General features: G+C 60.9%; 2 protein-coding genes across 2 annotated transcripts; both read right to left on the bottom strand.

Annotated features, from left to right (window-relative positions):
* Positions 1-8352: 8352 nt before the first annotated feature.
* LOC141955383 (complement C4-like) lies at positions 8353-50385 on the bottom strand. The gene is made up of 41 exons (XM_074895215.1): positions 50167-50385; positions 49884-50061; positions 46783-46853; positions 44745-44833; positions 44020-44102; positions 43161-43257; positions 42608-42701; positions 40771-40894; positions 40104-40216; positions 38654-38824; positions 37952-38128; positions 33852-34043; positions 33197-33373; positions 32195-32315; positions 31748-31816; positions 29977-30159; positions 28486-28612; positions 28343-28413; positions 26507-26646; positions 24718-24918; positions 24582-24633; positions 24387-24476; positions 21278-21472; positions 20539-20614; positions 19767-19923; positions 19193-19309; positions 18523-18688; positions 17354-17520; positions 16405-16578; positions 16154-16213; positions 15292-15385; positions 15119-15173; positions 14840-15013; positions 14331-14421; positions 13129-13203; positions 12917-13019; positions 12283-12372; positions 12095-12178; positions 11733-11821; positions 10167-10294; positions 8353-9222 (listed from the first exon to the last, which is right to left on the bottom strand). The coding sequence occupies exons 1-41, from the start codon at positions 50383-50385 to the stop codon at positions 9090-9092; spliced, it is 5067 nt and encodes a 1688-aa protein (XP_074751316.1). The 3' UTR covers positions 8353-9089.
* A 739-nt stretch (positions 50386-51124) lies between these two features.
* On the bottom strand, positions 51125-55503 carry LOC141955381 (leukotriene B4 receptor 1-like). Its single transcript, XM_074895214.1, has 3 exons — positions 55399-55503; positions 53236-54223; positions 51125-51327 (listed from the first exon to the last, which is right to left on the bottom strand). Exons 1-3 carry the CDS (start codon positions 55501-55503, stop codon positions 51125-51127), a joined length of 1296 nt encoding a protein of 431 aa, XP_074751315.1.
* Between the last annotated feature and the right edge of the window lie 12091 nt (positions 55504-67594).

The raw sequence follows: 67594 nt of genomic DNA, 5'->3' as shown, positions 1-67594 counted from the left end.
TCCCAGTATGATCCCAGTCACTCCCAGTCAACTCCCAGCATGATCCCAGTCACTCCCAGTATGATCACAGTCACTCCCAGTATGATCACAGTCACTCCCAATCATCTACCAGTATGATCCCAGTCACTCCCAGTATGGTCCCAGTCACTCCCAGTCATCTCCCAGTATGATCCTGGTCACTCCCAGTCAACTCCCAGCATGATCCCAGTCACTCCCAGTATGATCCCAGTCACTCCCAGTCAACTCCCAGCATGATCCCAGTCACTCCCAGTCATCTACCAGTATGATCCCAGTCACTCCCTGTATGGTCCCAGTATGGTTCTGGTCACTCCCAGTATGATCCCAGTCACTCCCAGTATGACCCCAGTCACTCCCAGTATGGTCCCAGTATGATCCCAGTCACTCCCAGTATGGTCCCAGTCACTCCCAGTCACTCCCAGTATGGTCCAGTATGATCCCAGTCACTCCCAGTCACTCCCAGTATGGTCCCAGTCACTCCCAGTATGACCCCAGTCACTCCCAGTATGGTCCCAGTATGATCCTGGTCACTCCCAGTCAACTCCCAGCATGATCCCAGTCACTCCCAGTATGGTCCCAGTATGATCCCAGTCACTCCCAGTATGACCCCAGTCACTCCCAGTATGGTCCCAGTATGATCCTGGTCACTCCCAGTCACTCCCAGTATGGTCCCAGTCACTCCCAGTCATCTCCCAGCATGATCCCAGTCACTCCCAGTATGATCACAGTCACTCCCAGTCATCTACCAGTATGATCCCAGTCACTCCCAGTATGGTCCCAGTATGGTTCTGGTCACTCCCAGTATGACTCCAGTCACTCCCAGTATGGTCCCAGTATGATCCTGGTTACTCCCAGTATGATCCCAGTCACTCCCAGTCATCTCCCAGTATGATCCCAGTCACTCCCAGTATGACCCCAGTCACTCCCAGTATGGTCCCAGTCACTCCCAATCATCTACCAGTATGATCCCAGTCACTCCCAGTATGATCCCAGTATGATCCTGGTTACTCCCAGTATGATCCCAGTCACTCCCAATATGATCCTAGTCGATCCCTGTATGATTCCAGTATGATCCCAGTCACTCCCAGTATGATCCCAGTCACTCCCAGTCATCTCCCAGTATGATCCTGGTCACTCCCAGTATGACCCCAGTCACTCCCAGTCATCTCCAAGTATGATCCCAGTCACTCCCAGTATGATCCCAGTCACTCCCAGTCATCTCCCACTATGATCCCAGTCACACCCAGTATGATCGCAGAATGATCCTGGTTACTCCCAGTATGGTCCCAGTCACTCCCAGTATGGTCCCAGTCACTCCCAGTCACTCCCAGTATGGTCCCAGTATGATCCCAGTCACTCCCAGTATGGTCCCAGTCACTCCCAGTCATCTCCCAGCATGATCCCAGTCATTCCCAGTATGATCCCAGTCACTCCCAGTCATCTCCCAGTATGATCCTGGTCACTCCCAGTATGACCCCAGTCACTCCCAGTCATCTCCAAGTATGATCCCAGTCACTCCCAGTATGGTCCCAGTCACTCCCAGTATGGTCCAGTATGATCCCAGTCACTCCCAGTCACTCCCAGTATGGTCCCAGTCACTCCCAGTATGGTCCAGTATGATCCCAGTCACTCCCAGTCATTTCCCAGCATGATCCCAGTCATTCCCAGTATGATCCCAGTCACTCCCAGTCAACTCCCAGCATGATCCCAGTCACTCCCAGTATGATCACAGTCACTCCCAATCATCTACCAGTATGATCCCAGTCACTCCCAGTATGGTCCCAGTCACTCCCAGTCATCTCCCAGTATGATCCTGGTCACTCCCAGTCAACTCCCAGCATGATCCCAGTCACTCCCAGTATGATCCCAGTCACTCCCAGTCAACTCCCAGCATGATCCCAGTCACTCCCAGTATGATCACAGTCACTCCCAATCATCTACCAGTATGATCCCAGTCACTCCCAGTATGGTCCCAGTCACTCCCAGTCATCTCCCAGTATGATCCTGGTCACTCCCAGTCAACTCCCAGCATGATCCCAGTCACTCCCAGTATGATCCCAGTCACTCCCAGTCAACTCCCAGCATGATCCCAGTCACTCCCAGTCATCTACCAGTATGATCCCAGTCACTCCCTGTATGGTCCCAGTATGGTTCTGGTCACTCCCAGTATGATCCCAGTCACTCCCAGTATGACCCCAGTCACTCCCAGTATGGTCCCAGTATGATCCCAGTCACTCCCAGTATGGTCCCAGTCACTCCCAGTCACTCCCAGTATGGTCCAGTATGATCCCAGTCACTCCCAGTCACTCCCAGTATGGTCCCAGTCACTCCCAGTATGACCCCAGTCACTCCCAGTATGGTCCCAGTATGATCCTGGTCACTCCCAGTCAACTCCCAGCATGATCCCAGTCACTCCCAGTATGGTCCCAGTATGATCCCAGTCACTCCCAGTATGACCCCAGTCACTCCCAGTATGGTCCCAGTATGATCCTGGTCACTCCCAGTCACTCCCAGTATGGTCCCAGTCACTCCCAGTCATCTCCCAGCATGATCCCAGTCACTCCCAGTATGATCACAGTCACTCCCAGTCATCTACCAGTATGATCCCAGTCACTCCCAGTATGGTCCCAGTATGGTTCTGGTCACTCCCAGTATGACTCCAGTCACTCCCAGTATGGTCCCAGTATGATCCTGGTTACTCCCAGTATGATCCCAGTCACTCCCAGTCATCTCCCAGTATGATCCCAGTCACTCCCAGTATGACCCCAGTCACTCCCAGTATGGTCCCAGTCACTCCCAATCATCTACCAGTATGATCCCAGTCACTCCCAGTATGATCCCAGTATGATCCTGGTTACTCCCAGTATGATCCCAGTCACTCCCAATATGATCCTAGTCGATCCCTGTATGATTCCAGTATGATCCCAGTCACTCCCAGTATGATCCCAGTCACTCCCAGTCATCTCCCAGTATGATCCTGGTCACTCCCAGTATGACCCCAGTCACTCCCAGTCATCTCCAAGTATGATCCCAGTCACTCCCAGTATGATCCCAGTCACTCCCAGTCATCTCCCACTATGATCCCAGTCACACCCAGTATGATCGCAGAATGATCCTGGTTACTCCCAGTATGGTCCCAGTCACTCCCAGTATGGTCCCAGTCACTCCCAGTCATCTCCCAGTATGATCCCAGTCACTCCCAGTATGATCCCAGTATGATCCTGGTTACTCCCAGTATGATCCCAGTCACTCCCAGTATGATCCCAGTCTCTCCCAGTATGATCCCAGCCACTTCCAGTCATCTCCCAGTATGATGCCAGTCACTCCCAGTATGATCCCAGTCACTCCCAGTCATCTGCCAGTATGATCCCAGTCACTCCCAGTATGATCCCAGTCACTCCCAGTATGGTCCTGGTCACTCACAGTATGATCCCAGTCACTCCCAGTCATCTCCCAGTATGATCCTGGTCACTCCCAGTATAGTCCCAGTATGATCCTGGTCACTCCCAGTATGATCCCAGTCACTCCCAGTCATCTCCAAGTACGATCCCAGTCACTCCCAGTCATCTCCCAGTATGGTCCCAGTCACTCCCAGTCATCTCCCAGTATGATTCTGTTCACTCCCAGTATGATCCCAGTCACTCCCAGTATGGTCCCAGTATGATCCTGGTCACTCCCAGTATGATCCCAGTCTCCCCCAGCATGGTCCCAGCCACCCCCAGTCCCTCCCAGTGTGACTCGAGCTGCTCCCAGTATGTCCCCAGTTGCCCACAGCAGAGTCCCAGTTGCTCCAAGTATAATCCCAGCATGATCCCAGTAACTCCCAGTATGATCTTAGTCACTCCCAGTATGATCCCAGTATGATCCCAGTTCACTCTAACATGCTCCTAATGACTCCCAGTCGCTGCCAGTCACCCCCAGCACTGTCCCAGTTGCCCCCACTATGATCCCACTCACTCCCAGTATGACCCCAGTATAATCCCAGTATGATGCCAGTTGCTCCCAGCACGCTCCCGGTCACTCCCAGTATGATTCCAGTCCCACCCATTATATCCCATTTGCCCCCAGTAACTCCCAGTCACCCCCGGTCACTCCCAGTTGCCTCCAGCAAGGCCCCAGTCACTCCCAGTATGATCCCAGTTGCCCCCAGCATGGTTCCAGTCACTCCCAGTACGATTCCAATTACACTCCGTGTAGTTCCAGTCGCTCCCAGTACATCCCAATTACCCCCAGCATGCTCCCAGTCACTCCCAGTATGATCCCAGTCGCCCACAGAGTAGTTCCAGTTGCTCCCAGTATAACCCGGTTGCCCTCAGCGTGATCCCAGTCAGTCCCAGTCACCCTCAGTGTGGTCCCAGTTTCTCCCAGTATGGTCCAGGTCACTCCCAGTCCGGTCCCAGTTGCTCTCAGCGTGGTCCCAGTCACTCCCAGTACCCCCACCATGATCCCAGTCGCTCACAGCATAGTCCCAGTTGCTGTCGGCATGGTCTCAGTCATCCCAGTATGATCCCAGTATGACCCCAGTATGATCCCAGTCTTTCCCATCATGGTCCCAGTTCCTCCCAGTTCCTCCCACTTGCTCTCAGCATGGTCCCAGTCTCTTCCGCCATGGTCCCAGTCACTGCCAGTATGATCCCAGTGTGATCCCAGTCTTCCCCAGTATGGTCCCAGTTTCCCCCCAACACAGTCCCATCTGCTCCTAGGAGGATCCCAGTTGCTTCCAGCATGGTCCCAGTTTCTCCCAGTGGCCCACAGTTGCTCCCAGTTTGCCCCCAACATGGTCCCAGTCACTCCCAGTTTCTCCCAGTATGGTCCAGGCCACTCCCAGTGCCCCCAGCATGATCCCAGTTGCCTCCAGCATAGTGCCAGTTGCGCTTGGCATGGTCCCAGTCACTCCCAGTATGATCCCAGTATGATCCCAGTCTCCCCCAGCACGTCTCATTCGGCCCCAGTCACTCCCAGTTGCCCCCAGTATGGTCCCAGTTGCTTCCAGTTCCTCCCAGTTGTCTCCAGTGTGGCCCCAGTTACTCTCAGCATGGTCCCAGTCACTCCCAGTATGATCCCAATCTGATCCCAGTTGCCCACAGAGTAGTTCCAGTTGCCCCAGTTGTGATCCTGGTCACTCTCATTTACACTCAGTGTGGTCCCAGTTGCTCCCAGTATGATTCCAGTCACTCCCACTATGATCCCAGTTGCCCACAGAGTAGTTCCAGTTGCCCCCTGCGTGATCCCAGTCACTCCCGTTTACCCTCAGTGTGGTCCCAGTTGCTCCCAGTAAGATCCCAGCCACCCCCACCATGGTCCCAGTCACCCCCAGTCACTCCCACTTGCCCTCAGAATGGTCCCAGTTGCTTCCAGTGTGGTACTACTTGGTCCCAGTTACTCCCAGTTGCCCCCAGCGTCATCCCAGTCACTCCAAGTCACACTCAGTGTGCTCCCAGTATGATCTAGGTCACCACCAGTATGATCCCAGTTGCTCCCAGCATGGTCCCAGACACTCCCAGTGTCCCCAGTGTGATCTCAGTTGCCCCCAGCATAGTCCCAGTCATTCCCAGTTCCTCCCAGTTGCCCTCAGTTTGTTCCAGTTCCCTACAGCATGGCCCGAGTCACTCCCAGTTGCCCCCAGCATGGTCCCAGTTGCTCCCAGTGTGTCCCCAGCATGATCCCAGTCACTTCCAGTATGATTCCAGTCTCTCCTAGTCTGATCCCAGTTGCCCACAGAGTAGTTCCAGTTGCTCCCAGCATATCCCAGTTACCCTCAGTGTGATCCCAGTCACTCCCAGTCTGGTCCCAGTTGTTCCCAGCATGGTCCAAGTCTCTTCCAGTTCCCCCCACTGTGATCCCAGTTGCCCCAGCATAGTCCCAGTAGCTCTCGGCATGATCCCAGTCACTCCCAGTATGATCTCAGTAGGATCCCAGTTGCTCCCAGTATGATCCCAGGATGATCCCAGTCTCCCCCAGCATGGTCCGTCACCCCCAGTCCTTCCCAGTGGTCCCCAGTGTGGCCCCAGTCACGCCCAGTTCCTCCCAGTTGCTTCCAGCATGGCCCCGGTTGCTCCCAGTCACTCCCAGTCTGATCCCAGTTGCCTGCAGAGCAGTTCCAGTTGTTCCCCAGAATGATCCCAGCATTTCCAGTCACCCTCAGTGTGATCCCAGTTTCTCCCAGTATGATCCAGGTCACCCCCAGTATGGTCCCAGTTGCCCCCAGCACAGTCCGAGTCACTCCCAGCGCCCCCAACATGATCCCAGTTGCCCCCAGCATAGTCCCAGTTGCGCTTGGCATGGTCCCAGTCACTCCCAGTATGATCCCAGTATGATCCCAGTCTCCCCCAGCATGGTCTCATTCGGCCCCAGTCACTCCCAGTTGCCCCCAGTATGGTCCCAGTTGCTTCCAGCTCCTCCCAGTTGCCTCCAGTGTGGCCCCAGTTACTCTCAGCATGGTCCCAGTCACTCCCAGTATGATCCCAGTCTGATCCCAGTTGCCTGCAGAGTAGTTCCAGTTGCCCCCAGTGTGGTCTCAGTTCCACCCAGCATGGCCTGAGTCACTCCCAGTTGCTCCCAGTGTGCTCCCAGTTGCCCCCAGCATGGTCTCAGTTGCCCCCCAACACAGTCAATTGCTCCTAGGATGATCCCAGTTGCTCCCAGCATGGCGCCAGTTGCTCCCAGTGTGCCCCCAGCATGGTCCCAGTTGCTCCCAGCATGGTCCCAGTTGCCCCTAGTGTACTCCCAGTTTTCTCCAATATGGCCTGAGTCACTCCCAGTTGCCCCCACTATGATCCCAGTCCCCCCCAGCGTGGTACCAGTCACTCCCAGTTGCCCCCAGTATGGTCCCAGTTCCCCCCAGAATGATTCGAGTCGCTTCCAGTGTGATACCAGTTGTTCCCAGCAGCTCCCAGTTGCCCCCAACATGCTCCCATTTGCTCCCAGTATGGTTCCAGTTGACTCCAGCATGGTCCCAGCTGCTGCCCATAAGGTTCCAGTGACTCCCAGTGGTTCCCAGTTGCTCCTAGTACTTCCCAGTTGCTCCTAGCATGGTCTCAGTGTGGTCCCAGTCACTCCCAGTTGCTCCCAGTATGATCCGTCTCCCCTAGCACGGTCCCAGTCACCCCCACTCACTGCCAGTTGCCCCCAACATGGTCCCAGTTGCCTCCCAGTGTGCCCCCAGTATAGTCCCAGTTGATCCCCTAAGGTTCCAGTTGCTCCCAGTGGTTCCCAGTTGCACCCAGCATGGTACCAGTGACTCCCAGTTGCTCCCAGTGGCTCCCAGTTAGCCCCCAGCATGGTCGCAGTCATTCCCAGTTCTTTCCAGTTGCCCTCAATTCGCTTCCAGCTCCCCCCAGCACGGCTCGAGTCACTCCCAGTATGATCCCAGTATTACCCCAACAGGATACCAGTTTCCCCCAGCATGATCCCAGTCACTCCCAGTATGATTCTAGTCTCCCCCAGCATGGTCCCAGTCACTCCCAGTTGCTCCCATCATGTTCCCAGTCACCCCAACTCACTTCCAGTTGCCCCCAGCATGGTTCCTGTTGCTCTCGGCATGGTCCCAGTCACTCCCAGTATGATACCAGTATGATCCCAGTCACCCCCACTCACTCCCAGTTGCTCCAGTGTGTTTCCAGTTTCCCCCAGCATGGCCCCAGTCACTCCCAGTTGCCCCCCAACACAGTCAGTTGCTCCTGGGATGATCCCAGTTGCTTCCAGCATGGTCCCAGTTGCTCCCAGCACGGTCCCAGTTGCCCCTAGTGTACTCCCTGTTTTCTCCAGTACGGCCCGAGTCCCTCCCAGTTGCCCCCAGTATGGTCCCAGTTTCCCCCAGAATGATTCAAGTCGCTTCCAGTGTGGTACTAGTTGCTCCCAGCAGCTCCCAGTTGCCCCCAGCATGGTCCCAGTTGCTCCCAGTGGCTCCCAGTTAGCCCCCAGCATGGTCCCAGCTGCTCCCCATAAGGTATCCAGTGACATCCAGTGGTTCCCAGTTGCTCCCAGTGGTTCCCAGTTGCTCCCAGCGTGGCCCCAGTGTGGTACCAGTCACTCCCAGTTGCTCCCAGTATGATCCGTCTCCCCCAGCACGGTCCCAGTCACCCCCACTCACTGCCAGTTACCCCCAACATGGTCCCAGTTGCCTCCCAGTGTGCCCCCAGTATAGTCCCAGTTGCTCCCAGCACGGTCCCAGTTGCTCCTAGTGTACTCCCTGTTTTCTCCAGTATGGCCCGAGTCCCTCCCAGTTGCCCCCAGTATGGTTCCAGTTTCCCCCAGAATGATTCAAGTCGCTTCCAGTGTGGTACTAGTTGTTCCCAGCAGCTCCCAGTTGCCCCCAGCATGGTCCCAGTTGATCCCCTAAGATTCCAGTTGCTCCCAGCGCTTCCCAGTTGCTCCCAGCATGGTCCCAGTGTAGTCCCAGCATGGTACCAGTGACTCCCAGCTTCTCCCAGTGGCTCCCAGTTAGCCCCCAGCATGGTCCCAGCTGCTCCCCATAAGGTATCCAGTGACATCCAGTGGTTCCCAGTTGCTCCCAGCACGGTCCCAGTTGCCCCTAGTGTACTCCCTGTTTTCTCCAGTATGGCCCGAGTCCCTCCCAGTTGCCCCCAGTATGGTCCCAGTTCCCCCCAGAATGATCCGAGTTGCTTCCACTGTGGTACTAGTTGTTCCCAGCAGCTCCCAGTCGCCCCCAGCATGGTCCCAGTTGCTCCCAGTGGCTCCCAGTTAGCCCCCAGCATGGTCCCAGCAGCTCCCCATAATGTTCCAGTGACTCCCAGTGGTTCCCAGTTGCTCCCAGTGGTTCCCCGGTGCTCCCAGCGTGGTCCCAGTGACTCCCAGTGGCTCCCAATTAGTCCCCAGCATGGTCCCAGCAGGTCCCCATAATGTTCCAGTGACTCCCAGTGGTTCCCAGGTGCTCCCAGCATGGTCCCAGTGGTTCCCAGTTGCTCCCAGTTAGGCCCCAGTGTGGTCCCAGCTGCTCCCCTCAGGTTCCAGTGACTCCCAGTGGTTCCCAGTTGCTCCCAGTGGTTCCAGGTGCCCCCAGCGTGGTCCCAGCGTGGTCCCAGTGGCTCCCAGTGGCTCCCAGTGCCGGGTCAGAGGGGGCAGCCGTGGGGCCGCAGCGTGTCCAGGAAGTCCCAGAGGGGGCGACAGGGGTCGGCGGGGCCGCAGCGGGGGAGGGGCGGCACCTCTTCCACCCAGGAGTTGGGGCCCAGCAGGAACTGGGGGCTGGGGAGGGGACAGGGTGACGCGGGGACGTGGTGGGGGGACATTTGGGGACACGGGGGAGACATTTTGGGGGGACATTTGGAGGACAGGGGGGACATTTGGGGACATTTTGGGGGGACATTTGGGAATATTTGGGGACTCTGGGGACATGGGGGGACATTGGGGGACATTTGGGGACATGGGAGGACATTTGGGGACATGGAGACAACATGGGGGGACATGGGGGGGACACTGAGAGACATTTGGGGGATATGGAGGGGACATGGGGGGACATTTGGGAACATCTGGGGACTCTGGGGACATGGGGAGAACACGGGGGGGACATGGGGGGACATTTGGGGACATGGGGACAACATGGGGACACATGGGGGGGACACTGAGAGACATTTGGGGGATACGGAGGGGACATGGGGACATGCCGAGGACATTTGGGGACATGGTGGGGACATGGGGATGACATTTGGGGATGACATTTGGGGGGATACGGGGGGACATTTGGGGACATGGGGATATGGGGAGGACACGGGGGGACATTTGGGGACACGGGGGTGACATTTGAGGACTCTGGGGACATGGGGGGAACACCGGGGGGGGACATGGGGACAACACAGGGGGGACATGGGGGGGACATTGGGGGAAATTTGGGGGATATTGGGGGGACATGGGGACATCTGGGGACGTTTGGGGACATGGAGGGACACGGGGGGACACGGGGGGGACACAGGGAGGACATTTCGGGGGGACATGGGGGCTTTGGGGGACATGCGGGAACATTTGGGGACATTTGGGGGGATGAGGGGGACATTTTGGGGGGACATGCGGGAACATTTGGGGACTCTGGGGACGCGGGGACATGGGGGGAACACCGGGGGGACATGGGGGGACATTTGGGGACATTTGGGGACACGGGGATGACACTTGGGGCCCCACAGGCCCCCCCTCACCGGCCCTGGGCGTCCGTCAGGGTCCCGTCCCCGCCCATCAGCAGGTACCGGCGGAGGGGGCGGAGCCTCAGGGGGCAACTGCCCCGCCCCAGAGCCTGGCCCCGCCCCCCCGGCGCTGCCTCTGCCGGGCCAGCAGGGACCAGTCAGCACCAGTAACAACCAGTATGCACCAATATGCACCAGTAACCCCCCCCCTCCTCTGCCCTCCCGCTTTTCCAGTACAGCCCAGTTCACTCTCAGGCTCTCCCAGTATGGCTCAAGGTCATTCCAGTTCTACCCCACTATGGCCCAGTATAACCCAGTGCCCCCCAGTATAGTCCAACAACCCTCCCCATATGACTCAGGGCCCCCCCATGGAGCCCTCGTGCCCCCTTCAGTGCCCCACCAGTATATCCCAGTACATCCCAGTATTGTCCCACAGTACCCCCTAGTGGCTCTTCAGTCTCTCCCAGCCCTTCCCAGTCCACCCAGTCTCCCTCCCAGTCCATCCCAGTCCTTCCCTGTCTCCCCCACAGTTCTCCCCATCTCCCTCCCAGTCTCCCCTGTCTTCCCTCCCAGCCCCTCCCAGTCCCTTCCAGTCCCCCCAGTTTCCCTCCCAGTTCATTCCAGTCTCTCCCAGCCACTCCCAGTCCTTCCCAGTTTCCCCTCCCAGCCTCTCCCAGTCCCCCCAGCCTCCTCCCAGTCCTTCCAGTCCCCCCAGTTTCCCTCCCAGTTCATTCCAGTCTCTCCCAGCCACTCCCAGTCCCTCCCAGTCTCCCCTGTCTTCCCTCCCAGCCCCTCCCAGTCCCTTCCAGTCCCCCCAGTTTCCCTCCCAGTTCATTCCAGTCTCTCCCAGCCACTCCCAGTCCCTCCCAGTTTCCCCTCCCAGCCTCTCCCAGTCCCCCCAGTCCTTCCAGTCCCCCCAGTTTCCCTCCCAGTTCATTCCAGTCTCTCCCAGCCACTCCCAGTCCCTCCCAGTCTCCCCTGTCTTCCCTCCCAGCCCCTCCCAGTCCCTTCCAGTCCCCCCAGTTTCCCTCCCAGTTCATTCCAGTCTCTCCCAGCCACTCCCAGTCCCTCCCAGTTTCCCCTCCCAGCCTCTCCCAGTCCCCCCAGCCCCTCCCAGTCCCTTCCAGTCCCCCCAGTTTCCCTCCCAGTTCATTCCAGTCTCTCCCAGCCACTCCCAGTCCTTCCCAGTTTCCCCTCCCAGCCTCTCCCAGTCCCCCCAGCCTCCTCCCAGTCCTTCCAGTCCCCCCAGTTTCCCTCCCAGTTCATTCCAGTCTCTCCCAGCCACTCCCAGTCCCTCCCAGTCTCCCCTGTCTTCCCTCCCAGCCCCTCCCAGTCCCTTCCAGTCCCCCCAGTTTCCCTCCCAGTTCATTCCAGTCTCTCCCAGCCACTCCCAGTCCCTCCCAGTTTCCCCTCCCAGCCTCTCCCAGTCCCCCCAGCCCCTCCCAGTCCCTTCCAGTTCCCCCCAGTTTCCCTCCCAGTTCATTCCAGTCTCTCCCAGCCACTCCCAGTCCCTCCCAGTCTCCCCTCCCAGCCTCTCCCAGTCCCCCCAGCCTCCTCCCAGTCCCTCCCAGTTCTCCCAGTCTCACCTCCCACTAGAACCTCCAGGATTTCAACCTCAAAGGCCAGGAAGGGCCCGACCTCACTCTGGGCCAGCACCCGAACCAGTAGTGCTGGGGTGAGGGGTCAAGGGTCACAGGGGTCACGGGGTCACAGGGGTTCAGGGGGGTCACAGGGGTCACGGGGGTTCAGGGGGTCACAGGGAGGGTCACAGGAATCTGGGGGTCAACAGGGTCAGGAGGCCAAGGGGGTTCATGGGGTTTGGGGGAGTGATGGAGGTCAGGGGGTCAAAGGGGTCAAAGGGGTCAAAGGGGTCAAAGGGGTCAAGGGGGTTCGAGGTTCAGGGACCCGGGGGGCAGCGGGGGGGGGTCGGGGTTTGGGGTCACCGTAGTCGACGCGGGGGCTGTAGCAGGCGAAGTCGAGGCGATCGTCCAGCGCCAGCGGCGGCCGGCGGAGCTGGGGGCAGGCGCCTGGGGGGGGCGGGGGGGCGCTTCTGGGTGACCCCACCCCCCCTCGCGGCTGCCGGGGCCCCCCCGGGGCCGGGGGGTGCAGGGGAGGGGTGTGGGGGTCCCACCTTGGGCGCAGAGGCAGAGCTGGGAGGAGCAGAGGGTGGGCAGGGTGCTGCTGCGGCGGGGGGCGCTGTAGAAGGTGGAGCAGCGGCGGGCTGGGCGGGGCCGAGGAGGGGGCATGGCCAGTGAGGACACGCCCTCTACTTTCGGCCACACCCCAGTAATGCCCCGCCCACATGGGACCCCACCCACCACCCCCCAGAGCCACCCAGATCTAATGGGGCGCCACCTGGCCAGGCTCGGAAACGTGCCACGCCCACCTAATGGGCCACGCCCACGCAGAGGCCACGCCCACCCAATGACCACACCCACCCAATGGCCACGTCCCACCCAGGCCAGGCACCACGATGGCCACACCACGCCCCACCTAATAGCCACACCCACCCAACGGCCAGGCCCACCCGATGGCCACGCCCACACACAGGCCACATCCATCCAATGGCCACGCCCCCACATAGGCCACGCCCACCCAATGACCACACCCACCCAATGGCCAGGCCTACCCGATGGCCATGCCCACACACGGGCCACATCCATCCGATGGCCTTGCCCCCACAAAGGCCACGCCCACCTAATGACCACACCCACCCAATGGCCACGCCCACACACAGGCCACGCCCACACACAGGCCACACCCACCCGGCTCGTAGTAGTCGTAAATGGTCGCCATGGCCGGCTGGAGCTGCCCCACGGCCACCTCCTGGGTGGCCCCGAAGCTGATGCACTGACGCTGGGCGGGGACCTGGGGGGGTCCCGGGGGGGTCACGGTGGGGTCACGGTGGGGTCACAGGGGGGAATTGGGGACATTCGGGGCCATGGGGGGGACGCGGGGGACACCCGGGGGGCCCCACCTGGTCGAGGTAAATGACCAACCGCGTCCCGCTGAGCTCGTAGTGGCTGATCCAGCGATCGACCACGTCCCGCAGCTGGGGGGGGACATGGTGACCCCAACACCCCGACACCCAGACACCCTGACACCCCCAACACCCCCAACACCCCCCAACACACCCCAACAACCCAACACCCCCAACAACCCAACAACCCAACAACCCAACACCCCCAACACCTCCAACACCCCCAACAACCCAACACCCCCAACACACCCCAACAACCCAACAACCCAACACCCCCAACACCCCCAACACCCCAACAACCCAACAACCCAACACCCCCAACAACCCAACAACCCAACACTCCAACACACCCCAATATCCCCAACAATCCAACACCCCAACACCCCCAACAACCCAACACCCCCAACACCTGCAACACCCCCAACACCCCCAACACACCCCAACACCCCCAACACCCCCAACAACCCAACAACCCAACACCCCAACACACCCCAATATCCCCAACAACCCAACACCCCCAACAACTCAACACCCCCAACACCCCAACACCCCCAACACACCCCAACAACCCAACAACCCAACAACCCAACACCCCCAACAACCCAACACCCCCAACACCCCAACAACCCAACACCCCCAACACCCCAACACCCCCAACACACCCCAACAACCCAACAACCCAACACCCCCAACACCCCCAACACCCCAACAACCCAACAACCCAACACCCCCAACAACCCAACAACCCAACACTCCAACACACCCCAATATCCCCAACAATCCAACACCCCCAACAACCCAACACCCCCAACACCTGCAACACCCCCAACACCCCCAACACACCCCAACACCCCCAACACCCCCAACAACCCAACACCCCAACACACCCCAATATCCCCAACAACCCAACACCCCCAACACCCCCAACACCCCCAACAACCCAACACCCCCAACATCCTCAACACCGTGACACCCCAACACCGTGACACCCCTCAACAACCCAACACCCCCAACACCCTCAGCACCCCAAGGTCCTGCCATCCCCCAACAACCCGACACCCCTCAACAACCCCCGACACCCCAACGCTGTGACACCCACCAACAACCCAACACCCCCAACACCCTCAGCACGCCAACGTCCTGCCACCCCCCAACAACCCGACACCCCTCAACACCCCAACACCCCCAGCACCCCCCACCTTGTCGAGGTCAGAGCGGTGGGGCCGGAAGCCGCTGAGCAGGGTGATCTCGGCCACCGCCATCCCCGAGAGCTCCACCCTCGCCTCCCGCCTGGGCCGGGACACGCCCATCAGGGGGCGGAGCCACGTGCCCTGCCCCCTCCGTGGAACAGGAAGCCACGCCCCCATTTCCAGCCAGAAGAGGAAGTCCCGTCTTCTTTTTACAGGCAAAGTGGGCGGTCCCACCCCCCTCCCTTATGGGCAGAACAGGAAGCCCCGCCCCTATTTCCAGGTGGAACAGGAAGTCCCACCCACATTTCCATCCAGAACAGGAAGTTTCATCCCCATTTCCAGGCAGAACTGGAAGCCCCACCCCTTTTACAGGCAGAACAGGAAGTCCCACCCCCAATCCCGGTGAAAGAGGAAGCCCCGCCCCAATGTAGGCCCATGAAATCCTGCCTGCACAGACCCCGCCCAGCAGGAAGTCCCGCCCTCCAAGGCTGGTGACACAGGAAGTCCCGCCCCCTCACCAGATGCAGACCAGGAAGGCGACCTCATGGCTGGCGTCACGCACGTCCCGCCCCCGCCGCCGCCGTCCCCGCGCTTCCCACAATTCCGTGGGCCTCGGGGGGGCGGCGGCCTCCGCAGGCTCCTCCCCCTCCACAGGCTCCGCCTCATCCACAGGCTTTGACGCTTGAGTAGGCCTCAAACTCTCTGCAGTCTCCGCCCCTTCAGCAGGCCCCGCCCCTTCAGCGGGCTCCGCCCCTTCCATGGGCTCCGCCGCCTCAGGCCTCGCCCCTTGCGTTGGCTCCGCCCCTTCCTCAGGCTCCTCCCCCTCCTCCTCATAGTCCTCATAGTCTTCCTCTGTGGGGGGCGGCCATTGAAGGAAGGGGGATGTGGCTCCGCCCCCTTGCACAGAGGGGGCGTCGTCTAAGGGGTTGGAGCCTATAGGGGCGGGGCTTTTTGGTGGGAGTGGCCTCACCCTCGTAGATGATTGGTCCGGTGATGGCGACCTCCAGGCCCAGCTCTTGGCAGGTGCCGTTGAGGGGGGTCATGAGGCGGAACTGGCGCAGGACCTGGCGGGGGGAGGCAGGATTTTTGGGGGGGATCCAGGGGTTTTGGGGGGTCCCAGCGGTTTTGGGGTGGACTCAGGGGTTTGGGGGGGAGTCAGGGATTTGTGGGGACCCAGGGGTTTTGGGGGGCCCAGGGATTTTGGGGGGAACTCAAGGGTTTGGGGGGAACGTACCGGTTTTGGAGTGACTCAGGGGTTTTGGGGGGGCCCAGAGGTTTTTGGGGGCCCAAGGGTTTTGGAGGACACAGGGGTTTGGGGGGACCCAGGGGTTTTGGGGGGACACAGGGGGTTTTGGGGACACAGGGTTTTGGGAGGGACCCAGGGGTTTTGGGGTGTCCCAGGGGTTTTGGAGGGACCCAGGGGTTTGGGGGAACCCAGCGGTTTTGGGGTGAACTCAGGGGTTTTGGGGGGAGTCAGGGATTTGTGGCGGCCCAGGGGTTTTGGGGTGACTCAGGTGTTTTGGGGGGGCCCAGAGGTTTTTGGGGGCCCAAGGATTTTGGAGGACACAGGGGTTTGGGGGGACCCAGGGCTTTGGGAGGGACCCAGGGTTTTGTGGGGGGGACCCAGGGGTTTTGGGGTGACTCAGGGGTTTTGGGGGGGCCCAGGGGTTTTTGGGGCCCCAAGGGTTTTGGAGGATGAAGAGGTTTGGGGGGACCCAGACGTTTTGGCCGGACTCAGGGTTTTTGGGGGGAACCCAGGGGTTTTGGGGGGTCCCAGCGGTTTTGGGGGGCCCAGGGGTTTTGGGGACCCCCGTGTCTGGGCTGTCACTCACCGTCAGGGTCCCTTCGCCGTGCCCCTCCACCTGCACCTTGATGGGGCTGCCCAGGGGGACCTGGGGGGACATGGGGGGGGGGGGGGGGGGGAGGGACAGCGTGTCCCCATGTGACCATGTCCCCCCATGTCCGCCCATGTCCCCCCCGTGTCCTCCATGTCCCCTCGTGTCCCCCCATGTCCCCCCTGCACCCCATGTCGCCCCGTAACCCCGCTATGTCCCCCCCCACGTCCCCCCCCATGTCCCCCCACCTGCAGCTCCTGCTCCAGTGACTTCAGGCCGGGTCCCAGCGTCATCCGGGTGCCCCCGGGGCCCCCCCGGGCCCCCCCCGGCCAGGACAGCGTCAGGCTGAGCCCGGATCCGGCCGCGTCCCCCCCCCAGTGCAGCCACATCTGGGCCAGCGCCTCCAGGGCCACCAGCGTGTCCTGCGGGGACACAGGCAGTGGGGGGGGGACACACACACACGGGAGCCAGGGGTGCAGGACACCCCGCACCCCCCCCCCAGGGGACCCCCACCCCAGGGCACCCAGGCACCTGGGACCCCCACCCAGGACATTCAGGCATGTGGGACCCCCAGGAATTTGGGACCCAACCATCGGGGACCCCCCACCCCAGAGCACCCCCCCCCCAGAGGACCCGGGACCCCCCCACCCAAGGGTATCGCAGTGTTGGGGACACCCCCCGCCCCAGGACACCCCCCAGCTCCCCCCCTCGGGACACCCGGCACTGGGGACACCAAGGAATTGGGATCAGGACATTCAGGATACCCCCCCCCCCCAGGGCCCCCCCACCCCAGGGGTGCCCCCCCGCACACCAGGGGGGCCCAGAATCCCCCACCCAAGGTCACCCCACTGTCGGGGACCCCCCCCCCCACCTCAGACAACCCCCCAGGGGCACCCAGACATCCAAGGGCACCCAAGAATTCAGGACCCCAGGATCTGGGACCCCCACCCCAGGGCCCCCCCACCCCAGGGGGGCCCAGAATCCCCCACCCAAGGTCACCCCACTGTCGGGGACCCCCCCCCACCTCAGCCCCCCCCCCAAGAGCATCCGGACATCCAGATCCTCCCTCCCAAGGGCACCCAAGGATTTGGGACCCCACCATCTGCGTCCCCCCACCCTAGGGCTGCCCCCTCCCTTCCAGAAGACCCCCCCTCACCCCAAATCCCCCCCCACCGGCCCCCCCCGCTGTGGGGGTACCTGGGTGGAGCGGAACCCCCCGCCGTAGTTGCTCTGCTCCCGCAGCCACCGAGCGGCGTGGGCGGCACCGTGGCCGTCGCGGTGCTGCAGCAGCGCCAGGAGCCCGTAGGCCGTTGCCTCCACCGTGGCCGCAGCCCCCCCGGCCGGCCAGAACCACGCCCGGCCCCCTGTGGGGGACCCCCCCCCGCACCCCAAAACCCTGAGTCGGGGGGAATCCAGGGGACTCCAGTGGCTGGGACATGGGATTTTGGACACCCCCCCCCCCCCCCGTCCCCAACCCTGAGCCACCCACCAGCTCAGGAAGGACCCAGGAGTCTGGGGGACGCGGGAGGGACCCAGGTGGGGGTCCAGGAGCTGCCACCCCCACCCAGGGACCCTGATGTTTGGGGGACCCCAGGAGGGACCCCGGGGGTCTGGCTGTCATTGACCCCCGCCTGCAGACACCAGGGTCTCCAGAGTCACCCACCCCGGGGGACCCTAAACTCTGGGTGACCCCAAGGGGACCCTGATGTCCAGGTGACCCCAGGGTGACCCCAAGAGGACCCAGGGATCCAGGTGACCCCAGGGGGACCCCAGGGTGACCCCAAGAGGACCCAGGGATCCACGTGACCCCAGGGTGGCCCCAGAGTGACCCCAAGAGGACCCAGGGATCCACGTGACCCCAGGGTGGCCCCAGAGTGACCCCAAGAGGACCCAGGGATCTACGTGACCCCACGGGGACCCCAGGGTGACCCCAAGAGGATCCAGGGATCCACGTGACCCCAGGGGGACCCCAGGGTGACCCCAAGAGGACCCAGGGATCCACGTGACCCCAGGGGGACCCCAGAGTGACCCCAAGAGGACCCAGGGATCCAGGTGACCCCAGGGTGGCCCCAGGGTGACCTCAAGGGGACCCAGAGGATCCCAGGGTGGTCCCAGGTGACCCCAAGATGACCCCAGGGGGACCCAGATGTCTGGGTGACCCCAGAGTGACCCCAGGGGGACCCAGGTGTCCAGGTGACCCCCAGAGTGACCTCAGGGTGACCCCATGACAACCCAGGTGTCTAGGTGACCCCAGGGTGAGCCTGGGGGGACCCAGGGATCCAGGTGACCCCAGGTTGACCCCAGGGGCACACAGATGTCTGGGTGACCCCAGGGTGACCCCGGGGGGACAGGAGGTTGGGGCTCACCCTGTGCCGGCCGGGCCAGGCTCCGCAGACGCTCCAGGGCAGGGGAGGGGCCGGGGGGGCCGGTGTCCACCAGGGCCAGCGCGTAGGTGGTGATGGCTGTCCCGAATGTCCCCAGCGTCCCCACGCGGCCACGCAGGAAGGTGGCGGCTCGAGACAGACCCTGGTCCTGTGGCAGACGGGGAGAGGACGGGGGACATGGGGACACATGGGGACATGGGGGAACATGGAGGGGACAAGGGGTCATTGGGCGAGACATAGGGACAGGGGAGGGCTTGGGGGGACATGGGGACACTTGGATATGTGGGGGGGACATGGTGGGGACATGGGGGGAACATGAGATGACTTGGGGGGACATGGGGGGACATGGGGACATTGGTGGGGACATGGCAGGGATATGGCGGGGACATGGGAGGACTTGGGGGGACATGGTGACAGCGGGGGACATGGGGACATGGAGAACATGGGGTGGACAGGGGGACAACGGAGACATGGGGGGACATGGGGGGGACATGGGGACATTTGGGACATGGGGGGGACATGGGATGACTTGAGGGACATGGGAGGACACGGGGGTGACATGGAGGGGACGTGGGGACCTGGTGGGACATGGGGGACATGGGAGGGACATGAGGATGGGGAGGGGACACGGGAGGGAGCTGTGGGGACGCACCAGGTGGACGTGGTCAGGGCTGTCCGGTGGCAGGAGGACGCGGGTCCCCTGCAGGGCCACCACCACGAAGGCCGTCAGGGACACGGTGGCCTCGGGGCCTGGGTCTGCCACACTGCCCTGTGTGGGGACACGCCGGGGGGGGGGTGAGCGGGGGACACGGGGGGACCATGGGGGGTGGCACAAGGTCTCCTGGTGGGGGGTGCGGAGGGGACGTTGCACAGGGTGACACGGGACACTGCACGGAGGGGTGACACGGGCAGGTGACCTGAGGAGACGGCCCAGGGAGGTGACACGAGGGCGTGACCCAGGAAAATGGCCCTGGAGGTGACCGAGGAGGTGGCCATTGACTTGACCCTGGAGGTGGCCATGGTCATGGCCCCAGAGGTGGCCATGGAGGTGGCCCGGAAGGTGGCCCAGGAGGTGACCCTGGAGGTAGCCACGGACTTGACCCTGGCGGTGGCCATGGACGTGCCCATGGAGGTGGCCCGGAAGGTGCTCCTGGAGGTGGCCATGGAGGGGGCTGCAGCTGTGACCCTGAAGGTGGCCGGGGCGGTGGCCCGTGCCGGTGTCCCACCTGCATCTCCCGGTGCAGGACGGGCTCGCTCTCGCGGAACGTCCCGTCGGGCCGCTGCTGCTCCAGGAGCCACCGCAGGGACACGCCGGGGCCACCCGGGGCCACCGGCAGGTAGGGACGGGCCAGGGCCAGCACCCGCAGCACCAGCGCCGTCAGCCTGGGGACACCCGCTGCCACCATGTCCCCGGGGAACCCCCTGTCCCTCCCATGGCCCCCTCATGCTCCATGGTCCCCCCGATGTCCCCCTGTCCCCTATGTCCCCCCATGTGTTTCCCTGTCCCCCCATGTCCCCCACAATGTCCCTTTGTGTCCCCCATGTCCTCCCATGTCACCCTGATGTCTCCCCAATATCCCCCACCATCCCCAAGCGTCCCCATGTCCCCTCAATGTCCCCATGTCCCCCTGTTCCCCCATGTCCCCCTGTCTCCAAATGTCCCATGTCCCCCACAATGTCCCCCCATGTCCCCCGATGTCCCCCATGTCCGCAACGTCCCCTCAATGTCCCCATGTCCCTGCCACATGTCCCCATGTCTCCCCAATATCCCCCCATGTCCCTATGTGTCCCCCATGTCCTCCCATGTCACCCTGATGTCCCTATGCGCCCCCATGTCCCCCCAATATCCCCCACCATCCCCAAATGCCCCCTCAATGTCCCATGTCCCCCCTGTTCCATGACCTCCTGTTCCCCCCATGTCCCCAGATGACCCCCCATGTCCCCCACGATGTCCCCCCATGTCCCCCGTGTCCCCAGTGTCCCCCTGTCCCCCCTCACCAGGTGCTGCCCCCCCGGTGCTGCCAGGCGCTGTAGGACCCGTCGGCTTTGCGGAAGTTCTGGACCCGCTCGAAGCCTGCGGGGACGCGGGGGGACAGTGGGGATGGGGGGGGCCCCAGCGCCTGGGGGGGGTCCTCCGGGGTCCCCCCAGCCCCCGCGCCCCACCCACCATGGCACCCACACAGATCTGTGCCCCCCGCTGCCCCCCACATACAGCCCCACACCCCTCAGAGCGTCACAGCCCCCCCCACGGTCCCCCCTACCCCCTATAACCCCCCCTCCTGTAGCCCCCCTATTTCACCCCACGGTCCCCCCTACCCCCTATAACCCCCCATGTCCCCCCAGGGTCCCCATGGCCCCCCCCACCCCAGCCCCACCTCATCCCATAGCCCCCCCAGACCCCCATAGCCCTTATATCCCACTGACCCCCCCACCCCATAGCCCCCCACCCCACAGCCCCACATATCCCCATAGCCCCATACCCCACAGCCCCCCACAACCCCCCATATCCCACTGACCCCCCCACCCCCGAGCCCCCCCACAACCCCCCATATCCCACTGACCCCCCCATAGCCCCCCCATGCCCCCCACATCCCATTGGACCCCCACGCCCCACAGCCCTCCCCTTGCCCCCCCGCACCCCATATCCCCCCATAGCCCCCCCATATCCCCCCATTCCCCCCCCCTCAGCCCCTCCAGCCCCCCCACCCCATCCCCACGCCCCCCCGCCCCCCCGTACCGCTCTGGAGGCCGCGCAGGGCGCGGGGCCGGGATTCGGGGGGCAGCCCCCCCCAGCCCCCGCTCTGGTCCAGGTAGCGCAGGGCGGCGGCGCGGGGGGCCAGAGCCATCAGCGCCTGCTCCCCGCACCCCCGGGGGGAGCGCAGCAGAGACCCCCCCCCCAGCGCCCCCCGCACCGTCCAGCCCCCCACCCGGCCTGGGGGCGCCGGGGTCGTGGGCACAGGCGTGGGGACACGGGGACACGCGTGGGGACGCACAAGGGGCGCGAGGAGAGGTGTAGGGAGGATGTGGGGTGTGGGGACACGGGGACACACGTGGGGATGCACATGGGGACATGGGGACACATGTGGGGACACGGGGACACACGTGGGGACACACAAGGGGAGCGAGGAGAGATGTGGGGAGGACGTGGGGTGTGGGGACAGGGGGACACACGTGGGGATGCACATGGGGACATGGGGACACATGTGGGGACACGGGGACACACGTGGGGACGCACAAGGGGCGCGAGGAGAGGTGTGGGGAGGATGTGGGGTGTGGAGACACGGGGACACACGTGGGGACGTGTGGGGACACGCATGGGGACACGGGGACATGTGGGGACACATGTGAGGACATACGTGGAGACATCCATGGACATGGGGACACACGTGGGGACATGGGGACAGGTGTGGGGACACACATGGGGTCACATAGGGACATGTGGGGACACACGTGAGGACATACGTGGGGACACCCATGGACATGGGGACACACGTGGGGACATGGGGACACACAAGGGGACACACAAGGGGCATGGAGACAGGTGTGGGGACATGGGGACACATGAGTGTCACATAAGGACACATGTGGGGACACACAAGGGGCACAGGGACAGACGTGGGGACAGACATGGGGACACATGGGGACAGGTGGCACATGTTGGGGGTCACATAAGGACACACATGGGGACACACAAGGAGCATGGGGACAGGTGTGGGGACGTGGGGACACGCGGGGGACGTGGGGACATAGATGGGGACATGGGGACACACATAGGAACACGTGGGGACATGGGGCACATGTGAGGGTCACATAGGGACACACATGGGGACACGTGGGGACACAAAAGGGGCACAGGGACAGGTGTGGGGACGTGGGGACACACGTGGGGGGACACACGGGGCATGGGGACATGGGGACACACGTGGGGGGACACGTGGGGAAAATGGGGAGACATCAGACATGGGGACACGTGTGGGGACACACGTGGGGACACAGGGGTCACACATGCAGGGGGACACCCATGGGGACCCATCAGACAAGGGGACAGGCCCGAGAACACGGGGACAGGCGTGGGGACACAGATGGGGACATGTGGGGCCACACGTGGGGACAGACACGGACACGGGGACATGGGGACAGGCGTGAGGACACACACAGGGACAGGGACAGGGACAGGGACACCGTCACTGCTGGGCAACAAAGGTGCGTGTGCCCCTCCCCGTGTCCCCCCCTCCATGTCCCCCGTGTGTCCCCCCATGTCCCCCCAGTGCCCCTCATGTGTTCCCATGTCCCCCCACTCCCCTGTGTCACCCCGTGTCCCCAATGTGTCCCCAATGCCCCCCACCCCCCATGTCCCTAATGTCCCTCCATGTCCCCCCCGTGTCCCCAATGTCCCCCCATGTCCCCAACGTCCCTCCATGTCCCCAACGTGTCCCCAATGTGTCCCCAATGTTCCCCCATGTCCCCAACGTCCCCCCCATGTCCCCAATGTCTCCCCCGTGTCTCCAATGTCCCTCCATGTCCCCCTCATGTCCACAATGTCTCTCCATGTCCCCCCCGTGTCCCTAATGTCCCCCCATGTCCCCTCATCTCCCTGTGTCCCCAATGCCCCCCATGTCCCCAATGTCCCTCCATGTCCCCAACGTGTCCCCAATGTGTCCCCAATGCACCCCCACCCCCCATGTTCCCAATGTCCCTCCATGTCCCCCCGTGTCCCCAATGTCCCCCCCGTGTCCCCCCATCCCCCCATGTCCCCCCATCCCCCTGTGTCCCCAATGCCCCCCATGTCCCCAGTGTCCCCCCATGTCCCCAACGTCCCCCCATGTCCCCAGTGTCCCCCCATGCCCCCAATGTCCCCCCCATGTCCCCAACGTCCCCCCATGTCCCCAGTGTCCCCCCATGTCCCAAATGTCCCCCCATGTCCCCAGTGTCCCCCCATGTCCCCAACGTCCCCCCATGTCCCCAACGTCCCCCCCATGTCCCCAGTGTCCCCCCATGCCCCCAACGTCCCCCCCATGTCCCCAGTGTCCCCCCATGTCCCAAATGTCCCCCCATGTCCCCAGTGTCCCCCCATGCCCCCAATGTCCCCCCCATGTCCCCAGTGTCCCCCCATGTCCCCAACGTCCCCCCATGTCCCCAGTGTCCCCCCATGTCCCCAACGTCCCCCCATGTCCCCAACGTCCCCCCCATGTCCCCAGTGTCCCTCCATGCCCCCAACGTCCCCCCCATGTCCCCAGTGTCCCCCCATGTCCCAAATGTCCCCCCATGTCCCCAGTGTCCCCCCATGTCCCCAACGTCCCCCCATGTCCCCAACGTCCCCCCCATGTCCCCAGTGTCCCCCCATGTCCCCAATGTCCCCCCCATGTCCCCAGTGTCCCCCCATGTCCCAAATGTCCCCCCATGTCCCCAGTGTCCCCCCATGCCCCCAATGTCCCCCCCATGTCCCCAGTGTCCCCCCATGTCCCCAACGTCCCCCCATGTCCCCAGTGTCCCCCCATGTCCCCAACGTCCCCCCATGTCCCCAACGTCCCCCCCATGTCCCCAGTGTCCCTCCATGCCCCCAACGTCCCCCCCATGTCCCCAGTGTCCCCCCATGTCCCAAATGTCCCCCCATGTCCCCAGTGTCCCCCCATGTCCCCAACGTCCCCCCATGTCCCCAACGTCCCCCCCATGTCCCCAGTGTCCCCCCATGTCCCCAATGTCCCCCCCATGTCCCCAGTGTCCCCCCATGTCCCAAATGTCCCCCCATGTCCCCAGTGTCCCCCCATGTCCCCAACGTCCCCCCATGTCCCCAACGTCCCCCCCATGTCCCCAGTGTCCCCCCATGTCCCCCCGTCCCCACCCACCGGTGACGCGGACGCTGACTCTGAACTCCCCATCGGGGACGATCCCGGCCGGGGGGTCCCCGGGGATCTGCAGGGTGCGACCCCCCTTGTCTGCGGGGACAAGGGGTCAGTGGGACCCGGGGGGGTCCCCGCGTGTCCCCCAGGGTGACCGGGGCCCCCCCAAACACCCGGGGGTGCCCCCCCGGTCCGACCCACCGTCGGTGTCCAGGACGTAGCTGGTCTCCTCGAGGTGCAGCTCCCCCTCTGGCTGCGGGGTTGGGGTGTCAGGGGGGGGCCCCATGGCCGGGGGGGCCCCCCAGGGGTTGGGGGGGGGGGGTGTCTCAGGTCTCACCTCAACATGGAGGACGTGGGTGAGGCTGTCGCCCACCCCCCAGGGCCCCCGGGCGGTGACAGTTACCGGGATGTCCCCAGGGCGAAGGGCCACCAGGGTGAGGGGCAGGGCCACCGCCCCCCCGGGGGGCACCGCCAGGCGCTGGGGGGGCCCGTCCAGCCCCGCACAGACCCCCTGGGCCACCGCCAGCGTCACCGTCACCTGGGGGGGACAGGGCCGTCGTGGGGCGGGGGGGACCGGGGGGGGCTGTGGGGCACAAGGGGGCTGTGGGGGGCTATTGGGGGCGCTATGGGGCACAGGGGTATCTGTGGGATGGGGGGGCTATGGGGGCAGGGGGTAGCTCTGGGGCACAGGGGGGCTATGGGGCAGGAGGGGCTATGGGTGGGGGTGTCTGTGGGGCGAGGGATATCTGGGAGGAAGCGGGTGTCTGGGGGGTGTCTATGGGGCAGGGATGTCTGTGGGGCACAGGCGGTGTCTGGGGGGTGTCTATGGGGTGTCTGTGGGGCACAGGGGGTGTCTGTGGGTCACAGGGGGTGTCTGGGGGTGTCTGTGTGGCGTCTGTGGGGCACAGGGGGTGTCTGTGGGGCACAGGGGATGTCTGGGGGGTGTCTATGGGGCGTCTGTGGGGCACAGGCGGTGTCTGTGGGGCACAGGGGGTGTCTGTGGGGCACAGGGGGTGTCTGGGGGGTGTCTATGTGGCGTCTGTGGGGCACAGGGGGTGTCTGTGGGTCACAGGGGGTGTCTGGGGGGTGTCTATGTGGCGTCTGTGGGGCACAGGGGGTGTCTGTGGGGCACAGGGGGTGTCTGGGGGGTGTCTATGGGGCATCTGTGGGGCACAGGGGGTGTCTGTGGGTAACAGGGGGTGTCTGGGGGGTGTCTATGTGGCGTCTGTGGGGCACAGGGGGTATCTGTGGGTCACAGGGGGTGTCTGGGGGGTGTCTATGAGGCGTCTGTGGGGCACAGGCAGTGTCTGTGGGGCACAGGGGGTGTCTGGGGGGTGTCTATGAGGCGTCTGTGGGGCACAGGTGGTGTCTGTGGGGCACAGGGGGTGCCGGGGGGGTGTCTATGTGGCGTCTGTGGGTAACAGGGGGTGTCTGGGGGGTGTCTATGGGGCATCTGTGGGGCACAGGGGGTGTCTGTGGGGCACAGGGGGTGTCTGGGGGGTGTCTATGGGGCGTCTGTGGGGCACAGGCGGTGTCTGTGGGGCACAGGGGGTGTCTGGGGGGTGTCTATGGGGTGTCTGTGGGGCACGGGGGGTGTCTATGGGGCACAGGGGGTGCCGGGGGGGTGTCTATGGAGTGTCTGTGGGGCACGGGGGGTGCCGAGGGGTGTCTATGGGGTGTCTGTGGGGCACGGGGGGTGCCGGGGGGTGTCTATGGGGTGTCTGTGGGGCACAGGGGGTGTCTGTGGGGTGTCTGTGGGGCACGGGGGTGCCGGGGGGTGTCTATGGGGTGTCTGTGGGGCACAGGGGGTGTCTGTGGGGTGTCTGTGGGGCACGGGGGGTGCCGGGGGGTGTCTATGGGGTGTCTGTGGGGCACGGGGGGTGCCGGGGGGGTGTCTATGGGGTGTCTGTGGGGCACAGGGGGTGTCTGTGGGGTGTCTGTGGGGCACGGGGGTGCCGGGGGGTGTCTATGGGGTGTCTGTGGGGCACAGGGGGTGTCTGTGGGGTGTCTGTGGGGCACGGGGGGTGCCGGGGGGTGTCTATGGGGTGTCTGTGGGGCACGGGGGGTGCCGGGGGGGTGTCTATGGGGTGTCTGTGGGGCACGGGGGGCGCCGGGGGGACACTCACGTTGACTCTGTGGGGCAGGCGGTTGTGGATGTGGGGCAGGAGCTGGAGCTGCTCGTGGGGGCGGGTGCTGGGGGGCAGCCGCAGCCTCACGTACAGCTCCTGCGTCACCGTCACCCGCTGCGGCGGCGCCACGCACAGACCTGACGGGGGGGGACATTGGGGACACAGAGGGGACATGGGGGGGACACGGGGGTCAGGGGACAGGGGGAGATTTGGGGACACTGGAGACACGAGGGGGGACATGGGGGACAGTGGGGACATGGGGGGGGGCATGGGGTACATGGGGGGACACATTTGGGGACATTGGGGGGACATGGGGGTGTGGGAGGACACTGGGGACATGGGGACATTGGAGGGATGGGGGGGGACACATGGGGGGACGTTTGGGGACATGGGGAACATGGGGTGGTCACAGTGCCAGGGGGTGACAGTGATAGAGGGACATGGGGACACTGGGGGGGGAGGGGGAGATGGGGGACCCCGCGAGGACACTGGGGACCCCGTGGGGACACTGAGGACCCCGTGGGGACATTGGGGACCCCGTGGGGACACTGAGGAACCCTTGGGGACACTGAGGACCCCGTGGGGACACTGAGGACCCCATGGGGACATTGGGGAACCCGTGAGGACACTGGGGACCCCGTGAGGACACTGAGGACCCCTTGGGGACATTGGGGACCCCGTGAGGACACTGGGGACCCCGTGGGGACACTGAGAACCCCTTGGGGACATTGGGGACCCCGTGGGGACACTGAGAAACCCTTGGGGACACTGAGGACCCCGTGAGGACACTGGGGACCCCGTGGGGACACTGAGGACCCCGTGGGGACATTGAGGACCCCTTGGGGACACTGGGGACCCCGTGGGGACACTGAGGACCCCGTGAGGACACTGAGGACCCCGTGGGGACACTGGGGACCCCGTGGGGACATTGAGGACCCCGTGGGGACACTGGAGACCCCGTGGTGACACTGGGGACCCTGCAGGGTCACTGAGGACCCCGTGGGGACACTGGGGACCCCTTGGGGACATTGGGGACCCCGTGAGGACACTGAGGACCCCGTGGGGACATTGAGGACCCCTTGGGGACACTGGGGACCCCGTGAGGACACTGAGGACCCCATGGGGACATTGGGGACCCCGTGGGGACACTGAGGACCCCTTGGGGACATTGGGGACCCCGTGAGGACACTGGGGACCCCGTGGGGACACTGAGGACCCCTTGGGGACATTGGGGACCCCGTGAGGACACTGGGGACCCCGTGGGGACACTGAGGACCCCTTGGGGACATTGGGGACCCCGTGGGGACACTGAGAAACCCTTGGGGACACTGAGGACCCCGTGAGGACACTGGGGACCCCGTGGGGACACTGAGGACCCCGTGGGGACATTGAGGACCCCTTGGGGACACTGGGGACCCCGTGAGGACACTGAGGACCCCATGGGGACATTGGGGACCCCGTGAGGACACTGGGGACCCCGTGGGGACACTGAGGACCCCTTGGGGACATTGGGGACCCCGTGAGGACACTGGGGACCCCGTGGGGACACTGAGGACCCCATGGGGACATTGGGGACCCCGTGGGGACACTGAGGACCCCTTGGGGACATTGGGGACCCCGTGAGGACACTGGGGACCCCGTGAGGACACTGAGGACCCCTTGGGGACATTGGGGACCCCGTGGGGACACTGAGAAACCCTTGGGGACACTGAGGACCCCGTGAGGACACTGAGGACCCCTTGGGGACACTGGTGACCCCGTGGGGACACTGAGGACCCCGTGGGGACACTGGGGACCCCGTGGGGACATTGAGGACCCCGTGGGGACACTGACCGTGGCCAGGGATGACGGCGATGGCCTGGATCTCCCAGGTGGTGATGGAGTCGGGGAGCAGCGCGGTGACCCTGGGGACAGGGGGGTCGGGGGGGTCAGGGGGGTTCGGGGGGCCCAGGGGACGCAGGGGACAGGTGTGTCACCTGGCGGGGCCGCTCACGGGGACGCTGCGCCAGAGCCAGCTCTCGGGGAAGAAACTGCGGGAGGGGGCGCCCTCCCCCCACTCGTCCTCCAGCTCCTGCAGGAACGCTGCGGGGGGCGGGGTCAGGGCTGCCCCTCCCCCCCACCCCCACCCCCCCATGACCCCCTTATGACCCCCCCATGACCCCCCCAGGCCTCACCCCCCCGTCACCCCCCCGTCACCCCCCCATGGCCTCGGGACCCCCCGTGACCCCTCATGACCTCCCATGCCCCGATGACCCCCCCGACCCCCCATGACCCCCCCGTGCCCCCACTGATCCCCCATGATCCCCCATGACCCCACCCATGCCCCCATTGACTTCCCCATGACCCCAGACCCCCCATTGACCCCCCCGTGACCCCTTTGACCCCCCCTGACCCCCCCTGACCCCCCCGTGACCCCAGACCCCCCCTGACCCCCTCCGTGCCCCCACGACCCCCCATGACCCCCCCATAACCCCAGACCCCCCATTGACCCCCCCGTGCCCCCATTGACCCCCCATGACCCCCCCGTGCCCCCATTGACCCCCCACGACCCCCCATGACCCCCCCATGACCCCAGAAGCCCCATTGACCCCCCCTGACCCCCCCGTGACCCCAGACCCCCCATGACCCCCCCGTGCCCCCATTGACCCCCCACGACCCCCCCGTAACCCCAGACCCCCCATTGACCCCCCCCGTGCCCCCATTGACCCCCCACGACCCCCCACGACCCCCCATGACCCCCCCATGACCCCAGACCCCCCATTGACCCCCCGTGACCCCATTGACCCCCCATGACCCCCCCGTAACCCCAGACCCCCCATTGACCCCCCCCGTGCCCCCATTGACCCCCCATGACCCCCCTGACCCCCCCATGACCCCAGACCCCCCATGACCCCCCCCGTGCCCCCATTGACCCCCCATGACCCCCCATGACCCCCCCATGACCCCATTGACACCCCGATGACCCGCCCTGACCCCCCCTGACCCCAGACCCCCCATTGACCCCCCCCGTGCCCCCATTGACCCCCCATGACCCCCCTGACCCCCCCGTGCCCCCATTGACCCCCCACGACCCCCCCTGACCCCCCCATGACCCCAGACCCCCCCTGACCCCCCCCGTGCCCCCATTGACCCCCCATGACCCTCCCGTGCCCCCACGACCCCCCCTGACCCCCCCCTGACCCCAGACCCCCCATGACCCCCCCCGTGCCCCCATTGACCCCCCCATGACCCTCCCGTGCCCCCACGACCCCCCCACGGCCCCCCCCATGACCCCAGACCCCCCCTGACCCCCCCCGTGCCCCCATTGACCCCCCATGACCCCCCTGACCCCCCCCTGACCCCAGACCCCCCATGACCCCCCCCGTGCCCCCATTGACCCCCCCATGACCCTCCCGTGCCCCCGCGACCCCCCCACGGCCCCCCCCATGACCCCAGACACCCCCCCACGGCCCCCCCCGCGCCCCCACCTCGTGCCACCCCCGGGGCGCCCCCCCGGGCCCCCCCGCCGCGGGCGCGGCGGCAGCAGCTGAGGAAGGCCCGGCGGCACCCCCCGGCCCGCGGCACCCTCCGCGCCCGCCGGGGACACGACACCCGCAGCGGCAGCCGCGTCCCCCCGTCCCGGCAGCAGCGGCGGCGCACCGGGTCCCCCCCTGGGGACGGGGGACACCTCAGCGCGGGGGGGGGACACCGGGGGGGGGGGAGGGAGGGATGGGGAGAGGGCGGAGGCGGGGGGACACCGGGGGGGGACAGGGGTGACGCTGTGGGGACACGGGTGACATCATGGGGTGGGGGGGGGGGGGGCACCGTGGGGACACGGGTGACGCTGTGGGGATGGGGGGGGTGCTGGGGGGACATGGGGCACCCTGGGGACACGGGTGGCACCATGGGGACATGGGTGACACTGTGGGGACACAGGTGACATCATGGGGGGGCACCGTGGGGACACAGGTGACACTGTGGGGATGGGGGGGGTGCCGGGGGGACATGTGGCACCCTGGGGACACGGGTGGCACCATGGGGACACGGGTGACACTGTGGGGACACGGGTGACATCATGGGGTGGGGGGGGCACCATGGGGACACAGGTGGCACCATGGGGACATGGGTGACACTGTGGAGACACAGGTGACATCATGGGGGGCACTGTGGGGACACGGGTGACACTGTGGGGATGGGGGGGGCGCTGGGGGGACATGGGGCACCCTGGGGACACGGGTGGCACCATGGGGACACGGGTGACACTGTGGGGACATGGGTGACATCATGGGGGGGGGCACCGTGGGGACACGGGTGACGCTGTGGGGATGGGGGGGCGCTCAGGGGACACAGGTGACATCATGGGGACATGGGGGTGACACTGTGAGGACACGGGTGACATCATGGGGATGGGGGGGAAACTGTGGGGACACGGGTGGCACCACGGGGACACAGGGGTGACCCTGTGGGGACACAGGGCACCATGAGGATGAGGGGAGTGGGGGGGACACCATGGGGACACAGGTGACACTATGGGGACATGGGTGATGTCACGGGGATGGGGGTGACACTGGGGGGACATGGGGCACCCCGGGGACATGGGTGGCACCATGGGGACATGGGGGTGACACTGGGGGGACATGGGTGGGGATGGGGGTGACACTGAGGACACGCGGCACCATGGGGACATGGGGGTGTGTGTGACACCATGGGGACACAGGTGACATCACGGGGATGAAGGTGACTGTGGGGAGACAGGTGACATCATAGGGACACACATGGGGACGTGGGTGACACTTTAGGGACAAGGGTGACATCGTGGGGATGGGGGTGACGCTGGAGGGACACGGGGCACCCTGGGGACATGGAGGGGGGACACACTATGGGGGCACGGGTGACATCATGGGGATGAAGGTGACACTGTGGGGACACGGATGACATCATGGGGACACACATGGGGACGTGGGTGACACTGTAGGGACAAGGGTGACGTCGTGGGGATGAAGGTGACACTGTGGGGACACCGCACACCCTGGGACACAGGTGGCACCGTAGGGACGTGGGGGTGACACTGTGGGGACACGGGTGACATCACGGGGATGGGGGTGACACTGAGGACACGGGTGGCACCGTGGGGACGTGCCGGGACACGAGTGACACTGTGGCCCATGGCAGGGGCTGGGGGACACGGGGACAAGGACACCGGGAGCGGAGGGGCTGGGGGGGCAGGGGGACACGGGGACAGGTGACAGTGACAGTGACACTCACCCAGCTCCTCCAGCAGCGTCAGGGAGCGCTGGGGGCGGGGCACGGCGGGAGGACACCCAGGGGCTGGGGACACCAACGGCACAATGTCCCCAAATGTCCCCAAATGTCCCCCCCTGCCCCCATGTCCCCCCAAATGTCCCCCATGTCCCCAAATGTTTCCAAATCTCTCCACCAAATGTCCCCCCATGTCCCCGCCCCCACGTCCCCAAGTGTCCCAAAATGTCCCCACATGTCCCCAAATATCCCCCATGTCCCCAAATGTCCCCCCCATGTCCCCATATGTCCCCCCCAATGTCTCCCCACGTCCCAAAACGTCCCCAAATTTCCCGCCATGTCTCCCCCCGCCCCAATGTCCCCCGATGTCCCCAAATGTCCCCCCCATGTCCCCCAATGTCCCCCCCATGTCCCCAAATGTCCCCCATGTCCCCCCTCCCCACTCACGTGGCCCCGGGGGGGGGTCGGGCCCCCCCAGCACCAGCCCGGCTGCCCTGAACATCCCCTCAGCGTCGGGGCCCCCCCCGGGGCCGCACCCCAAATCGCTGCTCCCCAAAACCGCCTCCACCTGGGGGGGGGGGTGGGTGTGCGTCAGGTCACCCCATGTCCCCAAGGGGTCCCCAAAGTGGGGACGGGGGGGTCCCCAGGGGGTTTTGGGGGGTCCTGGGTGGGGGGAGTTACTGGTTTGGGATTTGGGGGGGCCCAAGGGAAGGTGGGGAGGGGGAACACAGGGACGGGGGGGGGGTTAGGGGCTCCCAGGGTTGGAGGGTCCCGGGGTTTGGGGGGTCCGGGGGGGTCCCAGGTTTGGGGGAGCTGCTCCGCTTGGAGGGGTCCCAGTGTTGGGGGGGGGGGGGAGTGTCACAGATTTTGGGGTTCCTGGGCTTAGGGGACCCAGGTTTGGGGGTCCCAGAGTTTAGTGGCCCCCCAGGGTTTGGGGGTGCGGTGTTGAGGGGTGCCCAGGGTCGGGGGGGGGAGTCCCAGTTTTGGGGGGTCCCAGGGTTAGGGGTGTCCCCGGGGTTGAGGGGTCCCGGGGTTTTGGGGTTCTGAGGTTTTGGGGTGCCCGGGATTTGAGGGTCCCAAGGTTGAGGGGTCCCAGTTTGGGGGGGGGGGGGGGGTTGGCCTTTGGGATATGGGGATCCCCCCGTTTTGGGGTGCTGGAGTTTGGGGATCCCCGGGGTTGGGGGCTCGCAGGATTGGGGGAGGGGAGGTGTCCCAGTTTTGGGGGGTTCCTGGGATTTGGGCGCCCCGGGTTTGGGGGATCCCAGGGTCGGGGGGGGCGCTCGGAATTTTGGGGTCCGCAGGGCTGGGGCGTCCCGCGGTTTTGGGGTCCCGGGGTTGGGGGGGCGCCAGAGCTGGGGGGATTCTTGGCATTTGGGGTGCCCAGGGCTGGGGCTCTGAGGTTTTGGGGGGGTGTCCCCGGGGTTTGGGGTGCCCCGGTTTTGGGGTGACCTTGGCGGGGTCCAGGCGGTGCCGCGGCTCCAGCTCCAGGAGGGCGGCGTCGGTGACCCCCAGGGCCACAGTGACGGGGGCCCCCCCCGGCCGCGCCCCCTCCTCGCCCACGGCCACCGTCAGGCTCAGGGGGGTCTGGGGGCGCAGGGGGGTCCCCCGCGGCACCCCCACCCGCACCTGCCCAGTCGGACCAGTCGGACCAGTGCTCCCAGTGCCCTTAGCTCCTGCCAGTTCACCCGGCTCCCCCTACTGCTCCCAGTCTGACCAGTACCCCCAGCGTCCCCGGCGCTCCCAGTCCCCCCAGCCCCTCCCAGTGCCCCCAGCCCCTCCCAGTCACCCCATCGCCCCAGTCCCCCCAGTGCTCCCAGTTCCTCCAGTGCTCCCAGTCCCTCCCAGTCCCTCCCAGTGCTCTCAGTCCCTCTCAGTCACCCCAGCCCTGCACAGCACCTCCCAGTCTCTCCCAGTCCCCACCAGTCCCTCCCAGTGTTTCCAGTCCCCCCAGCCCCTCCCAGTCCCTCCAGTGCCCCCAGTCCCTCCCAGTCCCCACCAGCCCCTCCCAGTGCTTCCAGTCCCCCCAGCCCCTCCCAGTCCCTCCCAGTCCTCCCAGCCCCTCCCAGTGCCCCCAGTCCCTCCCAGTGCTCCCAGTGCCCCTGACCTGGTGGTGGCAGGTCCCCACCACGGGCACCCCCCAGCTGGCGGCCACCAGCCGCCCCCCGACCGGGGCGAAGGCGACGAGGCGGAGCCGCGGGGTCATGGCCGGGGTCACTGCCAGCGTCACCTCTGTCACCTCTGTCACCGTCCCCAGCTGCAAGCCTTGGGCGGCCACCAGCCGCCCCCGCGCCACCGCCTGGACACGCGTGGGGACAGGGGACGTGTGGGGACGCGGGGGGACACGGGGGGACACGGGGGGACACGTGTGGGGATATGGGGACACACACAGGGACACGGGGGACAGGTATGGGGACACAGGGGGACACGGGGACACACACACAGGGACATGCATGGGGACTCAGGGGGAAACGTGGACATGGGGACACACAGGGACATACATGGGACACAGGGGGACATGGAGACGCAGGGGGACATGGGAAGACACACGGGGACATGCATGGGGACACACATGGGGACACAGGGACAGACGGGAACATGGGGGGACACACAGGGACACACATGGGGACACAGAGACATGGGGAGGACGCGGGGACACACATGGGGACACATGGGAACACACATAGGGACATGGGGACATATACGGGGTCACACAGAAGGACACGGGGACACACATGGAGACACAGGGACACACATGGGACACAGGGGCACATGGGGACATGTGTGGGGACACACATGGGAACACACGGGGACACACATGAGGACACATGGACACACAGAGACACACATGGGGACACATATGGGGACATGTATGGGGACACAGGGACACATGGGGACACACATGAGGACACACACAGGGACACGCATGGAGGACACACAGGGGCATGGGGACACACAGGGGGACATGTATAGGGACACGTATGGGGACATGGGAACACACACGGGGACAGGGGGTGTGGCTGGCCTGCAGCTCCCCCACACAACACATGACACGCACATGGGACACGCAACAGGAGCTGACATGTGCAACATGCAACACGCAATGACAGGTGACACATGACATGGGACATGACACGCACATGGGACATGCAACGTGACATGCACATGTGACATGCAATGTGCACATGGGGCATGACACACTCACAGGACATGACATGCACATATGACACGTGACATGCAACACAGCACGTGACATGAAGAGGGCAACATGTACATACATGTAGCTTGCACACATGTGACAGGCAACATGTGATATGTAATGCAACAAGTGCACACACATGTGACACACAACATGTAACGGAACACATGATGTGGCCAGATGACATGACATGCGCATGTAACATGTGACACATGATGCACACAACACGCAACACGCACGCAGGCCATGCAACACACACAACATGCAACATGCCCGTGTGCCACATGACGTGTTTGTGCCGTGTGAAATATGAGATGGGCAACATGTAACATGCAACGAGGAACATGCCATGAGCTGTGTCATGTGTGACAAGGGACATGTGTGATGGTGATAAGGACATGTGATGGGGCCACAGGATAAGGACATGTGATAAGCATATGTGATAAGGAGATGTGATGGGGACACATGCGATGGGTACACATGTGGCATGGGACATGCGTGACAGGGACACATGCGATGGGGACATGCGTGATTAGGACACATGTGATACGGACATGTGTGCTAGTGATATGCGTGATGGGGACATGTGACAGTGACACATGTGACAGGGACACACGTGATGGTGACATGTGTGATGGGGACATATGTGACATGACACGTGACATGGACACATATGATGGGGACACACATGTGACAGGAACACATGTGAAAGGGACACATGTGTGATGGGAACACGTGGGACATGGACATGTATGTGACATGGACACACATGATAGGGACACATGTGATAGAGACATGCATGATGGGGACTTTGTTACGGTGACATGTGTGACACAACGTGCGACATGGACACAGGTGATGGGGACATGTGATGGGGAAATACATGATGGGGACACATGTGACATGTGACTTGTGTGACGGGGACATGCATGATGGTGACACATGATAGGGACACACATGATGGGGACACACATGACATGGACACATGTGATACATGTGACATGGACACATGTGACCCAGGCATGTGACAGGGACATGCATGACAGGGACACATGTGAAAGGGACACATGTGCCGGGGACATATGTGACAGACACACATGTGACAAGGACACACATGATGGGGACACACGTGGCATGGACACACATGACAGACACACGTGACATGGACACACGTGACAGGGACACATGACGGACACATGTGACAGGGACACATGACACAGACACACGTGACAGGGACACATGTGCCAGGGACACACGTGATGGACACACGTGCTGGGGAAACACGTGCCAGGGACACACGTGATGGGGACACACATGACACAGACACATGTGACACGGACACATGTGACACAGACACATGAGACAGGGACACACATGACAGGGACACACGTGACAGGGACACACGTGACAGGGACACGCGTGACACAGACACATGTGACAGACACACGTGACAGACACACATGTGACGGGGACACATGACAGACACACGTGACATGGACACATGTGACACAGACACATGTGACACACACACATGACAGGGACACACGTGACAGGGACACACGTGACAGGGACACATGTGACACAGACACATGTGACAGACACACGTGACAGGGACACGTGACAGACACACATGATAGGGACACACGTGACGGGGACACACATGACAGACACACGTGATACGGACACATGTGACAGGGACACACGTGACGGGGACACACGTGACAGACACACACGTGACAGACACACATGACAGGGACACACGTGACAGGGACGCATGTGACACAGACAGACGTGACAGGGACACACATGACAGGGACACACATGACAGGGACACAAGTGACGGGGACACATGTGACGGGGACACACATGACAGACACACGTGATACGGACACATGTGACAGGGACACAGGTGCCGGGGACACACATGACACAGACACACGTGACAGGGACACACGTGACACAGACACACGTGACAGGGACACATGTGACGGGGACACACGTGATGGGGACACACATGACAGACACATGTGACATGGACACGTGACACACACATGTGACAGGGACACACGTGACAGACACACACGTGACAGACACACGTGATACGGACACATGTGACAGGGACACATGTGACGGGGACACACGTGACAGACACACACGTGACAGACACACATGACAGGGACACACGTGACAGGGACGCATGTGACACAGACAGACGTGACAGGGACACACATGACAGGGACACACGTGACAGGGACACACGTGCTGGGGACACACGTGACAGGGACACACGTGACAGACACACATGACAGGGACACAAGTGACGGGGACACATGTGACGGGGACACACATGACAGACACACGTGATACGGACACATGTGACAGGGACACAGGTGCCGGGGACACACATGACACAGACACACGTGACAGGGACACACGTGACACAGACACACGTGACAGGGACACATGTGACGGGGACACACGTGATGGGGACACACATGACAGACACATGTGACATGGACACGTGACACACACATGTGACAGGGACACACGTGACAGACACACACGTGACAGACACGTGATATGGACACATGTGACAGGGACACATGTGACGGGGACACACGTGACAGACACACACGTGACAGACACACATGACAGGGACACACGTGACAGGGACGCATGTGACACAGACAGACGTGACAGGGACACACATGACAGGGACACACGTGACAGGGACACACGTGCTGGGGACACACGTGACAGGGACACACGTGACAGACACACATGACAGGGACACAAGTGACGGGGACACATGTGACGGGGACACACATGACAGACACATGTGATACGGACACATGTGACAGGGACACAGGTGCCGGGGACACACATGACACAGACACACGTGACAGGGACACACGTGATGGGGACACACATGACAGACACATGTGACATGGACACGTGACACACACACGTGACAGACACACGCGTGACACACACGTGCCGGGCCTCACCAGCAGGTGCAGGCGGGGCGGGGCCGGGGGCGCCCCCACGTGCTGCAGGCGCAGGCGCAGGCGCTGCCCCGGGCTCAGGGGCCCCCCCGGGCCCCCCAGGAGCAGGAACCGCCCCGCGACGGCGCCCGCGGGGCCGAGGGACAGGCGGGCCTGGGCCGGGGGGGACCCCGCGGACACCTGGCGCGGGGACACGCGGGGACACAGCTGCCCCGGTGTCCCCAAGCGTCCCCCCCGTCGCCCCGCCCTGTCCCCATGTCCCCGAATGTCCCCAAATGCCCCCCCATGTCCCCCCGTGACCCCAAGTGCACCCGAATGTCCCCAAATGTCCCCCATGTCCCCCCCTGTCCCCAAATATCCCCTCATGCCTCCACAAACGTCCCGTGTCCCCCCCCCCGACTCCCCCATGGGAATCCCCCTCCGTGTCCCCAAAGATCGCCAAACGTCCCCAAATGCCCCCCATGCCCCCCCCCCCCCCCATGTCCCCAAATGTCCCCCCATGTCCCCGGCCCGTATGTCCCCAAGTGTCCCCAAATGTCCCCGATGTCCCCCCCCATGAGCCCAAACGTTTCCAAATGTCCCCCCTGTGACCCCCCTGTGTCCCCAATGACTCCATGTCCCCCAATGCCCCCCCATGTCCCCAAATGTCCCCGAATGTCCCCGAATGTCCCCCCGTGACCCCCCATGTCCCCCCGCCCCACTCACGCTCAGCTCCAGCCCACGGGCCCCGCTGGGCACGTTGATGGGGACCTCGATGGCGCCGCCGGGCCCCGCCCGCAGGGTCACGGGGGGGGGAGGGGCGGCCCCCGTCACCCCAACCCCCACCCGCACCTCGACCCCCGGCGCCGGGACCCCCCCGGCATCCAGCACCCGGCCCTGGGCAGGGAGGGGCACACACGGGTCACACACACGCGTGTCGCAGACATCGCTCGCGTGTCACAAACACACGTCACACACATCACGTGTCACACACATCACACACACGTGTCACACACGTGTCACAGAAATCACTCGTGTCAAAAACACATCACACATCACACACGTGTCACACACATCACACACGTGTCACACACGTGTCACAGACATCACACACGTGTCACAAACACACGTCACACACGTGTCACACACCACACATGTGTCACGGACATCACTCATGTGTCACAAACACACGTCACACACATCACACACGTGTCACACACACGTGTCACAGAAATCACTCACGTGTCACAAACACACGTCACACACGTGTCACACCACACACACGTGTCGCAGACATCACTCACGTGTCACAAACACACGTCACACACATCACGCCCATGTCCCACACACGAGTCTCACACATGCTACACATCACACACGTGTCACACACAGGAGTCTCACACATGCCACACTCATCACACACACACGTGTCAGATACAGGTGTCATGCACATCACACACACGTCACACACGTGTCACACACACATCTCACACATGTAACACATGTCACAGTGTCACACACATCTCACACACGTAACACGTCACACACGTGTCACACACATCTCACACACATAACACATGTCACACGCACGTAACACATACATCTCACACGTGTAACATGTCACACACACGTGTCACACATCTCACACATGTAACACGTCACACATGTGCCACATCTCACACGTAACACGTCACACACACGTGTCACACATCTCACATGTAACATGTCACACACGTGTCACATCTCACACACGTAACACGTCACACACGTCACACACATCTCACACACGTAACACATGTCACACACATCTCACACATGTAACACGTCACACACGTGTCACATCTCACACATGTAACACTTGTCACACACACATGTGTCACACATACTTGTCCACACACGTCACACACAGGTCATGTGTAACACACACGTGTCACACACACGTCACACACGTGTCTCACACATGTCACAGACATGTGTCACAGACATGAGTCACAGACACGTCACACACGTGTCACAGACACGTCACACACACCACACACGTCACACGTCACATGTGTCACACACGTCACACGCACGTGTCACACACGTGTCACAAATGTATCACATACACATCACAGACACGTGTCACACCCATGTCACGCCCATGTCACGCCCGTGCCACGCCCGTGTCACTCACCAGGACGGTGACCGGGGCCCCCGGGACGAAGAAGCGGGGGGAGGGGCTCATGTCCAGGGCCCAGGGGGAGGTCACCAGCCCCACCCCCACCTCCTGCTGCACCGCCTCCCCCCCTGCGCACAGGACCTCGGGAGGGGCGGGGCCGACAGAGGCCACGCCCCTTCACCGGGGGTGGGCACACACAGCGCCTGTCCCCGCCCACACATCCACAAGCCCCGCCCCCACCTCTGGCTCTGCCCCGCCCCCAGCCCGGCCCCCCCCCCCGTTCCCGCCTGGCCCCGCCCACCCTTCCCCTTACCCCCTCCCCTCCCCATCCCTGGCCCCGCCCCTCCCGCTTCAACCCCCGCCCACTCTCCGGCCCCTCCCCTCCACCCAGCCCAAGTCCCGCCCCCACGTCTCTGCCCAGGCCCCTCCCCTTCGCCCTGACCCCGCCCCCCAGCCGCGCCCACACGATTCCTGCCCGGCCCCATCGTCACATCTGACCCCGCCCACCCGTCCCCTTATCCCCGCCCCTCCCCACCCCTGGCCCCGCCCCTCACATCTAACCCCTCCCCTCCTGCTCCTGGCCCCGCCCACTCCCTTGCCCTGCCCCATTCCCCCCCCAGCACAAGCCACGCCCCAGGTACTCAGCCCTGGCCCCGCCCCCTGGCCCAGGCCCCGCCCCTACCCTCGCCATTGACGACGGTGACGAGCAGGCGCAGCCCCGCCCCCTGCAGCGCCCCCGGGGCCACGCCCAGGGCCCCCAGCACGGCCTCCAGGGTGACATTGAACTGCGCCTCCCCCGACGTCACCTGCGGGGGACACACGTCCCCCCGCGTCCCTCCCATGTCCCCAGGTGTCCCCAAATGTCCCCCCCATGTCCCCAATGACCTCATGTCACCCCCATGTCCCCAAATGTCCCCTCACGTCTCCCCAAATGTCCTGTGTCCCCCCCCGACTCCTCCATATACCCAAATCCCCCCCCATGTCCCCAAATTTCTCAAAATGTCCCCACATGTCCCCCCTGTGTCCCCCCATGTCCCTAGATGTCCCCAAATCCCCCCATGTCCCCAAATGCTTCCAAATGTCCCCACATGTCCCCAAATATTTCCTAATGTCCCCAAATGTCCCCCCATGTTCCCAAATGTCCCCAAATGTTCCCCCATGTCCCCCTTGTGACCCCCCCATGTCCCCAAATGTCCCCTGTGTCCCCCCGACTCCTCCATATACCCAAATGTCCCCCCATGTCCCCAAATATTTCCAAATGTCCGCAAATGTCCCCAAATGTCCCCAAATGTCCCCAAATATTTCCAAATGTCCCCAAATGTCCCCAAATGTCCCCCCATGTCCCCAAATATTTCCAAATGTCCCCAAATGTCCCCAAATGTCCCCCCATGTTCCCAAATGTCCCCAAATGTCCCCCCATGTCCCCAAATATTTCCAAATGTCCCCAAATGTCCCCAAATGTCCTTCCATGTCCCCAAATATTTTCCAATGTCCCCAAATATTTCCAAATGTCCCCAAATGTCCCCAAATGTCCCCCCATGTCCCCAAATGTCCCCCCATGTCCCCAAATATTTTCCAATATCCCCAAATATTTCCAAATGTCCCCAAATGTCCCCAAATGTCCCCCCATGTCCCCAAATATTTCCAAATGTCCGCAAATGTCCCCAAATGTCCCCAAATGTCCCCAAATATTTCCAAATGTCCCCAAATGTCCCCAAATGTCCCCCCATGTCCCCAAATATTTCCAAATGTCCCCAAATGTCCCCAAATGTCCCCCCATGTTCCCAAATGTCCCCAAATGTCCCCAAATGTCCCCCCATGTCCCCAAATATTTCCAAATGTCCCCAAATGTCCTTCCATGTCCCCAAATATTTTCCAATGTCCCCAAATATTTCCAAATGTCCCCAAATGTCCCCCCATGTTCCCAAATGTCCCCAAATGTCCCCCCATGTCCCCAAATATTTCCAAATGTCCCCAAATGTCCCCAAATGTCCCCCCATGTCCCCAAATATTTCCAAATGTCCGCAAATGTCCGCAAATGTCCCCAAATGTCCCCAAATATTTCCAAATGTCCCCAAATGTCCCCAAATGTCCCCCCATGTCCCCAAATATTTCCAAATGTCCCCAAATGTCCCCAAATGTCCCCCCATGTTCCCAAATGTCCCCAAATGTCCCCCCATGTCCCCAAATATTTCCAAATGTCCCCAAATGTCCCCAAATGTCCCCCCATGTCCCCAAATATTTTCCAATGTCCCCAAATATTTCCAAATGTCCCCAAATGTCCCCAAATGTCCCCCCATGTCCCCAAATATTTCCAAATGTCCCCAAATGTCCCCAAGTGTCCCCCCATGTCCCCCCATGTCCCCAAACGTTTCCAAGTGTTCTGGGCCCCCCCCCGGGTGTTTTAGGGCTCCCCAGGGAGGTTTCGGGGTCCCAGGCGGGGTTTTGGGGTGTCCCAAGACGGGCGCTGGGCCCCCCCCAGGTTTCGGGGAGCCCTCCGGGGTTTTGGGGGGTCCTACCTGGACGCGCTGCTCCAGCCCCCGCAGGAAGGGGCCCCCCCGCAGTCCCACCCGCAGCTGCGCCCAGCCCCCCACCGCCGCCCCGTCCGGGTACCTGGGGGGGGGGGGGGGGGGGGGGAGACGCCCCCCAAAATCAGGGAAGGGTCCCCAAAATGGGGGCGGGACCCCAAAGTCAGTCGAGGTCCCCCAAAAGTCAAGAGGGGTCAGGGGGTGTCCTAAAATTCACGGGGTTCCGCTCGCCCCCCCGCGATCAATGGGGGGGGGGGGTCGCCAAAAATCGGGGGGCGGGGTGTCGGGGGGGGCCCCCCAATAGTTCGCACAGGATTGGGGGGGCCCAGAGGCTGGGAAAGGGGGGGGGGGAGGATCTGGGGGGGACCCGGGGGCACGTTGGGGGCCGGGGGAGGTTTTGGGGGGTCGCAGGGGGAATCGGGGGGGGTTGGGGCCCCAGGGGGGTTTTTGGGGGGGTCCCAGGGCAGAGTTTGGGGGGTCCCGGGAGGAGCTGGGTGTGGGGGGTTGGGGGGGGGTTTTGGGGTGCGGGGGGGCGGGGCGGTACCGGACGTGCAGGCGCAGGCGCAGGGGGGGGGCGGGCTCGGGCCCCAAGAGCAGGAACCGGCGGTCGGGAGCGAGGCGGAGGGAGAACGCGGGCAGCGCTGGGGGCGGGGCACCGGTGAGGGGCGGGGCCTCGGGGGGGCGTGGCTTCGAGGGGGCGGAGCGTCGGGCTGGGCGGGGCTTAGGGGGTGTGGTGTAAGCGGGGGAGTGGCCCAAGTTGGGGGTGGTAGCGAGGGGGCGGGGCGATAAGAGGGGCGGGGCTTTGGGGGTGTGGTGTAAGTGGGGGCGTGGCCCCAGTTGGGGGCGTCAGCCGGGGGCGGGGCTTTGGGGGTGTGGTGTAAGTGGGGGCGTGGCCCCAGTTGGGGGCGTCAGCCGGGGGCGGGGCGTCAGGAGGGGCGGGCCGTGGGGGCCGGGTCTCAGAGGGGGAGGGGCTTGGGAGGTGTCGGGGCGTCAGCGAGGGGCGGGGCGTAAGTGGGGGCGGGGCGTCAGTGGGGGCGGAGCACCAGTGACTGGCAGGGGCTCCGTGGGGGGCGGGGCGTCAGCGAGGGGGCGGGGCACAGGGCCTCATGGGAGAGGAGCAGGGGGCGGGGTCTCAGTGGGGGCGGGCGGGGGTGTGGCAGGGCGGAGCGTCGATAGAGGGGCGTGGCTCCAGGAGTGGGCGTGGCTTCGGGAGGGGCGTGGGCGGTGCATCAGAGGGGGCGGGGCATTGGAGTGACAGCGGGGCGGGACTTCAAGGGGCGGGGGGTCAGTGGTCCCCCAGGAGTGCCCGGGAAGGGGGGCCAGGGGTGCCCGGCCCCGCCCCCGGCTCCGCCCCGGCCCCACCCCGGCCCCACCCCGGCCCCGCCCCGGCCCCGCCCCCGCACCGTAGGGCCGCAGGGCGAAGGCGGCGGCCCCGCCCGTCCCGGGGCTGTTGACCAACCGCGCCTGGACCCGCCACGTCCCGGGGCTGCGGCACCGGCACCTGCGGAGCCCGCGGGGACCCACAGAGACCCCCCGGCCCCACGGCGCCCCATAGCCCCACGGCCCCCCTATAGCCCCACAGAGCCCCCCCGGCCCCCCACAGCCCCCCTATAGCCCCACAGCCCCCCCATAGCCCCCCGGCCCCACAGAGACCCCCCGGCCCCCCACAGCCCCCCTATAGCCCCACAGCCCCCCCATAGCCCCCCGGCCCCACAGAGACCCTCCGGCCCCCCACAGCCCCCCTATAGCCCCACAGCCCCCCTATAGCCCCACAGCTCCCCACGGCCCCCCCATAGCCCCACGGCCCCACAGAAACCCCCCCGGCCCCCCACAGCCCCCCCATAGCCCCGCGGCCCCCCACGGCCCCCCTATAGCCCCACGGCCCCAGGGACCCCCAGAGCCCCCTCCAGTCCCCCCAGAGCCCCCTATAGCCCCTCGTACCCCCCCGGCGGTGCCCCAGAGCACCCCAGAACCCCCCGGAGCCCCGCTACAGCCCCACGGCCCCCAGAACCCCCCAGAGCCCCCCAGAGCCCCCCATATAGCACCCCCACAGCCCCCCTATAGCCCCACGGCCCCCAGGGCCCCCCAGGGCCCCCCAGAGCCCCCCAAGCCCCAGCGCCCCACTCACGGCGCGATGTCCGGCAGCACCATCTGGTCGCTCAGCACCGGCCCCAGCGGCACCCGCTGCCCCTCCCGCACACGGGCCCCCAGGGGGTTCTGGGGGGCAGGGGGTGATGCGGGGACCCCCCCATAGAGCGGCCCTATAGGGCCGCCCCGGCCCCATAGAACTTCCCCAGCCCCATAGCACCACCCTATAGGATCTCCCCAGCCCCACAGCACTACCTCAGCCCCATAGGACCATCCCATAGGATCTCCCCAGCCCCATAGAACCACTCCAGCCCCATAGCACCACCCCATAGGATCTCCCCAGCCCCATAGCACTACCCCAGCCCCATAGGACCATCCCATAGCGCCACCCCAGCCCCATAGGACCATCCCATAGGATCTCTTCAGCCCCATAGGACCCTCCCAGCCCCATAGAACCTCCCCAGCCCCATAGCACTACCCCAGCCCTATAGGACCATCCCATAGAACCTCCCCAGCCCCATAGGACCATCCCATAGGATCTCCCCAGCCCCATGGCACCACCCTATAGGATCTCCCCAGCCACATAGGATCTCCCCAGCCCCATAGCACTACCCCAGCCCCATAGCACCACCCCATAGGATCTCCCCAGCCCCATAGCACCACCCCAGCCCCATAGAACCATCCCATAGAACCTCCCCAGCCCCATAGGACCATCCCATAGGATCTCCCCAGCCCCATAGGACCCTCCCAGCCCCATAGAACCTCCCCAGCCCCATAGCACCACCCTATAGGATCTCCCCAGCCCCACAGCACTACCTCAGCCCCATAGGACCATCCCATAGGATCTCCCCAGCCCTATAGGACCCTCCCAGCCCCATAGAAACTCCCCAGCCCCATAGCACCACCCCATAGGATCTCCCCAGCCCCATAGCACCACCCCAGCCCCATAGAACCATCCCATAGAACCTCCCTAGCCCCATAGGACCATCCCATAGGATCTCCCCAGCCCCATAGGACCCTCCCAGCCCCATAGAAACTCCCCAGCCCCATAGCACCACCCCATAGGATCTCCCCAGCCCCATAGCACTACCCCAGCCCCATAGGACCATCCCATAGGATCTCCCCAGCCCTATAGGACCCTCCCAGCCCCATAGAAACTCCCCAGCCCCATAGCACCACCCCATAGGATCTCCCCAGCCCCATAGCACCACCCCAGCCCCATAGAACCATCCCATAGAACCTCCCCAGCCCCATAGGACCATCCCATAGGATCTCCCCAGCCCTATAGGACCCTCCCAGCCCCATAGAACCTCCCCAGCCCCATAGCACCACCCTATAGGATCTCCCCAGCCCCACAGCACTACCTCAGCCCCATAGGACCATCCCATAGGATCTCCCCAGCCCTATAGGACCCTCCCAGCCCCATAGAAACTCCCCAGCCCCATAGCACCACCCCATAGGATCTCCCCAGCCCCATAGCACCACCCCAGGCCCATAGAACCATCCCATAGAACCTCTCCAGCCCCATAGGACCATCCCATAGGATCTCCCCAGCCCTATAGGACCCTCCCAGCCCCATAGAACCTCCCCAGCCCCATAGCACCACCCTATAGGATCTCCCCAGCCCCACAGCACTACCTCAGCCCCATAGAACCATCCCATAGGATCTCCCCAGCCCTATAGGACCCTCCCAGCCCCATAGAAACTCCCCAGCCCCATAGCACCACCCCATAGGATCTCCCCAGCCCCATAGCACCACCCCAGCCCCATAGAACCATCCCATAGAACCTCTCCAGCCCCATAGGACCATCCCATAGGATCTCCCCAGCCCCACAGGACCCTCCCAGCCCCATAGAACCTCCCCAGCCCCATAGCACCACCCCATAGGACCTCCCCAGCCCCATAGCACCACCCCAGCCCCATAGAACCATCCCATAGAACCTCTCCAGCCCCATAGGACCATCCCATAGGATCCCCCCAGCCCCATAGGACCCTCCCAGCCCCATAGGACCTCCCCAGCCCCATAGGTCCCTCCCAGCCCCACAGGGCCACCCCCCGCCCAGCCCCCGGCCCCACACCGTGATGGTGACCACGAGGGGTTCGGGGTTCGGCCGCAGGTCGGGGTCCAGGGAGAAGACGCGGAAACGCACTGGGGGCGTATGGGATCCATATGGGGGGCAGGGGCACGTACAGGGGAAGGGGGGGCGGTGGGGGGGGGCAGGGCTGGATGTAGGGGTACAGGGACCTATAGGGGGTGCAGGGGGCTGTATAGGGGGAGGGGGCAGGAGGGGGTGTGGGGTGAGTGAGCACCTATGGGGGGCAGGTAAAGATGTATGGGGGTGCGGGGAGTTATAGGGGGTACGGGGAGCTATAGGGCGTGTGGGGAGCTATAGGGCGTGTGGGGAGCTATAGGGGGTGTGGGAGCTATAGGGGGAGAAGGAGCTATAGGGGGTGAAGGAGCTATAGGGGATGAAGGAGCTATAGGGCGTGTGGGGAGCTATAGGGGGAGAAGGAGCTATAGGGGGTGTGGGAGCTATAGGGGGTGCAGGAGCTATAGGGCGTGTGGGGAGCTATAGGGGGAGAAGGAGCTATAGGGGTTGTGGGGAGCTATAGGGGGTGTGGGAGCTATAGGGGGTGTGGGAGCTATAGGGGGTGCAGGAGCTATAGGGCATGTGGGGAGCTATAGGGGGTGTGGGAGCTATAGGGGGTGAAGGAGCTATAGGGCATGTGCGGAGCTATAGGGGGTGTGGGAGCTATAGGGGGTGAAGGAGCTATAGGGCATGTGCGGAGCTATAGGGGGAGAAGGAGCTATAGGGGGTGCAGGAGCTATAGGGGGTGTGGGAGCTATAGGGGGAGAAGGAGCTATAGGGCGTGTGGGGAGCTATAGGGGGAGAAGGAGCTATAGGGGGTGTGGGAGCTATAGGGCGTGTGGGGAGCTATAGGGGGTGTGGGGAGCTATAGGGGGTGTGGGGAGCTATAGGGGGTGTGGGAGCTATAGGGGGAGAAGGAGCTATAGGGGGTGCAGGAGCTATAGGGCGTGTGGGGAGCTATAGGGGGTGTGGGAGCTATAGGGGGAGAAGGAGCTATAGGGGGTGTGGGAGCTATAGGGCGTGTGGGGAGCTATAGGGGGTGTGGGAGCTATAGGGGGTGCAGGAGCTATAGGGGGAGAAGGAGCTATAGGGGGTACAAGGGCATTTGAGGGGATCTGAGGGCAATTTGGGCCATTTTGGGTGAATCTGGGGGGATTTGGGGGGAATTAGTGGGATTTCCGGGTGATTTGTGGGGTTTGGGGGTTTTGGGGTGGATTTGCGGGATTTGGGGGGCTCGGGGAGGACTTGGGGTGTTTTGGGGTGAATTTCAGGAAGTTTGGGCCGGATTTGTGGCCTTTCGGGGGGATTTGGGGGCGGTTGGGGAGGTTTGGGGGAATTCGGGGCAGATTGCGATTTTTTGGTGATTCTGGGAAGATTTGGGGTGAGTTTTAGGGATGTTTGGGGTGGATTTGGGGTGATTTAGGGAGGTTTGGGATTTTGGGGGGGGGGCTTACTGTAATTTGGGGGATTTTCGGGGTTGTTTGGGGTGGATTTGGGGTGGGTTCGGTCAATTTGTTGATTTTGGGGGCTGTTGGGGTGATTTGGGGAGATTTAGGGGGTTTGAGGTATTTGGAGGGATCTTGGGGTGGATTTGGGGGGATTTGGGATGGTTGGGGGGGGGTTTGGGGTGATTTAGCGTAATTTTGGGGTGATTTGTGGGTAGTTGGGTTGATTTGGGGGGGGTTAGGTTAATTTTGGGAGGATTTTGGGGGTGTTTGAGGGAATTTTGGGGGTGATTTATGGGTATTTGAGGAGATTTGGGGGGGATTAGGGTAATTTTGGGCTGGTTTGCGGGTATTCGTGGCGATTTTGGGGTGATTTGCGCGTTTGGGGGCTGATTAATATGTGGTTCATGGTAATTTTGGGGTGATTCGTGGGTATTTGGGGGTATTTGGGGGTATTTGGGGGTATTTGGGGTGTTTTGGGGCTATTTGGGGTGTTTTGGGGGTGTTTGGGGTGTTTTGGGGGTATTTGGGGTGTTTTGGGGGTGTTTGGGGTGTTTTGGGGCTATTTGGGGTGTTTTGGGGGTGTTTGCGGTGACTTGGGGGTGGTTTAGGGTGATTTTGGGGTGATTTCAGTGGTATTTGGGCTATTTGGGGTGTTTTCGGGTAATTTGGGAGGGATTTGTGGGTATTGGGTTGATTTGGGGGCGTTTTAGGGTAACTTGGGGGTTATTTGTGGGGATTTGGGGTGATTTTGGGGTGGTTCGTGAGTATTTGAGGGGATTTGGGGGTATCTGAGGTGATTTGGGGGTTATTTTATAATTATTTTGGGGTGATTTCAGTGTTTTGGGGCTCTTTGGGGGTTTTAGGGTAATTTTGGAGTGATTTGAGGGTATTCGAGGTGATTTGGGGGGATTTGGGTTGATTTGGGGGTGTTTTGGGGTAATTTTGGAGGGATTTGGGATGATTTGTGGGTATTTGGGCTGATTAGGGCGTGGTTGACGATAATTTTGGGGTGATTTGTGGAGTTTTGGGGTGATCTTGGGGTAATTTTGGGGTGATTTCAGTGGCATTTGGGACGACTTGAGGTAATTTTAGGGGGATTTGTGGGCATTTGAGGGGATTTGTGGGTATTCGTGGTAATTTTGGAATGATTTATGGGTATTTGTGGTGATTTGGGGGTGTCTGTGGGTTTTGGAGGTGATTCGTGGGTATTTGAGGTGATTTGGGGCGATTTGGGGGTGTTTCGGGGCAATTTTGGGGTGATTTGTGGGTATTTGAGGTGATTTGGGTGGTGTTTGGGGGTTTTAGTGTAATTTTAGGATGATTTGGGGGTATTTGGGGTGATTTGGGGTGATTTGGGGTGTTTTGGGGGTGATTTGGTGGTATTTGGGGGTATTTGGGGGTATTTGGGGTGATTTGGGGGTATTTGGGGTGATTTGGGGTGATTTGGGGGTATTTGGGGTGATTTGGGTGGTGTTTGGGGGTTTTAGTGTAATTTTAGGATGATTTGTGGGTATTCTTGGTGATTTGGGGGTGATTTGGGGGTGATTTGGGGTGATTTGGGGTGATTTGGGGTGATTTGGGGTGATTTGGGGTAATTTTGGGAGGATTTGTAGGTATTTGGGGTGCTGGGGGGACTCTCACCGGTCTGCCCAGGGGCGTAGAGGGGTTTGTCTGTCTGGACCAGGATCACCCCCCGGGGCGCCCCCAGCCCCACACGCACCCCCCGGGGGGGCAGGGGGGGGCTCTGGGCCTCCAGCAGCAGCGTCTGCCCCACGGTGCCCTCCAGCACCCCACAGCGCCGGGCCTGCTCCGGGGTCACCTGGGGGGGCACGGGGTCATCGAGGGGACACAGGTTCCGCCCCCCCGCCGCCCCACGAGGACATCCCCACGCCCCCCCAGGACCCCCCTGTCCCCCTCCCCGCACCTCGATGTTCACGATCTGGTTGAAGTCGTTGTGGGTCCCGAGGTCGAAGGGGACCGGGGGGGTGCAGGGTCCTGCCCCACGGCCGCCCTCCCCCGGCCAGGCCGTCACCGTACCCGTCACCGGCCCCACGGCTGCCACCAGCAGCCCCACGGGGGACCCCAGGGCCACGAGCCGAGGGGCCACCAGCACCAGCCTAGGGGCACACACAGCCTGACCCATGGCTGCCCTAGACACACAGACCCCACAAACCCAGGGGCGTCTCAGAGCCCCCCCTGTCCCACAGGGACCCTACATATGCCTTGATGACCCCCTCTGCCCCACAGCTGCCCCACAGAACCCCCTTCAGCCCTACAGCTACCCCATAGGCCCACACAGACCCCATAGGATTATAACAGCCCCCAGCCCCATAGCTGAACCAGAGCCCCCCCAGCCCCATAGGTGCTCCATAGTTACACCCAGCCCCATAGCCCACCCCCCCAGCCCCATAGCCTATCCTTCCAGCCCCAAAGCCCCCATGCAGCCCCATAGCTTCCCCAGTGAACCCCATAATCCCCCCAGCCCCATAGGTGCTCCATAGCTGCCTCCAGCCCCATAGCCCAGCCCCCAGCCCCATAGCTGTACCAGAGCCCCCCCAGCCCCATAGGTGCTCCATAGTTACACCCAGCCCCATAGCCCACCCCCCCAGCCCCAAAGCCCCCATGCAGCCCCATAGCTTCCCCAGTGAACCCCATAATCCCCCCAGCCCCATAGGTGCTCCATAGCTGCCTCCAGCCCCATAGCCCAGCCCCCAGCCCCATAGCTGCCCCAGAGCCCCCCATAGACCCCCTAGCCCCATAGATGCTCCATAGTTGCACCCACCCCCATAGCTTCCCCAGTGACTCCCATAATTCTCCCAACCCCACAGCTGCCCCAGAGCCCGCCCCCTAGTCCTCCCAGCCCCACGGCTGCCCCATAGTCCCTACTCGGGGTCCTGGGGGCTGCCCTCGAGTATCGACACGAGGAGGAGGACGAGGAGACCCCGCACCCAGCGTGGCCCCATGGTGCCGGTGTGGGGCCGCAGGGGCTGGTGGCGGAGGGTGAGGGGGTCGGGGTCAATCATTAACCCGCCGCCGCGTTCCCCCGCCAGCCCCACGGCCACTGACCCCTGGGGGGGACACGTGACTGCGGGGAAGGGGCCCGGGGGGGCAGGGGGACGTGGACACGGGGTCAATGGGGGCCCTATGGGGGCTCTGAGAGGTTATGGGGCCCTACGGGGCCTGTGAGCAGCTGTGGGGTCCTTTGGGGTCTATACAGGGTTATGGGGCACTATGGGCCTTATACAAGGTTATGGGGCCCTATGGGGTCTGTGAGAGGTTATGGGGCTCTATAGGGTCTGTGAGAAGCTGTGGGACGCTATGGGGTCTGTATGTGGTTATGGGGCTCTATGGGCTCTATACAAGGTTATGGGGCCCTATGGGGTCTGTGAAAAGTTGTGGGGCCATGTGGGCTTTATACAGGGTTATGGGGCCCTGTGGGGCCTGTGAGAGGTTATGGGGCTCTATGGGGTCTGTGAGAATCTGTGGGACCCTATGTAGTCTATTCGAGGTTATGGGGTCTATACATAGTTATGGGGCCCTATGGGCTTTATACGGGGTTATGGGGCCCTGTGGGGTCCATATGAGGTTATGGGGCCCTGTGGGGTCTGTGAGAAGCTGTGGGGCCCTATGGGGTGTGTAAGAAGATGTGGGACACTATGGAGTCTATATGAGGTTATGGGGCCCTATGGAGTCTGTGACAAGTTGTGGGTCCCTGTGGGGTCTGTGAGAGGTTATGGGTCCCTGTGGGGTCCATATGAGGTTATGGGGCCCTGTGGGGTCTGGAGGACAAGGGCTGACCCACGGGTCTCAACCCCTGGGCTGTGCCGTGAGGGCCCCATAGTCCCTGCTGACCCTCACGCGGTTCCTCGGGGCCCCATTTCCCGCCCCCCCTGCGGCCCTTCCAGGGGTCACCTGACCCTCAGGGGTCTCCACAGCCCCGCCCAGTCTGGCGCCATCACCCACCCGGGGAGGGGACACACGCGCTGCCCCGCCGACCAGGCCACGGCTGAAGCTGTGGGGCAGGTACGGGCCCACCTGGGGGCCCTCCTGACCGGGGGGGGGGGGATGGGACGTCATCCCCAGCCCCCCATCTCCCCACAGCCGCTGAGCAGACGGTGACACCCCAGCGACATCCCCTTGATCCCACCGCCCCAGTGACACCCCTGTGACCCCACAGCGACCCCCTGGGCCGTCCCCAGCGACACCCCCAGGACCCCATGGGGACCCCCAGGAACGCCCCCAGATGCCATGGGGACACCCCAGCTCCTGGGAAGTTCCCTCTGGTGACACCCCTGGCACCCCCAACCCCATCTGAGACCCCCCCGGTGTCCCCAGGCCCAACCAATCCCCTCCTGTCCCTTCCACCCCGGACACCGGGTCCCCTCCCGGAGGGACGGACAGAGGGACACTGGTGACACCATCATCCCAGAGACCCCCGGGGGGGGTCCCAGTTGTCATGTTTGTCCTCGTCGGGTGGGTGAGGGAAGGGGTGTGGCCACCACGGGGAGGGAGGGAGGGAGAGATGGTCAAGGAGGGGTAGAAGGGTGGAGGGCTGGGGGGATGGAGAGGAGGACGGAGCGACCAGAGAAGGGTTGGAGGAAGAGAAGGATGGTGGGAGGGATGGAGAGAGGAGGAGGGAGATGGAGAAGGGGAGAGTAGGATGAAGAGAAGGAGGGAGGGGGGGGCAGATGGAGGGGGAGCTGGAGAGATGGAGATGTGGTGGGACCAAGGAGAGGTGAGCGTGGAGGGGGATGGGGAGATGGGTGGCGGGAGGCAGGACCCGACAGAGGGAGGGAGGGGCGAGACGGGCTGACGGCTGGAGGGACACAACTCTTGCGCTGGGGTCTCCCCTGATCCCACTCCCCCAGACCCTCCCCCTACGCCACTCCCTCCCCGCTCTCCCCTCCCCCGCCCCTCTTTCCTCCCCCGCTGTCCTCACCATCGCCGCCCCTTCCTCTCCCCTCCTCCTCCTCCTCCCCCCTCCAGCTCCTGCCCCCGCGCTGGGTCCCCTTGGCCGCGGTCCCTCGGGACCCTCCGCTGATGGCCGAGACCTCCAGGAGCCGGGGCAGGAGGGACCCCCCGGAGCGGCCCCGCAGCCCCCGCCCGGCGCAGGCGTACAGGAGGGGGTTCGTGGCGCTGCTGAGGAAGGCCAAGGCGGTGGCCGGTGGCCGGATGGCTTTGGCGACCTTCTTCAAGGCCTCGTCGCCCCCTTGCAGGGCAGCCGCCACCTCCAACAAGCTGACCAGGTGGTACGGGCCCCAGGCCACGGCAAAGGCCACCACCACCGCGGCCACCAGCCGGAAGGTGTGACTGCGCCGGGACAGCCGGGTCTGCCGTAACCGCCGGACCAGTAGCCCGTAGCCGGTGGCCACGGTGGTCAAGGGGAGAGCCCAACCCAAGATGGTCTCCAGGAGGTTGTGGAGCACCAGCCAAGCCTTGGCGCTGTGCAGCCGCTTGCAGTGCCCGTCCTCCACCCGTTGGAAGAGGATGGAGGGGACAGCCAACACCAAAGCCACCAACCAAGTCACCGCCGCCACGCCGTGGACCAACGGCCCGGCCCGACCACCCGCTGCCACCACAGTCGTGGCTGGCCTGGAGACGGCCACGCACCGGTGGAGGCCCAGGAGGGCGATGAGGAAGACGCTGACGTACATGGCGGCGGCGCAGACGTAGTTACACCCGCGGCAGACGGTTGGGCCCATGGTCCATTGGCCAACGCTCAAGGCCCGGAGGTAGACGGGGCCGGTGAGGAGCGTGATGACGTCGGCCAAGGCCAAGTGGAAGACGAGGAGGACGGGGACGCTGCGGCGGCGGGCAAGGGCGCAGCTCCACAGGACCACGGCGTTGCCCGGCAGCCCCACGGCCACCGCCAGCACCAGCAGGGTCAGCCCCCCCGCCGCGCCGGGCACGGGGGGCGGCATGGCCGGTGGGGGGGACGTGGTATTGTTGGGGGACGAGAACATGGCGGTGGGGGTGGGGGTCTGTGGGGAGAGGGGGACACAGAATCCTCCGGAGAAAGTGCAGGTCTCCCTCTGCCCATCTCCCCTCCTCTTCCTCCTTTACCCCCCCGTCGGCTCTTTCCCTCCACCTTGGCATCTCCCAGACCTCCCAGTTGCCCCCCAGATCTCCCACTGGACCACCACACCACCAAGCTGCCCCACCAAACCTCCATCCCAGTTGTCGTCCCAGACCTTCCAGTTGTCCCCCAGTCCTCCCAGTGGGCCACCACCCATTTTCCCCCATCAAACCTCCTGCTTTACCCCAGCTGTCCACCCAGATCTCCCAGTGGACCACCACACCACCAGTCGCCCCCACCAAACCTCCCCCTTGCCCACAAAACCTCCCACTGCTCCCCCAAACCACCCAGTTGCTGCCATCAAACCTCCCAGTTGCCCCCCAAACCTCCCCGTCACCCCCCGTGAAGATCTTCCAGGTGCCCCCAAGGCCTTCCCCCTCCCCCCAGGCTTCTCTCCCGTACCTCGCGGACTCACGTGTCCCTTCCCAGAGCCCTGGGTGGTGGCTCCTCGGTGTCCCTGTCACCTGCGGTGGCCGTGACCGTTAGATGCCACTTCCCCTCCACCCAGCCCCAGGCCGGAAACATTCACAAAAAAGAGGAAGAAAACAAGAAAACCACAGGGGAGGAGGGGGGGCATGTGGCGGGGGAGGGACACTGGACCGTCATTCGTCCCCTGGCGGGGAGGCTGACGGCAGTGGAGACCCTCCGGGAGCTCCTCGGGATGAGGAAGGGCCTGGTTGCGCCATCCCACGTGGCGGAAGGACGTTGAGGTGCTGGGGGAGGTAGGACGGTCTCCCTACATGCCGGACGGCCAACGAACCTTCTCCTCACCCAACCTCCAGGTCCTGGCCCTAAAATCTGGGCACCCCTCAGCAGCCTCCCCCCGTGACGGGGTGACCCCAAGTGAGGAGCAGACCCTGTGGCAGTGGTGGCCCTCCATAACCCGCCACACGGCAGGAATCGCCCTTTCCCATCCTCCAAACAAAGAGGCATCCTGCAGCGGGAACCAACCTTCCCCTTCCACGTCTCCCCACAAATCCCCACAATGCCGCGGACCGGCCAGTGTGGCCCAATGGGCAACGTCGACCATTTTCAACCTCTGCTGGATTTTTTTTTTTTTTTTTCCCCCTCCAAACTCACGGGGTTGGGGCCGGGCAGATGTTCTCCAGGTGGGACCTCGCTGCGACCCATTCGGAGGCTTTCAGCCACCTCGGGAAGAACTTTCCCAGGACCCACAAAATCCATGCAGGTTTGAGAAGAAAAATGGTATTTTTCTTTCATTTCTTCCTTTTTTTTCTCCACTGGGATAGAGATGGGGCTTCAAATAAGGCGCTTCGTGAGCGTAATCCAGATGTTTCCGGGGTTATTCTGAGGTCAAGGATCGTTTTTATCACAAAGGCCATGGTGGAAGCACTCGGGACATCTTTGTTCTGGAGTCCCTTCCAGTGAACGTATCCTAAGGAAGAAACAAAGGAAGAAAATCAGAAAATTCTCATTAAATTTTTTTTTTTTTTTCAGAACATGGGTCTCTGCTCTTTGAAAATGAGGCATTAGGCCTTAAAAATCAGGTTTGGAGCCTCAAACTTTGAGTTTAGAAACAAGAAACACGGTTGTGAACCCTGAAACGGAGCCTTTGGACTATAAAACGAGGCTCGGGAGTTTATAGATTTTGCTTTCGACCGTCCAAATAAAGCTTTAGACACCGAAAATGGCCCCTGCGGCCCCTCCCACCCCCAACGTCCAACCCCGCAGGGGGCTGTTGGAATGTCCCCTCTCATCCAGGGGATCTGGGGTCAGGGGTGAGGTGGCAGCTGGGCCTCCAACACCCTACGAGGAGAGAATTTTGGGGGAAGATGCTCCATGTTGCTCAATATTTGAGCGTGGGCCACCTGGGGGGGGGGGGGCGGGGTCCCCTGGCCTGAGGACGTGCTGGGGGGGAGAAGTGCTTGGGCCCGCTGGGACGGCTCCTCCGCGGGTGACGTCCCCTCACTTCGATTCATTTTACAGCCTTTAGATCGTTTTAGATCACTTTCCACCCGGATCCTTACCCTTCCCAAACAGCCAATGGGGACACCAGGACCAGCGTAACGGCACCAGCGGCTCATGTCCCGGGCCACTGGGTGGACTTGTGATGGTTCGTTCGCTGCGACCTCGAAAGTGCGAAATTAAGGTGACCAACACCAACGGGGAGGGCAGCGATCAGAGCGAAGCTTTGTTGTGTTGCCTGTGAAGCGGCACGCGACGGTTACAGATGGGTGAGACGGAAGGAGAAAAGCAAAGTTTTAGAGAGAGGAGGGAGTGAGGTTGTAGCTGCCACCGCTGAGCTCACCACGTCCCAACGGTCCCGGGTCCAGCTGATGCTGTGTCATGGATTTTCGTGCTCCTTGGTGGGGAAGCTTCCAATTCTCACTGCCCAGAAGTCATCCTCCTGCGCTCAGTAACACACCTTGCTCCTCCGCTGCCTCAGGGGTCTCCGCCGTTCTCAGAACTCGATTATCGTATCTCCAGCCCTCCCAGCGAGGCCATCGCCATGCACAAGGGGGAGCGTCTGAGGCGTGGTCAGTCTCCGAGGGGGCAGCCTGCGACCAGGAGGGGTGTTTTGGGATTATAATGAAGCAAAGTTCGCCTAAGGTTCATGATTTCTTCGTCGATGTTACAGCAGCAGTTGTGATCCGTCTTTTCTGACAGTGGCTCTGTGGTTACCTCCAACGGCTCCGGCTGGGACCAGGCACCAGGGAACAGCCCAGCCCTGCCTGTGCCCCACGGGTCAGTGCTCAGAAGCCTTTGCATCACTTTCCACTCCAGGGATCGGCAACTGCGCTCCAAACCAGCTGCTGTCGGGTTCCTCCCTGTCCACGTCCCTGAGGACAATGTTCACAGAATCATCTCGGTTGGAAAAGCCCCTGGAGCTCCTCCAGCCCCACCATGACCCTCACCCTGACCCTTCCCAACTCCCCCAGATCCCTCAGCGCTGGCTCAGCCCGACTCTTCAACCCCCCCAGGGATCCCGGGGACTCCCCCCTGCCCTGGGCAGCCCATTCCAACGCCCAACAGCCCCTTCTGCACAGAAATCCTTCCTCAGAGCCAGCCTGACCCTGCCCTGGGCAGCTTGAGGCCATTCCCTCGGGGCCTGGCGCTGGGGCCTTGGCTCCAGAGACTCATCCCCCCTCTCTGCCCCCTCCTGGCAGGGAGTTGCAGAGGGCCAGGAGGTCTCCCCTCAGCCTCCTCTGCTCCAGACTGAACCCCCCCAGTTCCCCCAGCCGCTCCCCAGCAGACCTGTGCTCCAGACCCTGCCCCAGCTCCGTTGCCCTTCTCTGGCCACGCTCGAGTCATTCAATGGCCTTTTTGGGGTGAGGGGCCCAACACTGAGCCCAGGAATCGAGGGGCGGCCTCACCAGGGGGCAGATCCCTTCCCTGTCCCTGCTGGCCACGCTGGTGCTGACACAAGCCAGGATGCCATTGGCCTCCTCGGCCCCCTGGGCACGCTGCTGGCTCACGCTCAGCCCCTGGCAATCACCCCCCACACAAACCAGTTCACCTGCTCCAGCAGCACCGTCAGCACAAACACGACACTGCAGGATATTCCTCCCTGCTCTGACCCCACCACTGATCCGAGCCCATTCAGAGATCAATGGCCCGGCAATAGAAGGTGTAAGGAATGGTCCTGCCTGAGAGATGACCAGTTAGTTATGACCTTCACCTCCTACACCAGCTGTGCCACACGGACACAACAGCCCTGCTGCCCAGCCGGCAGAGACTGACGGGTGCAAGAGACAGAATTTGAAAGCACTGGGCTAGAACACTAAAAAAACCCCCAAAACAACAAAATAAATAAATAAAAAAAATCACACGTGCTTACAGCTATAAGCACATTGGACTAATTTCAGTTTTCATCTGTTCTTTTAGGGGATGAGAAAGGAAACATCAACTAAACCTTCATTTTCCTTCTCCTGGTCCCTGCCTGGGCAGTACTTTGTCACAGGTGTGATGAGCTGGCGCTGCTCTCAGCTCCAGTCCTGCCCTGGAGGCAAGCGCCCTCCTACCCTGCAAATATCTGGGTGCTGTGTGCGTCCTCCTTCCAGACGGCGACTCGGACTGTCCGCAGAAGGATGAACTGCAGCGAGTGATGGGGCTGTTGTTTCCCTTTCCCTCAGGATACCCGGGAGGCACGACAGCACCTGACAGCACAGTGGGTCAGGGACAGTCGGGCATCCTGATCCCTGGGGACGTTCCAGATCAGTCTGCGAGAATGTAAACATCACACGTTAAAAATCTCTGTGTGCAAACCCACATGTCAGTGTTTTTCGGGTACCACCCCTGAGCAGATCGATAACTGTTCCTTTCCCATGCACCGTCTATAAAAGTAAAATACGGCACTAAAGATTCTTGCGTCATTTATCAAATATAAAGCGGAGAAAAACTACTGTATGCCAGGTATAAAAGAGGTCTCCAAAGTTACATATTCTTATTATCTACAAGGTTACATTAACAGCGCTATGGTTTGCAGGCCATAAAACGCCAGGACTCGCACTAACACCCTTGACTGTTGCCAGGGAAGATCTGCTTGCGTTGACAAAAGCAGCAGCCTTCATCTGCTCCACTCACCGCACGGCTTGGGCTGAGTGTCCGAGGAAAAGGAGATTTCATGCCTTTTGGAAAAAAAAGGAGGTGATCATCTGCTCTTACTCAACAACTCTCTGCTTTAAAAACGGCATTTTCAGTGGAATCGGAGCCAGGAGATGATTTGCTTGGTTACACAGCTTGTGAAAGTCTTCTGACTTACCACAACTAATATTAATCTTGTATTTTATCTTGTCTGGATATGAAAGAAGATAAAAACGTGACACCTGATTGTATTCTGCTTTAATTTTTGGAGTTTGACCAAACTATCAACTAGAAGGACTCCAACACTGCACCTGAAAGGCAGCATAACCTAAAGGGACGTCAGTCACAGAGGAAACTCGGAGCTTTTACATAATTTCAGCACTTTCTGCTCCAGCACCTCAGGTAATCTCTTCAACCCGAAGGTCCTGTCTCCACTCCTACTCCAGGTCTGGCTTATTCAAATAGTAAGTCTCTGAACAAATGGCTCTGCAGGTGATTTTTTTCCCATAACCATTCAGCAGGAAATTCTCTCACAACCCCAGCTCTCTGCTCCATCCCTCCTCCGCTTCACCGCAGCCTTACGAGGACCCACGGTACAAGTGTTCGGTACTGAACTTCCACGAGGTGCCGCTACAAGTGGGAAAATGCATTTTTACGGTCCTTCACCGTAACAGTCTGTGATGTAAACTCCGCGACCCAGGAGCATGCCATCCCGCTCTCCTTTCCCAGGCAGAGAAGGAGCCCGGTGGAACACAGAGAGCTGCGCCTGCCCCAGCCACGGCAGCTCCTGCTGAGCTAAATAAAGAAAATCCACAAGATATCGTCGCCTTTCCTTGGCATGGTGCCGTCTCAGAGAAATCTCTGTGCAGTGTCTCTGTGCTGTTAAATCATTCCTGTCCGAAATGTGCGGAGACAACTTACAGCAGCAAGGAACCCAAGCCTGACCTCTGTTACGCAGCACTGCAGTAGGATTTTATTTTCTCTCCCCTACAGCCCTGCTGCCGATCAACAGCCCTGAACTACCGAATACTCCAACTCAACTCTCTAAAAAGCTGCAAATGGCTTTTCCAGCCTCTTGCTGCCTGCAGAGGCAGAGTAAAACTCTGCGGAGCCGGCCTGTCCATGGCAGCACTCGGAGCATTTCTCTGCATCCCCAGGAGAACTGCTCAGCCTAACAGCTGCCCAGGGCACTGGGGCATCTCTTCCCCGTCGGCCACACCACACAACGCTGAAGCTGAAGCTTGGCACCTCACCCTGAAGAGCTTCAACGTCGGGATTGGACTTGCCGTGGTAATTTATCCGTCAGGCCGCTTTACTGCTGAGCAACCTCCCACCCTTCCAGCCCCAAAGCGACACGCTGCCACTTCCAGAGCGCCACGGGGCCAAAAGGAAAACTAAATTCTCGGTGGAACACACGTGAGTCCGCAGAAAGCCTGCAGATCCTCATTTTGACGCGTTTTCCGGAAGAATGAATTGCAGTGGGCAGTGTGTTTGTGTTCAGAAAATCAGGTAATCAAAAATTAATTTCGAACAGATCCCTTCCTGGCTCCCTGACAGAGACAAATGGTGCAGTGATACGCAGCCTCACTGCCCGCAGTTGGTGCCTCAGGGCTCTGGGTCAGAAATTTGAACTCTAATGCAGAGGTGTAGGAATTTAAATGTGAATGCTGCTCAGAATGTAAGAAGTCCATCATTACTGCTGTTGTCAGGGCAGACCTGGCGGCTCTCTGGCATACTTTTAATTAACTCTGTGTGCCGGTCCAACCACATTCGCTGTTACACCTGGATTTCAACCAAACACCCGTGCTTTCTTTTCAAACTAAAAATAAGAGGATGATATGGTTCTGCCTTGTGCCCTTTAATACAAATCTATATTTCAAAATTTCACTTAAAACCAAGCTTTTAGAAAGCGATTTAAAAAAAAAAAAAAAATGCCAAAAGGATTTTTTTTAATCCTCAGAATGAAGTTTCACTTAAGAAATAAAGCACTTGTGATCGACCATCACTTGTCTCACTGCCGATTTCTTCACGGGAGCTCTTAAACTGGGCGTAACCTTGTAATGGGACTGTGGCCGCTCCGGGTGTTTGAAGGTGCTGTCAGAGACAGTGTGCAAGTTCTTCAGGTGTGACTGGCCGTTGTCTATTACTGATATACGAAAAGCAAGGATAATAATTGTAACAACCTTCTGAAGCCATACGGAATACATCACATGGTTACGCATTACACCACACAGATATTCTACACCCCTCTGTTCCATTATCCACCCCAAAAAAATTGTTCAGGATAGCGAATGCTTCTTCTGTTCCACGGGATACACGGAACTAGAAACATGGGGAGTTCCTGCTACCAGCTGATGGCTTCAATTCAAGCAGAAAGCAAAGAAAAATTATGTCTTCAGATTAATTTTTGCCCAACTGGAACTCCTTGCACTCAGGTCGGAGAAAATAACAGCCTCTGCCATAAGCAACCTTCCTGTGCTCTGAGTCAGCAGTGGGCAAAAAGAAAAGTTTCTGAAGGTTGCGTTTTTGTTTTTTTTTTTTTTTGAGGAGTGGGAGGCAGGTAAATTCCATCGCAAGGTAACTCTATTCATAGGTTGTCTGTGCACTCGGAAAAGAACCCGACTCAGTCTCTACAGTCTAACTAATAACCTTCGCTGCTTTTAGCTGATCACACGGCCCTTAGCACAACGTGATAACAAATGGAAATAAAAGGAAAAGTCTCTGGGAGGAGCTAAAAGCAGCCTCCATTACCTCCCGCGGAGAAGGCTGGAGAGGAGACCGAGCCAGGCTCTGGCACAAGGAGAAGAGACAACAGAGATCTGCACTGAAACGAGAGGGTCAGTGGATGGAAGGAGAAACTCATTCCCTGCCAGGACAGGCAGGTACCGGCACAGTCCTTGGGGCTGTGCAGGCTCCAGCCCTGGAGGCTTTCAGGCTCCAGCCGGACCAAGCCCTGAGCACCCTGGTCTGATCTCAGCCCGGCCCTGCTCTGAGAGGAGGCCAGAGCAGCAACCGCCGAAGGGTCCTTCCAACCCGAGTGACCCTGGAGTTCTGCAGGGAGCCAGACACTAAGGCAAGAGGCCATCTTCCCGTTCGGTGTTTGAAATTGAGCTGGTAAGAAAGAAAACGACAGGGAAACATTCAGAAAAAAAAAAAAAAAAATCACAAAGAAGAGTTAAGGCATTTCCAAAAGCACTATCAGGAAAATAAGCTTGACTGAAAGGAGCAGAGTATTTCGCTGTGCGTCGCATGCGATGATGTTGCCGTAGTGATAAGGTGATAAAATCAGAGTTCCCTTCACAGACAGCTCTTGTATTAAACACATGTTCAGGCAGAGGTTCCCACCTGGAGAAGCCCAGAGACTTTCCTGGAATTTGTTTGGGAAAGTTAGATGGGATTTCTTACCAAACAAGCCTGTCCGCTCAGGGACTTCCAAGAAAGGATTTGCAATCTTCTGGATATCAAGTGTCCATCCTCTTGTCTCACTATCACCAACCTCAGTGTTGAACTGGGATTTTTTTTTTCCCTTTTAAAAAAAATTTTATTCATCAATTGCATTGCGTGTTTTGTCCTTCCTTGTTTACTCACGTGTCAAGCCCGTGAAAGCCTGACTTCTAGTCAGCAGGACGTTGAATCTTCTTGGTTCCCAGCTCACGGCTGGGGCCGAACGCGCACCAATCCTCAACACAAATGGAAACTCTTTCCCTGAGGGCACTGTACAGAAGGTTCGTTCCATCACATTCAAATTAGCAACCAAAGCATCTGCTGTGGTTGGTTGATGTCCAGAATGTTTTTCTATGACTGTGGAAAAAAAAAATTAAAAAAAAAAAATCATCTCATTTCCAGAGTTATGCTTTTAAAGAGTTATCAAATTACTTTATGACACCACAATTTTTTATTACAGTAGTGCTGAAGAAAAATTTCAAACCCATTTGCATTTGCTGGTACAATATCGCAGGATTACGTTTTATGGTGACAGATAAGGGAGTTGTTACTACTACTACATTTTAAGAATAGAATGTAGCAAAAAATTTAAAGATGATAGGTTTTTTTTGTAATTAATTTTGAAGCTCAATTTCAGTGTCTGGACAATAAATTCTAACGAACAGCAAAACCCTGTGTGAGATCCGGTTCACTCGTGGTCTGTCCACAGGCATACTCAGAGCTTATACTACGAGTCCACAGTGTAGTAGGTGCTCTGCACATCTACTCAAAGGCAGTGTAGCGCCACTGGGTGATCGGCTCATTTCTTACGAAACAGCTCATTGAATCAGCTGCTTAGCGAAGACAACAAAGCAGTCATGAGTGCACGTGCAGTGTCCCTCCAGCTGCCCTGCCGTCTCACAGGACACGCACGTTAACCACGGCCCCAAAGAACATTCTCACTAATTCTTTATCCAGATCGGAGTCGTGAAACTCCTTTAAACAGAAGTCGGTTTTCAGAACTACAGATGTAAATTTCTACCAACTTAAAAGGCAGAGGTTAATCGAATTTCAGGAAGAGTTTTTGACCGGAACTGTGCGCTGACTAACGGGAGCCAGGAACAAGACCAAGAAAGAGCACTTTTGAATTTATTCACTTATTAGTGAAATGGCTGCCCCAGCAGGGCAGGCTCCAGTGAAAAATACTTCTATCCCTAGGAAGTCAGCAGGCAGCAGCAACGCGCAACCACCAGCTCAGCACAAGTGCTGTTATTTCCCAGCGCTTGCTCTGGAGCGGGTCTGTAACTGAGCACCATCGCCCCTCCCAGAGGTTTGAGAAGGGCCCCACACTCTTAGGGAAGTTGTTGCCTGGCCCCACAGGGCTTCCATCCAACGGGAGCTCCGGTTAAGCGTTTTACAGTGCGAGTCGAAGTGCTCTTCTCATTCTAGAATTAAAACGAAGGCTTAGAGAAAAGGAATTTTTGGTGAGACATCGATGAACATTTTCATTAAACTCCCAGAGGCTAAAATGATCAGGTAAATTCGGTGAAATATACTTTCTTTTAAAACAAACAAACAAAAAAAATAAAGCAGAATTTCACTTTAGCTGGATATTCAGCCCTTGTTCCCCCGAACTCATGACGGTCTGATGCAACCCTAAGCATATGCTTTCCTTTCCTTACTGTCACGGCGACATCTGCCATGCTGGGATTTCTGGGTTGGTTTTGGAGGTGTTTTGGGTTTCTTTTCATTTTAGATCGCCTTTACAAGCAGCGCAATCACGAGTTCCCGATTTTCAAAAGTGGAACCGCAGACATACTAGACAAATCCTCCATGCACACAAAACAATTTCATATCATTAGGCACCAAATCTCGTGCCTTTTTCCGAAATGTCCAAGGTCATTATAAACAGGACACAACCGCCTTACGACTTCCACAATAAGCATTATCTGACTCTATGGAATTATCTGAAAAAATTCCAGTTTTGACTCCGTTGGTTTGATTACCATCCGATCTAGCACCAACATCAACACTCTTCACCAAAGCAAAGCTTAGCAAGCATCAATGTTTTGCATTTCTTTCTTTTTTTTTTTTTTTTTTTTTTTTTTTTTAAATCTCAGGATCCAGATAATTCAGGACATGTGCTACAATAACAAGGAGGCGGAAATACTGTTTTTCTCAAACTCCCAGGGGATTTTACTGACACAGCACAGTAAAACAAGACATCCAAGGTCTCCTTTCCTCTGCTACAGCCCATTCTCCCCACGAATACAGTTCCATCGTAACGGGCCTCTCGCCGAGTTTTGATCTGAGTAAAGAAAAACCTCCAAGTATTGCATTACTGCTAGTTCTGTAGTGTTGGGCTCCAGACCAAGATCTATTCCCCAGTGAAGATACAGTGTTAGCACAAAAGCCGTCGTTTCATCAGCGGTCATCGCAGGTACAAAAGTGAGACAGGGACTACCTCAGTGCCCGGCAGATCTTTGAGGGCTGGGGGAGCAAATGACACACGTACGGCGTTACACTGGCACGTCACCACAGTGAAGTTCTGATCTGGAATTAATCGTGTTCTCATAAGGCGGCACAATGACTAATAAGGAAAAGTACTTGCTGGAGGCTGCAGTTTTTCCTCTTAGTAATGCTTCTGCTCATCCCAGTTATTCCCATGAGCACCATAGCACTGTATTTAATCGAAGACAGAAAGAGAAAGAGAATAGAAAATGAAGCGTTAAAAAAGGGGAACGGCGGGACACCCTTAGCAGAACTATCTCCCGTCTTGAAATACTGGATGTTTTTCTTCTAAACTGCAGAGAATACATTCAGTGAATACTAATACATTCTTCCAACCGCCTAAAATGAAATCCGCTTGGTAAATTCATTGCTGCAGGATTTTCAGACAACTCTGTAAAATAAAGACAATAACCTTACTCAGAAATATTTTGTGTATGGGGGGTGGGAGTGTTTAAAACAATACTTTGGTCCTTGGAAGGTTTGGTCAATGTTTTTGGGGAAGAGAAATAATGTAAATGCTACTTCTGAACGCAAGGCCAGTTATCACCTTTTCCCCTTATTAGGAAAACTCTAAAAGCATTTTTTCCTCCTCGGGCTCAGTTTCAGCCGGCATCAATCCCATCAACAGTCACTCGACCGCGTTTGGCTGCTGCTGGTTGGCTCAAGGCTCTGCAGTACCAACGGGATGCTCCAGAGGCAGAGGCAGTCACCGCGATTTAAGATGGCTGATCCTGCCAGCGCCACCTGAAATATCTGAAGCCTCGAACCAGAACATTTTGCTTCTGGAAAAAGTGAGATGACCTCAGTTTGGTGGCCAGAACCGGCACTTGGTTTCCCAGCAGTTTGCAGGGTGCTGGAATGCCTGGGCAGCGGAGCTGGAGGGACTTTGGAAGTGTCACTGTCGGGAAGTTTATGAAAAGACACGTTGCTAAAGTTACAAAAATACGAAGACGGGCACTATGACAACTGTTATTTCTGGACCTCTGAACTCACGACAAATTCAGGTAATTAAACATACATCTGTGCACACATGAGCTAATATAAAACTCCTAACTTCACACACAATGTGCACTCCCGATTATCTCTGGCAGAAGATCTGGGCCCAAGGACTTGACAGCAACGGCAGCTACCAAACGGGGAAGATGCTTCCAGTAACGGTGATCTAACGGTGCTTTCAATGAGTACTTCAGGTTCTTGTGGAGTCTGTGGTGTTGGCTCCTCTCGTAACAGGCTTTTCTTCCTCCTCTGCTCCCGTGACACATACACGGAGTAAATGAAAGTCCCCCCGCTCGAGTCTCAATTATCGCCCGTTGAGGAATGCCAAGGCATTGGGAGTATTTGCTCTAAACTCGAGAGGGAAATTTTCTTTGAGCTCGCTTCTATTTCACCTGTTTATTGTGTGTGTGGGTACGTACCCTTACCCTTGTCCCTGTGTGCTCGTCCCTTTTGTGTTCATTTCACCGAACCCAAACCCCTTTGTTTCTGTACGTACATGTCTGGTTTGTGTATGCGCATGTACATATGTGCATAAATTAAGGTACCGTTAAGTAAGTTAGAGTGAATCTTGTCGTTTTAGAACCTGAATAAGTCGCTTTTCTCTCCGAGTTATTTTGTATTGACAAATAGCTGTTAGTTATTAATAAATCTAGATTATTTTACTAAATCATTACCGTGTCAATACTTCCATCCGCGACAGCACCTTCTACACACGTGACCCTCACCTGCTGAAGCCATGCTGCAGCTCCACCGCTGCCCAGAGTGCACAGCACATAAAACTCAGAATTGTGGAAAGTTGGAGAAAGGCTGAAGCAGGATCAAAGCAGTTACTGAGCCAAGTCTGCTACCCCAAGGCAGCAGGAAATACATGTATAGAATTCCTGTCCGCTGCCGGTGATGGAGATTCCACAGTACCCTTAGGCAAGCCACCTCTGGTTTTCACCACGCTTACCACCAGAAAGCGTTTCTCAACACACAGCCTGGACCCTCCTTAATGCAAATTAAGACCAATACTTCTTGTCCTAACCATTCTGAGTACAGAGAATAGATTATTTCCTCCATCTTTCCAGCAGACTGTAATACATTTGACAGTAATTATTACTTCCTCCTCAAATTTATCTTCTTAGTCTATTTGACCTCAAATCGTTCAGGTATTGCCCAGAGTTTTCTCTGATTATTCCTATTGCTTCTCCTTCCCACGTGCTTCGCCAGTGTTTGAGATACCGGTTCCTAAACTGAACGCAGTACTCGACGCTGAAAACTGAGTCCATGTTTCTGCATCGCAGAATTAGGGAGTCTCTCCCCCAAACGCAAAGTTTTCCAGTAACAGCTATTCCAAGTTACGCCCCTTTGAAGCCCACGTTAAAGCGCCGCCCTGCCCTACGCTCTGTACATCAGTGTCACGTCCCGCTCCGACGAGGGGGACAAGTGACTCAGATTCGCAAATCCCCAATTGGATCAGACAACAAGTCTCCAAGTTCAAGCATTTATTAACTAACTACAATGCACTAATTGAACACGTGATAATTGGCTAAGTACAGAGCAAGTTGTGGTGAGCAATATAATATGCTTTGCATTTCTTAATAGAAAAAGGAGAAGAGGGAGATAGAGGGAACGGGGGAAGGCAGATCACCAGTCTGGGTTCCTGCGCTGATCCCGCCGGCGAGGGTTCCAGGAGGCGGCCGTCTTCTTCGCTGGCATTCGTCTTCTTCGCTTCACTGCTCTCTCCAGACGGTCGGGGGGGGGGGGGGGGGCAGGGAGAGGGGCAGAGAGAGAGAGAGCCCTTTCTTCCCCCCTTTGA

This window comes from Athene noctua, unplaced genomic scaffold (assembly GCF_965140245.1).
Source record: "Athene noctua unplaced genomic scaffold, bAthNoc1.hap1.1 HAP1_HAP1_scaffold_204, whole genome shotgun sequence".
Classification (NCBI taxonomy): domain Eukaryota; kingdom Metazoa; phylum Chordata; class Aves; order Strigiformes; family Strigidae; genus Athene; species Athene noctua.
This window is presented reverse-complemented; position numbering and strand designations above follow the sequence as displayed.

Coding starts and splice junctions, on each gene's coding strand:
- LOC141955383 (XM_074895215.1), bottom strand. CDS start 50,385: ATGGGTCAGGCTGTGTGTGCCCCTAGGCTGGTGCTGGTGGCCCCTCGG. Junction 32,316..33,196: donor ACCGCCTGGACCCCGCCAAG/GTCACCCCAAAA, acceptor CCCCCCCCCCAG/GTGGAGGCGGTTTTGGGGAG. Junction 15,174..15,291: donor CGGACCAATCATCTACGAGG/GTGAGGCCACTC, acceptor CGCCCCCCACAG/AGGAAGACTATGAGGACTAT.
- LOC141955381 (XM_074895214.1), bottom strand. CDS start 55,503: ATGGATTTTGTGGGTCCTGGGAAAGTTCTTCCCGAGGTGGCTGAAAGC. Junction 54,224..55,398: donor ATCTGCCCGGCCCCAACCCC/GTGAGTTTGGAG, acceptor CTCTCCCCACAG/ACCCCCACCCCCACCGCCAT. Junction 51,328..53,235: donor CAAGGGGACCCAGCGCGGGG/GCAGGAGCTGGA, acceptor CCTTCCCCGCAG/TCACGTGTCCCCCCCAGGGG.